The sequence below is a fragment of the Anser cygnoides genome, chromosome 2 (genome assembly GCF_040182565.1).
Source record: "Anser cygnoides isolate HZ-2024a breed goose chromosome 2, Taihu_goose_T2T_genome, whole genome shotgun sequence".
NCBI classification, from domain to species: domain Eukaryota; kingdom Metazoa; phylum Chordata; class Aves; order Anseriformes; family Anatidae; genus Anser; species Anser cygnoides.
In genome coordinates, this window is record NC_089874.1 from 104,888,389 (window position 1) to 104,960,477 (window position 72,089).

At 36.8% G+C, this 72,089-nt stretch overlaps 2 long non-coding RNA genes across 2 annotated transcripts; one reads left to right on the forward strand and one right to left on the reverse strand.

Moving 5' to 3' along the window:
• Positions 1 to 22,573: 22,573 nt before the first annotated feature.
• On the reverse strand, positions 22,574 to 33,312 carry LOC125185008 (uncharacterized). The gene is made up of 3 exons (XR_007169815.2): positions 33,204 to 33,312; positions 25,895 to 26,076; positions 22,574 to 22,984 (listed from the first exon to the last, which is right to left on the reverse strand). It is a non-coding gene; the product is annotated as an uncharacterized lncRNA (long non-coding RNA).
• Positions 33,313 to 33,502: 190 nt separating this feature from the next.
• Positions 33,503 to 43,385, forward strand: LOC136790159 (uncharacterized). Its single transcript, XR_010829593.1, has 4 exons — positions 33,503 to 33,608; positions 35,976 to 36,074; positions 36,567 to 36,647; positions 43,258 to 43,385. It is a non-coding gene; the product is annotated as an uncharacterized lncRNA (long non-coding RNA).
• Positions 43,386 to 72,089: the final 28,704 nt, after the last annotated feature.

Here is a 72,089-nt window from a genome sequence, read left to right on the forward strand (position 1 = left end):
ATAGTTGTGTTTTATATCCCCATTTCCTGTCTCCTGATAATCATATCTCCTTTGCCAGACTTGTTTTATCACCATGTGACAAATGCAGCTGTACATGAGCTAGCCTGATGTTAGAATCCTGCACCAACTACCTCTTTGAGTGGGGATTACTAGCCAGACCGTGGGAGATATTAACACAACTCTACAGCTTTCACAACTGCACAGAAGCATCCAAGAGCACCTGGCACATCTTTCTGCTATCTGGATGTCCCCGCAGGACAATATTTCAGTCATCATCAGATAGCAGTGTCGCAGATTCCTGACTGCAATCCAGTTGCTGACTGCTCCTTCCCTGTCTTCTGTCAACACAAGAGTTTGAACATTTCTTACTCTTGTTCATTAGATGGCCTCATTAACTCTTACACTTCATCAAAAGAAGTGAGAAGTCAGAAGAAGGGATCAGTAGGTAGGTTTTATTTGGCCTCGTTGACAGTTTATGCCAGGTTAAATCGACTGTGAGACTGACGGTAAGACTGAAATCGCATAAGACAGCTAAGCTGGTCTGACAGCAACCTGCTGTCGTCATTTATTTTAGACAACCATCCTCTTTGAGTGCACCAAAACTGCAGCAGTCTCTGCCTGCCTCTGTACATGCAAACAATGGAGGACAAAATTCAACTCTTTCACTGGGCAGTAGTGACAAGGGTGGATCATTGTAACCTCCTAAGCAAGAAGCATGTGTTTGTCGATCTTCTTATTTATTTTTTTTTCCAGGTGGAGAAATAAGATTTTTAGGTGATGCAGTTGTATTTGATTTTACCGGTCAGTTCATTGTTCTGTTTAGCCAAAAATGAAAATGAATACCACAGAAACTTGTAATATTGTAAGCCAGGCTTCTGTATTCTATAGCTAGCAGTTGCAGGTTGGGGTAGGCCTTAAACTAACAAAAATGAAAAAAAAAAAAAAAAGAATCTGGATCTGGAAAATAGGATTGAAACACTTATTTTGAAAGAAATTCTTTTTTTTTGATTTATTTGATTCCATTAGCTTTTTTTTTATTTTTTTCTTTTTTTAATGTGTGGGTTAAATTAAGTTTAAATTATATTTTAAAAATACTTTGGTAACAAAATATGCTATCAACAGTATCATATGAGTAAAATTGTAAAAGAGTGGAAGCTGAAGGATTTTAAGATTTTTATTTTTATGAAAGAAGAACTGTAAAACTTGCTTAGTAAATGGTTTAGGTTTCTGAATTCTTGTGCAAAATGTATGTCATACAGTCTGAACTGATACATAAAAGCTGACTGAAATGTCTTGCCTGTAAAATTCTGGGGACTATCAGGTCTAAACAGAAGTAAAATATACAACAAAGAGCATAAAGGAAAATTAATTTTGTGTTTAACAAAAAAGAATAAGGATGCTACTATGACAGTTCTGTCACCCACCTCCTGCAAGACCTGTCACTGTTTTTGATTTCCTTGTCTTAGCTTCCTACCTGTTATATTACCATATTAAGGCTTTTCACTCCAATTGCTTGTTCAGGATTGCCTTAGCAAAGAACTGGAGTTCTAGAATTGTGACCCAACTCATGAAGTGTGAAAGGTGATGGTTAGGAAAACTTTGTGTGGAAATAGGATTGCTGATTCAGCCCCTGTCTCTCTGTCTAACAGAGAAGTGAAAACACCAATTCCTTATCACATACTTAAGACACTTGTTACTTCTCAACATGCAAGTTTGTGAAATTTTATAGCAGTCTTGATTTGGTGAGGAAAAAAAATGTATAACTGTTAGAAGCTAAACTTGCTATTCCCATGAAAATGCTTTTTGTTTGCTGCAGCCATCTATCTGAAGAACAACTAAAGAAACACTGCTTCTTTCCTTTGTGTTGAAAAGAGTATTGAAATTGCACAAGTGAGAAATATGTTTGTTATTTTTTTAAGCTTATTATAAAATATTTCTTCTCAATTAACAAAAAAACCAAAAGGACTTTATAGGGTATTTCTCTCCTCTTTTCCACATGATAAAAAGACCGAAATGAGTTCTTTTCAGTATTATCCATTAAGACAACAATCAATATAATTTGCTTATTTAGTAAGACTCAAGGGAAGGATGAGGACTGTATTTCCTATAACACATTAGAACATCAGTGTGCTTGTAATAATTGCTATGAGATAAATTCAGGCTAGTGAATTGTGTAAATTGGATGGGTTCATTTAAACTGCTTAGAAGTGACAGTTTATTACTTTTGCTACTTGTCCTCTATTTTCTTTACGTCCATTGCGTGTTTAGGTAAAATCTGGCATAGAGGTGTGCATTTTTACATTCTTACTGCAGCCTTTGTTTTGTTGTTGCTGGTGGTTTTTTTTGTTTGTTTGTTTTGTTTATTTTTCTGTTATGTTGGTTGGTTCATTGGTATGTTGTATATGATATATTTTAATAAAATAGGACAGCTATGTCATAAATTCATATATCTAAGCACCAGAATATGAACTCGTGCAATGGTTGTTTTTGTTATAGTACTACAAAATTGAGACATTACTAAGAATTTAAGACAAAGAATATAGAAGTAGGTACTTATATGTTATCATAATGAAATGTAACAATAATCTTTGTTGACTTCATAGTTCTTCCCACTATGAAGGCTTCTTATAAATTATAGGAGAAATTATCTGTCTTTCAGATAATTTCAGAACAACCAATAAGGGGGAACTTCAAGACACTGCATTTTTAGGTTTCCTGACAAAGTAGTTAAATGCCATTACTACCTATGTGAACTTTCTCTTTTACCTTTAAGGTAAAATGAAAGTCTACCAGCCTTATTAAAATAAATAAAAATAATAATAATGAACCTGTTATAATTCAAAATAATAATTATAAATAATAAAGGTGTTTTCATTTGGCTATAACAGAGTCCTATCATCAACATGCAGTGCATGCCCACTGTAGTGTGCCAACATATCTTGTCATGAGACTGGAGTTGACTGTTCAAGAAGAAATGGATTCAGCTGTGTTGAAGTTTTGTTTTAAACAGCTAATCATATGATCACACAAGTGGCAACTTCCCTGTAAGAGGATGGGACTCTAGTACTATCATCTTTAACCCTCCTTAAATTATACTACAACTGCAACCTGACTTTGAAATATGAAACAGTCCATTTGAGAATAGCTTTAATTTTAATAATAGATACAGTTCTAGTGTTCTCACTCACAAGAAATACGCTATGTGAAAAAGAAACAGAGATCACCAAGCGAGAACATGAGAAGTGGTTAAATAGGAATGGATAAAATCACAGCTCTTCTTGAGTAGCTATTCCTTCAACAGAATGGACAGTGTCTCAGTTTCTGAACTTGTAATATGTATGTAAATTATGTATCAGGAAAATAAGGAACAGAACAAATAAACATATACACATATATATATATTTAGCTTCGAAGTAGAATACACTGTATTAAGACTAAGGTTTTGATAAAATTTGCTTGTATGAGCAGCTTTTAAACAGCAGTTGCACCTAAAAAAATTGTTTAAGTGAAAAAAATCTTTCTTGGTGATATGTGCAATTTCTAAAGAAAACTCTTTCAGAACAGATCTCAGATATTTTTATGTGTAGAGAACTAAGACTTCTGACAAATTCTGTAGTTTTTGCAAAAGTAGCAGTTCCCCAAAGGCTTTTAGGTCCAAATTTTTCAGACAGAATATTACTGTTGCTTACAACACCTTGTAATAGAGAACAGCATATTTTTGATTAGGATACCTCATTGTGTGATGGAGATACAGTGTGTATTTCCAGGTCCTATTTTTAAGAGTGGCTGTGAACTACCTATGCCAGTCCTAGAGGTAGCATATATTAATCTGATATGCAAAGCTGTTCTACTAAGCAAAAAAAAAAAAAGGTTTTGCTTAGCAGGTTGCAATTTATCTTCTATCCAGGATAGTTCTATACCAACATTTATAACTTGCACATGCATACAGGTATGTATGTATGCACATGACTACTTTGGTGTTATTTCTTTCCTTCCTTTAAAGCTCTTTGGCCAGAGGTTCTGTATATACTGGAAATTGGTGAAGAAGTTACAGTGTGTTGTCTGTGTACTTTTATATGGAAATATGACTCATCAGAGAGACTCATGTCTGTAGGTACCATTACTGATTTTTTTTTTTTTTCTCCAAAAAAGGATGGAGGAAGGAATGAGAGCTGGTTCAGCTTTGTTTATTTTTTCCACTTCCACTTTAGAAAAATAAGAAATTATTTAATTCTGTTGTATGAAAACTGTAAGGCTGGATTCTGTTGTGTTATCCATATACTATTCAATATCTTCATGTATTGTTTTATTCACTTCAGTTAAGGAAACCCTATCATTATATTGTGTTGTTTTTACAAAATATGGATATATTGTGAGATGGAGGTAGACAATCAATATGATGTGCTGCTTATGAAATGCTGTTAGGTTAAGTTTTTATTTTTATCACAAATAAAATTGTTTTGTTTTCCACAACTTGCCAAAGGCAACTATTGTTGCTGTCAGAAAGCATGAATTGAGATGGCACATCGTGTTGTGATTTTGCAGTGCAGTTTGTGTGACTTTTAATTACATGGATGAGGGGATGAAAGACACGGACGCCTGATGGCTCTTGAACAGGAGACATTTATTGCCATTTTTCACCACTACCTATATTTTCCCCGTAGCCCCACGTGCTGTCCATGCGCCCGAATCTGTCATACAATTGGTTAGAGACTCTCGGACACGTGCCTCAAGCCAGCCAGCAATTGGCCACTGCCCAAAGCTCATCTTTAACACTGTAGCCAATTTACTTTATCTCGACCTTGCTCAAGTTTTTGTTTCTACCGCTTGTTTCCTCATTATCTCTAATTAAGGGATGTGTGAAACAGTGCAAAGCCACCTGCGAATTCCTTTCCCACACATGGATTTTTTTTTCCTATTTCCTCTCTACCTTTTCAGTAGTCAATTTATTATATATAATATATATATTATATATTTAATATATATTATATTTAGCTTGTTCTTTGGACTTGATATTGCAGTTGTACCTGTGATATATTTTGTTAGGATGTTTCAAGTACTAAAGCCCAATTTCTCCCTTGTGTCTATGGGTGCCTGGTAGATTTAAGTGTCTTGTGACTATAGGTGTCTGAGATTTAGGAAGCCAAACCACTCAAGAAGCTGAATTTATCCCTGCAGGTTCATATAGTTGTTATGGAAACCACACTTCTGAATGTACTGATTTTTCATGGTTAGTAGCACACCATATTTGAGACCATTAGCTTTTGTTGCTGTTGTTTGATCTTCCTTTAATACAAAAGGAAGTGAGGAGGAAATAAGATACACCTGTGTTTTTATAATTGCACTCATTCGAATACCTCATTGGCAGTCGAAGTTCTCACCTGTCATGGTGTGCTCTGCTAAAGGGTAGTTGAGAATTGAAGCTGGAAGTTTCAAAGCAGCTGACAGAAGATTTAGGGTCTACAAATTAAGAAGAAAGGGAGTCTGTATGTAATTCTAGTAGAGTTCTTCAGGGTAGAAACCTAGAAATTTGGCACAGAAAGAGGTCCGAAAAGAAAATCGTATCAATTCTCCTGCTCTAAAGCATGCCTAGTACTTAAATGTTAACGCTTGCACGGTGTAACACATTGCAATGTTTTTCTCTTACAAAGGTTAAAATATTTTTTTTACAGGGAGTAGGACAGTAGGACTCCCCTACAGGGAATAGGACAATATTTCTACTTTTTCTTCTTTCTAGTAACTTTAAAGGCTGTTTCATAAACAGTAATGTCCCCAACTAGACACAGATATTTGCTGAAAATGTGTAAGTCATGAGTAAAGTGAAGCAGTTATTTTGTATATGTGATTCACAAAGTTGTAGTTTATAATATCAACCACTTTTTTGTAAGATCAGTCTATTATATTAATAATAGTCATTCAGTAGTGCTTTACCATTTTACACTTACACACTTCATTTTTCAGCTTCACCTTTTCACCAGTGCATGATTTGACAAATATATTTTGGTGCTGCTGAATAGCTTGCTCTATTCTGGTCATTCTTACTCCAGCCAGCATGAAGAACTGAAGCAAGTAGGAGTGACACTGAATTGAGATCCTTTTCCACCAGAACCCCGTAAATGTTGCTAAAATTTTTTACTGTTATTCTGTCTCAATAGCAAAATGCAATTGACGTGTAATGCAGAGATAATGTTGTAACAGGTCATTCCACGTAACAACTTTCCATAGCTTTTTGTTTGCTTTCTTGTTTGTATACCAAATGTTGAAATACATTACTGTCTACCACTATGATGAAATTGTCTGGTAAGGTCTTCGCCATGCAGAAATGTTACAGGCATAAGGATAGTGATTCTGATTTCAAAACTAACCTTGCCAAAATGATTACTTTTCATGTAGATCAGCTCACTATGCAGTCCTACACCTAGCTTTGAAACACAAAAAATAGAATAGTTCATTTAGAAGGGACCTAGAAACATTATCGAGGCTATCTGCCTGACCACTTCAGGGCTGACCAAAAGTTAAAGAGTATTATTAAAGGCATTGTCCAAATGCCTCTTGAAAACTGACAGGCATGGGACATCAACCACCTTACTAGGAAGCCTGTTTCAGAGCTTGACCACCCTCACAGCAAATATTTTTTTCTTAACAAAGACATTTTCCTAATAAATATTTTTTTTCATTTTCCCAAACAGAGGAACAACACAAACAAGAAACAAAGGTTTAGTAATTGCTTAAACTAACACTAACAGAAATCTGGGCAGCTAAGCCTGAATGTGCCTAAATTCTGTGCTTGCCTGTGATGAACTTGAAATGAAGAAATTTTTCTGAAACCAATAATTTTTCAAGATCTTCCCTGTTCTACATCAATTCTCCAGAGAGATCTGGCTATCATTGCCATACAGCAGCAAAAGCCAAGCTCTTTTCCGCTTCTATTCTCTCACTGTATAGTTTTAATTTAATAACAGGTTAGTTTGTAGTTTCTGGTTTAGGAAGCCCCTTTGCTTTCTAAGCCAAGGGTTGATGGAGCTGCAAGAGCAGCCTTCTGCTACCAGAGTAAAGGAAAAAAGCATTCTCCTTCAAAACCTTTATTACCAGTGTCAGAAACAGGAAAGGGGGTAGGTAAATCTTTGATGTTATTTAAGGATCACTTTTTGGGGAAAAATTAATAAAGTCTTTATGAAAGTTCTATTAAGAGTGGCCTCTAAGGGTTAAATTAATGCCAAAGGAACATGGATATATTTAATACAAGTAGTGGTCTGTGAGAAAAAGGAGCAAGAAAACCCTACTTGCCACTTACAACACACCTCTATAAAAGTCATTATGGATTGGCTAGCTTCAGAAGATCAATTAGTTAGCAGTTAGCACCTTTGAAAATGACTTATAATGTAAATACAATCATGGCTGACTTTCTTCAGGCTAGAAGAACTTCTCATTCAAAATTATCTATATAACAAAACAATAATAAGACTGTGAAGCTTTCCTACTGAAAGTGTCTCATTTTCAAACAAGCAGGGTGAAATATAATAATAATTTGAGGAAGAAAGCTTACAGAAGGTCCAAACACCAATATTTAGTGGTGGTAAAGGGTGCTGAAAGGGGTTCTGGAAATAGAAAACTTTAATGTCATATATTTTATGTATTTAGGGGCAGGGGTGGTTGCTTTTTGTCCAAAGTGGAATGAAAATACTGTACTAAAGGCTGATATAAAGTGGTGGAGAATAAATAACATCATCAATGCCCATGTAAGAAACATGACAGAATAGGCATTGTTACCTACCGACTAAAGTATACAACAGCAAGATGGGCAATTCAATACAGAAAATGGAAGAGGTAATAGGCAAGAGATATAAAAAAAATAAAAATTTCTGATACTCTAAGAATGTATCCTGTCAACTGTTGTTTGCTGCTTAACTGTGCCTAACAGGGATACAGACCAAATTTTGATGCTGGCCAAGATTAGGTTCCTATTTGTTGTTTCTTTTTGTTTGTTCATTTTTATCTGTTAGATTTTCTAACTTGCAGACCAAACATCCCAGAGGATATCTTCAGAGATAATGAAAGCTCTCTAAGCTGTTTCATCCAACTTACTACAGGTGAGTAAGACAGTGACAGATAGTAGTTAGTTATGACCTGATGACAGCTTAAACTGTACTGGATAAGTTGATAGTCTCCTTGTAGCAGACAGGTATTCAAATCCTAAAAGCTCATAATCACCTTGTGTGAAATAGCAACTAAAAAAGGTGCTATGAAGTTCTGGACTGATAGGAAATAACCTGCTACCTTTACTCTCTCTTCAACCATAGATGTGAGACAGACAGCAATAGTCTGCTGCTTAAAACAAACAACAACAACTCCTGTGATATTTTTAAATATTTTTAAATATCACAGGATAAATAAAAATCTCATAAATAAATTGTTTCTTTATTACTTTTAAACAGGTAAGGAATCTCATTTTATCCTTACATTTACGTTTTGACTTAACACTGCTAAAGAGAGACAGCAATTTAATTCAATTAGCATTTCTTGTAGAAACTACTGAATTCATTTTAATTTGAATACCCACAATCCAATTTAAAGACGCTTTATGGTAGTAAAATGAGAAACTTCTAAACTAAATTTGGTCTAGATTCATACATCCTTGACACTAAAGACAACAGATTTTTCACTAGCTCATTAGTGTTAAAGTCAATGCAGGTAGAATGTGAAGAGATGTTGATTATTTATTTCTATGTGATGGATTTTAATTCTGTTGAGGTAGATTCTTTCCAGCAGTTAGAAGATGGCCCACATAAGATAGAAAGATAATTTACTGAGTGGGATTCAAACTCTGGATATTTTACACCTACTCTAACAATGTTTAAAGGTAGAACACATCCTATAGAAGCACAAGCCAAGTGGGCAAGTTGAATATACATGTAGAAAAAAAAAGGTGTCAGTTACACAGAACATGCACTCAGCACAGACTGCCGTCAGAAATGGTGTATTCTAAAAGACATGTACAAATACAGTAGTTTATGCCTTGGTTCCATATAAATCGTTCTATGAAAATATGCAAAATTTTTTTTAGATGTGGGTAGAAACTTATTTTTTCTAATTTGCATTTGTTTCAAATATTAGCTACCATCCTGACTCCCTAACACAACTACTTTATCAGTGATCCATCCTACAGAATGATGAAATAGCTTTCCTTTTGCAAGACAGAAGAGTGAGGAAAAAAGAATAAATATATAAAGGCAGAATGTACTGCAGTTCAAGTCTTGCAAACATTTATGTGTGTTTGTTTTTTTCTTATGTCAGGCCTGGTTGTAAGTCCTTTGAAGAGCAAAGCAAAGCCTAAATGTCAATATATGGAAAGGGCAAAACTTATTCTACAAAAAACATGGTCAAATATGAAGTAACCAAGTGCACTGCATATAAGAGACAGAAGACAAAAGCCTTCTTAATAAATATTTGCTAGTTATAGTAATTATGGAACAAATGTTTTTTAAAAAGTTAGAGCAAAATGTATTGTTCAGCTGGAACCTATCAACAATATCAACAACAACAACAACAACAAAAGACATTGAAAAGCTTTCAATTAATATATTCAAATTCCAAAAGAAGCTGTATATTAAACTGCTGAAGTATTAGTCATATGTTTGTTGTGGTAATCATTTTCTTCCTTATTAAATAAACACTGCTATTTAATTCGTCATTAAAAGTCCAGTTGTTCAGTAATTAGTGATACAATTTTAAATGAATGACATCATGATACATTATTTCTTCACAAGCTTCCTCAGTCGTGCCATAATTGTACTGATGACCATTGATCATATAAATGTTACAAGACTGTTGTTATTAAAACATATTATAAACAGCTATAAAATAATGTTTTGTGGTAATCTTATGTCTTGGTACCTTTCCAATCATTTTTTTTTTCTTTAATTTGAAAATCATCTAAACACTTACTGCCAGATATAGATAAGATTTGGAATAGTTTTTTTTTTAAGACATTCTTTTCTTAGTTTCTGGTTCACAGAAGTATAATAGGAAGTATTTTTTCTTTTCATTAACCATGTATTTCCCTTCTGTGGAGAATGGCCTTGAAAAGTGATGCCTTTTTTTTCCAATGCATTATAGATTACAGTATTGGGATTCTCTAAAAACCTCATGTGGAGAACCATGTGGACAGCATTGACTGCTCTAGTATGTTATTGGGCTGCCAGCTGCTCTTCGTGCCTTCCTTGCTGTCATGTTGTTTTACTCTCAGCAGGAAAGGACTTGCAGGAAGAAGCAAAGAAATGTTTCAGCACTGTTTTTTGAATCCATTCTAATTGCTTTTTTTTTTTTTTTTTTTGTTCCTCACGTTAGAGGAACGTTAGTTTTATTAGCTCACTTGTGGCAGAACACTATAATTAAGTGGCAACTGTCTTCTGACTTTGTTCCTCCTGCTGACACTACACTTCATTTTAATATCTGCTATAAGCTAGGCTCTGTAAGATGGCAACATTTCAGGGTACAAATGGGCCTCAGTAAGGCACTTGTTATTTCATTGACTGTAAACTTCTTTATAGGATATGCTTTGATGAATTTTATTCATAGATAAATTCAGTTATCATTTCCCTCTTTCTGTTCACTTTTATTGCAGACAAATTTGAGATTTTATAGCAAAAATTTATTAACATGATTGGACCTAGTGTGAAAATTGAAAAAATGGGGATTTTTCAAGTGGTAGCCATTATGATGTAAAATGTCACATGGAATTTACGTGTTGTTGGTTGTTTTTTTTTTTCCTTTGTAGTTTTACTTATAAATGTATCAGATGTACTTGTATGAAAAATACAAAGTTCTATCATCACTATTTTGTAAAATAGACTTTTTCTATTCACCTGTCTTATTAGTTTACAAAAGAGAGTAGATTAACAGTGACTAACAAGATCATGTGCCACAGTGGAAAAATTATACAGGTATTCTAAAAAAAAATCTAAAAACAATAGAAACAACAACAACAACAACAACAACAACAAATTATTTGGGAAGTGGGAGGAATCCTAGGGGTTCTGATTTAAAATTCTCATTATAATTAGATAAAAATTAAGCATAGCTATATACAAAGGCTAAACAAGCCTTGTTAGCTATTTATAAGTGAATGTATAGGTTGTATATGTTGCCTGTCATTGACAAAAACACTTTTCTATTTTACCATCATCCTTTTTACATATGAGGGGTCTTTTCCTGTTGTGGTACTCTGAGACAGCTGTGCAGATCCAATTTAGGAATTTGTGTTTGCACTTTTTTTCACATTTCACATTTGTGAATGCCAGAGCAGAGTTATGAAGATCCTCATGCAGCAGTCCTTCCAGAAATTATTATGAGGCTGAGTGTCAGGTCTTTGCCCTGCTGGCTGAGCTGGATGAAACCCAGTCTGAGATCACAACACCCTCTGTCCCAGAGCTTGCAGCACTGCGGTGGTGGTGGCTGGAGGTGGATGGATGAGAACTTCAGCTGAGCCCCGCTCCCCTATTCCTTTACCATTTCTGGACACACTCGAGTCAGCAGAGTGAGATTTGTATTTGTGCAGAGCCTTGCATCATGTAGCAGCAGCTGAAATACAAGATTGTTGTTTTTTCTAGGCTACCCATACAGTCAGTAGAAAACAGAGAATGTGTAATGTTAATGATGTGGAAATTTTCCTATGTGTACCCTTTAATTCAGCTGTGAAAAAAAATTGTCAGGAAACTCTGGGCAAATGTTTATTAAGCATTCTGACAGTTTATAATAACAATGGGTCTTTGCCAAATATTTTAGGCTGAGATTTCAGAGGAATAATAAAATAGACTAAAGCAAGACTGATATACAGATATACAGAATAGGGAAGGACAGATAAGTGTCTTTAACTGGACTGTGTATTTTCTATGTTGATAAAACTGATTGGTTTTGACAAAGCTTTTCAGAACTTGACAGTCTCAAATTTTAACTATTATGGCTCTCTGGAAAAGAAAATTATAAACAAGAGTACCTTTGTACATCAAAAGAAATATGTGCTTAGGTAACAAAAAAAGTACTGACAACTGGAGGGGAACAACGCTAATCTAAAAATCAGGTGGAATGTGGACTCAGTGGATAGTCTTTGGATAAGGATGACATTTGTCTCGTACTCAGGACATTTGCTGTTTAAATATATTTGGTTAAAATAGTGCACATTTAAATCAGTTACTTTTGTTTTCTTAATCTCTAATAGCTGTTCATATGTCCCTGACTCTGAATCACTTTGAATATTATAAATAATATTTAGGCCTCCATACTAAGAAATATATTACCTTGAAAAATCAGCTTTCTCTCATCAGTATTTAGGAAGTGGTTTTAATTTTCTTTCTTTAACAGAAATCTGAGATATCTGAAGTACTCAATTTGTTTTCTACCATTTCAAATTCAATTGGTTTTATTGTGGTATGGCTTCCTTTAGTGAATGGTGGTGGGTGATGGTGAGAGAATTATTTACTGTCAATTACAAAGTCTGAGTGGCATTAATGGGTAACCCATACAGCTAGTGAAGTCCCCAAAGTAGGAGAACATTATATTAAAATTGGCATCTGCCTACACTGGATTTGTTCTGTTCTGCCTTTTACATTAAAAATACAAAAGCACAGATGAATCCAATGAATTAAAAATAAGCTGTTCATTTGGAGTTGGGATAGAGACTCAATAGGTAATAAATGTCAAGAATAATTAGATGAAATTTTGTTCCTTAAGAAAATATTTCATGCTTATGTTTATATGGCATTTTAATTCTAGCTACTGTCAGATTCATCCACAAAGCACCTACTTAGAGAAGCATTGCTTGCTTACAGAAATGCTTTTTGCTTTCCTATTTTTTTTCCACTTTTTATTCTACCTGCGCCTGTGGTATTGCCATAATGACTGTTTTGTCATCAGCAGTGAAAACATATACATAAAAATTCTGACTTTCTCAGATGCAGGAAGGAAAAACACCATTTGATAGTGTACCTATTTTTTTCTGGATCTGGATTATTTCTTAATTTCAAATTTCAGCAGCCTATAGAGAGTGATACCATTCTCTCCTTTAATAATAATAATAATAATAATAATAACAGCAACAATAATAATAAATGCCAGAGCCTGTCTTGACTTCAGAGTTCAAGGTGGTGGCAATTCCACTTACTTTTTTTTTTTTTTTTTTTTTTTTCCCAAGAAAACCAGAATCAGCATGAAAGTGTTAGTTTAGGAAGATGCAGAAAGAAATGTTATGGAACCAGCTTGCTAGTGTGTATGCTATGGTTTGTTGAGATGCAATGTTGACTAAGGAAAATGTACAACACTCATCTAATCAGTACTGATCAAAAAGGACCAAGCTATGTCTTATAATTCCTGTTAGCAACCTCACACAGAACCATCCATGTAGTTCTGGTACCTGTCTTATTCTGGAGCTTTCTTGGGTTTAAGAACATGGTATTAGGTCATTAAGCCATAAAGGAAAAATAGTACCATAGTAGAATAATAATAATAACAAGAATAAAAATAGTTTCTAACAATAAAAGCTAGTGAAAATCAGATTGTACTAGAAGGAATACTATTTACAACCCCAAAACATCTTTAGGTGCTAGGTTACTGTTTGTGCATAAAGCTGGGTCAAGACTAAACTTTAGATAGTGCTTGACTGAACTGCAAACTCAGGAACCATTCTCAAAATAGCAGGAATTCTATGGGGTCATAGGATTGCTCTTGTATGCAATCAGATCCTATCTGAAATTAGAAAATAGACTTCACTCGCCAAGGCGATCAGCTGCGGGCAGGTGCATTCTGCAGCCGAGCAGGAGATGGTGGTGTACGGGGGGTGTTCCTGAGCCAGGGCAGCCCCAGGGGAGTGCAGAGACCTGCCAGGGGCCAGCAGCTTGTGCGAGAGGGGCTGGCATGGTGTGAGTGGGTCCAGCAGTAATGGTCCACCATTAGCAGCCCCTGGAGAGCACGAGTGACCTGAGCAGGCCAACTTGGTGGCACAGCAGCTGGTGCAGGAGGGCGCCCCTTGAGGTAAGGCCTATCCATGGGCCGAGCGGGAAGTGCCAAGTACGCCTTAACCCCGCACCCGGATCTGCACAGGCCATGGGTGCACAACCTACCTGATCCTCAAGACAGAATGGTGGGCACTTGTCTCAGGGCAACGGCTGCGGCCCTGGCTGTGTGGTCTGCACCAACTACCCCGGTGGTGTTTGATGCCTCCACTGAGAGAGAGCTTCCAAGGGGTGAGGCTGCAGTGCAGACTTCTGACCGCTGGAAGTGCCTAGGTCTGTCCCCTGGGGCAGGGACAGTGAGCAGACCTGCCTGCAAAAGGTGTGCCCAGGTGGAGGACCTCCTGCAGCAGGTGGCTGAGCTGCAGGAGTTAGTGGGAAGGCTGCGTAGCATCAGGGAGGCTGAGGATGAGTTAGACAGCTGGATGCTAGCACTGTCTGCAGGGGACACTCAACCCATGGCCAAACAGTCAAAAACTCCCTCACTGACACTCACAGATGGGAGAGGAGGCAATAACACTGGAGGATGCAAGCTGGCAATGACAAGGACCAGCAGGAGGAAGTTTTCTCACAAAGCCTAAGGTGCCCTTACAGAACTGCTTCACCCCTCTGCAGACTTGAGGGGTGTCACCATGGACACCCCTCATAGACCTGTAGCAGGGGCATGTAGCTGGGTAAGGTCTGCTCCCTGCATAACAACCAGTCCAACTAAGAAAAGGCGATGGGTGTCAGTAGTAGAATACTCTCTCCTGAGAGGTACGGAGGTGCCCGTCTGCTGACCTGATCTGCTCTTGAGGGAATTCTGCTGCTCACCTGGGGCTCGTGTCAGGTGTGTCACCAAGAGACTACTAAACCTCATACAGCCTAAGGACTATTATCTCTTGCTGTTGTTCCACATGGGCACCAGTGATGCAGCCAGGAGCAGTCTGAGGAGTGTCAAGAGGGATTTTAGAGCCCTGGCAACAGCAGTAAGGGACTCAGGAGTGCAGGCAGTTTTTTCATCAGTCCTGCTGGTCAAAGGGGAGGGGATTGAAAGGGTCAGTCAAACCTCGTGAATCAACAGATGGTTGTAGGACTGGTGCCACAGACAGGGAGGGGTTTGGTTTCTTAGACCATGGGAGTCACTTTGAGAAACCTGGTCTGGTGGGGGCTGATGAGGTCCACAAGTCAGAGCAGGGGAAGACCATCTTTGGTCACAGGCTAGCCAAGCTGGTGAAGAGGACTTCAAACTACAGTTGGTGAGGGAGGGGAATCTCAGTCCATCCCTCTTCTCCCAGCAATAGATGCCCAGCCCTTGAAGAAGGGTCATGGGTCAGCAGGAGAGCACCTGAAGAGCAGCACAAAGAAATTCTGGCCACTCCAGACAGTAGGTCACCTTCATCAGGAGCCCAACTCAAATGTCCTATGCTAACAAACTTAGCATGGGGAATAAACAAGAGGAGTTAGAGATGTATGAACATGTGCAGGGCAATGACCTCATTGGCAATACAGAGACATGGTGGAATGGCTCCCATGACTGGAGTGTTGAAATGGAAAGATGCAGGCTCTTTAGGAAGGACAGGCAGGGGAGATGAGGAGGGGGCATCACCTTCCATGTCAATGAACAGCTGGAGGGCATGGAACTCTGCCTGGGGATGGTTAAGGAGCTGACAGACAGCTGATGGATCAGGATTAAAGGAAGGGTGGGGACAGGTGACATAGTGGGTGTCAGCTAGAGGCCACCTGATCAGGAAGACCAAGCTGATGAGGCCCTCGATAAACAGATAGAAGCAGCCTCAAGTTGACAAGCCCTGGTCTTCGTGGGGGAATTCAACCACTCCAATATCTGTAGAGACAGCACAGCAGGGCATAGGCAATCCAGGAGGTTCCTGGGATGCATTGATGACAACTTCCTTCTCCAAGTGATAGAGGAACCAACAAGGAGAGGTGCTATGCCGGACCTCATTCTCACCAACAAGGAGGAGCTGGTGGGTAATGTGAAGCTCAAGCCTTAGTTACACTGACAGTGAAATGGTACAGTTTTGCATTCAGAGGGCAGCGAGTAGGGAGCACAGTGAGCTTGCTACCCTGGACTTTGGGAGAGCAGACTTCGGCCTCTTCAGGATTCTGCTTTTTAGATTACCAGTGGACATAGCTCTGGAGGGAAGAGGGGCCCAAGAAAGATGGATAATATTCAAGGATCACCTCCTCGAAGCTCAGGAGCATCCCAACAAATAGGAAGTTGGACAAAAACACCAGGAGGCCTGCAAGAATGAACAAGGAGCTCCTGGCTAAACTCAGACAGAAAAAGGAGTCCTACAGAGGGTGGAAGAAAGGACAGATATCCTGGAAGGGATGCAGAGACGTTGTCCAATGAGCCAGGGAACAGGTTAAGAAATCCAAAGCCCTATTAGAATTAAATTTGGCCAGGGACATCAGGGCAACAACAAAGGATTCTATAGGTACATCAGTGATAAAAGGAAGATTAGGGAAATTGTGGGCCCTTTCCACAAGGAAGCGGGAGCCCTGGTCACCTGGGATATGGAGAAAGCTGAGTTACTCGATGACTTTTTTCCCTCAGTCTTCACTGACAAGAACTCTCACCACATAGACCAGGCCCTAGAAGGCAAAGGGACTGGCAGAATGATGAACCACCCACTGCAGGAGATGGTAGGGTTCAAGACCAGCTAAGGCACCTAAAGGTGCACAAGTCCATGGGACCTGATGAATTCATCCATGTGTCCTGAGGGAACTGGCAGATGTAGTTGCTAAGCCACTGTCCATCATATATGCGAAGTCAAGGCAGTCTGGTGAAGTTCCCACTGACTGGAAGAGGTGAAATATTACCCCCATTTTTAAAAAGGAAGAAAAGGAAGACCTGGGAAACTACAGGCCAGTCAGTCTCACCTCTGTGCCTGGCAAGATCATGGAGCAGATACTCCTGGAAGCTATGCTAGGGCACATGGAAAATAAGGAGGTAACTGGTGACAGCCGACATGGCTTCACTAAGGGCAGATCACTAAGGGCCTGGCATATCTGGTGGCCTTCTATGGTGGGATTACAGCATTGGTGGATAAGGGAAAAGCAACTGACATAATCTAGCAGGACTTATGTAAAGCATTTGACACTGTTCCCCATGATATCCTTGTCTCTAAATTTGGAGAGACATGGATTTGATTGATGGACCACTCAGTGGATAAGGAATTGGCTGGATGGTTGCACTCAAAAGAGTTGCAGTGAACAGCTCAACATCCAAGTAAGGATCAGTGACAAGTGATGTTCCTCAGAGGTCAGTACTGGGACTGATGCTGGCCATGGTGACATGGACAGTGGGATTGAGTGCACCCTCAGAAAGTTTGCCAATGACAGCAAGCTGTGTGGTGCGGTCAACACACTGAAGGGAAGGGAGAGATGCCGTCCATAGGGACCTTGACAGGCTTGAGAGGTGGGCCTGTGAGTACCTCATAAGGTTCAACAAGGTCACGTGCAAGGTCCTGCATCTTGGTCTGGGCAATCCCAAGTACACATACAGGCTGGGTGGAGAATGGATTGAGAGCAGACCTGAGGAGGGAACCTTTGTCAGAGAGTGTAGTGGTAGGACAAGGGGTAATGGCTTTAAACTAAAAGAGAAGAGATTTAGATTAGATATAAGGAGGAAATCCTTTACACTGAGGGTAGTGAGGGACTGGAACAGGTTGCCCAGAGCAGTTGTGGATGCCCCATCTCTGGAAGTGTTCAAGGCCAGATTGGATGGGTCTTTGAGCAACCTGGTCTACTGGGAGGTGTCCCTGCCCATGGCAGGGGGGTTGGAACAAGATGATCTTTAAGGTCCCTTCCAATTTTATTATTCTATCATTCCTTAAAAAGGTGAATGTAATCTGGGATTAAATTAATGATTGTTTTGGGACATTTGATTCACATTCCTTCTTATCTCCTTGAAATGATACTATTTCAGCATGAGATGCTCATTTTGGACTGAATGCAAAACAAAATTTCAGCTATTTTTTCTATCTGTTCTTTTTAAAAAATATATTTTTATTTGTTTATTTTTGGGTATGAAGATCATCTTTTTCATTTAAAGAGGATTGTAAGTGAGAAATGAGCCATAATTACAGATGAGATCTTAAATTTATAAGCCAAAATAATTAAGCAAGTATTTATTCCATTTATGCATTGGTTTTGGAAGTTTTACTTGTGTGTGACAGATGGTTTTGGATGGGTAGTTGCTCCTAATGTGTTCTGAAGAGGCAGATAAAATGGAAATAACTGGTGTTTAGAGATGTTGCTGTTATGTATTTGCCAGTTAATACCTGAGAAACATTCTTTATTTTTATTTGTAAAATTCTGAAGTTCTTGCCCACTAAAATAGTGCTTTTGAATCGTGTTCCCTTTGACCTCGAAAAGTCAAAAGTTAAATAGAGAAAGACCTATGGATAAATTTTAGAAGAATGAATTGCAAAACTGAATTCAGGCAAAAACAGAAGCTATGATTCAATGAAAAATACTTTATTCACTTGAAATGTTAACTTTGAAAAAAAAAAAACACTTTGAGTTTTTGAACTCTGCAGACAAAATCCTCTTAGGTATATCATCAGATATAAGGCAAAGAAAGGAAGCAGTCCTTTGTAGCCTAGAAAGACAAATAAAAGTTGAGCACAATAAATGCATTTAGAATTCTGAGTGGGGAATGAAAGCTAGACTGAAACTCATAACTCAAGAAATAGGAATTATGGTGGATTCTTTGTCTCCAGAGATTTTTTTAATTAAGACTGATTTAAAAGACATTATTATTCAAAAAGAAACTGTGTAAAGTTACTATGGGTTTCATAGCTGCAGAAAGTCTAAATGATTATAATGGCTCCTTCTGGCTTTAAAATATGTGCTCATGAACAAAGAAATGAATTTTCAAAGGTGTAAGGCTCACTTATTGTCATTTATCTGTATAAAAATGCCAAAGGGAGTCATTGAGGCTAAGAATTTAGATTAAAATTTAAAAAAAAAAAAAAAAGAGATTTAACATTTATATGAATCTCAGAAACATCAAGAATTATACTTAAAGTTAATAATAAGAAGGAAATGTTAAGCCTTAGAAACACATTTAAATCCTGAAATATAACTCTCTGAGCTCAGAATAAGAATAAATTTAGAGAGAAAGATATTTTTATTCTTTGTCTTTAAAAGTAGCCAAAGAAGAGTGACTGGCCAGCTCTAGGAACACATATATCATGCATGAAAAATGAGTCAATATTTGAATGATATAACAGAATTCTCCAAGTTTTTCTTTTATTTTTTTTCATTTTTTAATGAAATAAAAAGAAAAATAGAGCTAGACACTGCAAAAAACAAGATCCTGTCTTTGATTAACCTAGAATCTTTTTCAGCCAATTCTTTCTTATGACAAAGTTGTTCAATTTGTCAGATGATAAATGCAGGAACTATTGCCTAACCCCAACTCCTATGATTATAGTCAAACTCATTAAAGCTAATCATAAATCAGTCTGATAGAGTGAAATATTTAATTAGCCAGCAAAACATTTACTTAGTAAAGGCCATGGACCTCTTTAGTCCAACTTACGGCACAGTATATTTAAAGCCTTAAATAAACAGAGGAAGAAGTCAATATTAAGAAAAAGAAATCTGCAAGTATGGTACGATCATTCTTAGGCTTATTTCTAAAAGAAGCCATAGCAAATCAGAAAGCAACTTTACATGTTATGTGGGAAAGCAGTTCAGTATGCCAGATATGTTTGCTTTTTACATGAAAGAGCCACTAATGAAAAGGAGATGAGAAGCTCCAAAAGAATATGCACTGTTTCTGCAACACGTAACTCAGTGTAGCAGTACTCCAGGTGAACCAGAGCTTTGATGCATGTCTGCTTCTTTGAGGGAGAACAACTGAGACAAAAAACAATTACCTTTAGGAAAGATAGAAGAAAAAAATAAATTAAAAAAATACTTCAAAACATATATATTTCCTCTACAGTGTCCCCCCTCAGGGTGGGGTCTTGCTGTCACTCCTTCTTCCATACACTCACTTTAGTGTATTTCTGGGTTACAAAACTCCTCTGGAAACAGCCTCCTGACAGAGGTCTCTCAGAGGCTTAGATAAAATACTCTGTAAAACAGCCTGGACAAAGAAGCAAGGCAGTCTTTCAGGACTACTCCTGAAGAACATTAGGACATACTACATGGAAGGGAAGCATTGGTATTTTTGGTTTTCATCCCTCAGTTCTTTAATATTGTCTGATTCAGCAGATAATTGTCTTGAGATTACTGTCCTGCTCAGTTTGCAGCTGGGTTTCTCAACATTCAAAATTAATGCCCTTGTGGCCATGAAAAAAAATTTTTTTTTTGCTGGTCTAGGTTTGGCCTGGGGGACCAGGAGTAAGACTGGATCTCAGCGTGGGCCCCAGAACTGACGGGTTGAGATCCCTTTGGTCTCTCCTCTAGCAACAAGGAATGAACATGAATTGATCAGTTCCAATTCAACTTGCTATAGTGTAATGCTACTGAAATACTACAGGAGGCATGTCTTTCCTGGAGCAGGTCCTGGTTCTGTATCCCTATGCAAAAGCATTTAACTTTATAAGGTACAACCATTCCTTTAGGAAAAAAAAATAATAATAATAAAAAAAAATAGGTGGGTATTTCATAGAGTGAGGCTGTTTCTGGGCTCCTTTGGTGCCATTGCACTGCAATAGAATACTGCAGACTTTTGAAATTACTTTGTTCATTGACATTGGAAATGACCTTGCTCTGTGTATTCAAGAAAACTGCAAAACATATACAGCATATCAATAGCGATATTCTGTACATGCTTATGTCTTTCTAGATATAGCAAATCTTTGTATCCAGAACGTCATACAAGCAGAGCTCCATACACCTGGATGAATTCAGTAGCACCAAAGAGGAAATAATAAAAAATAAATAAAATAAAACAAAATAAAATAAAATAAAACAAAATAAAATAAAATAAAATAAATAAAATAAAATAAGATAAAATAGAATAAAATAAAATAAAATAAAATAAAATAAAATAAAATAACTACTTTAAAAAGAACTTCAAGAGTAATTAAAAACTGTAAATGCAAAGATGAGATGTGTACAAATAGATGTAAATATTTCATGTCTGTTTAATAAATAGAGAGAACATATTTAAATAGCATATTGGTTAAAAGACAGAAACTCAAGAAGGCAAAGCCTACAGCAGTGTTTTCAATAAAATTTAAATGATATGTTTTAAACCTTTAATATCTTTGAAATTTATAAATATATGTTTATATATGCTTATATAAAAATGTTTATGAATTGACACAATTTAAAATGGTTTGGTTTATTTTATCAGAAAAAAATGCTCTTTATATCATCTTTTAGATTTAGCTAGATTCACTTTCATTTCAATTTTATTAGAGTGGTGGTGATGGAGTTACATTTTCACAAAGTAGGCAACATTTGGAAAATGTTACTTTTTGGATTTCTATGCTTACTTTAGACTGGCACTGTTTAACATCTTTGACAGTGACATGGACAGTGGTATCGAGTGCACCCTAAACAAGTAACACGAAGCTGTGTGGTGCTGTCAACAAGCTGTAGGGAAGAGAGAGATGCCACCCAAATGGATCTTGACAGGCTTGAGAGGTGGGCCTGTGAGAACCTCATGAGGTTCAACAAAGCCAAGTGCAAGGTCCTGTATCTGGGTCAGGACAATTCCAAGAACAAATACAGGCTGGGTGGAGAATGGATTGAGGGCAAAACTGAGGAGAGAAGGACCTGGGGCTGTTCATAAATGAGAAGCTCAACATAAGCCAGTAATGTGCACTTGTAGCCCAGAAAGCCATCCGTATCTTGGGCTGCATCAAAAGTATCATAGCCAGCAGGTCGAGGGAGGTCATCCTCCCCCCTCTATTCTGCTCTTGTGAGACCCAGCCTGGAGTACTGCATTCAGCTCTGGGCCCCCCCGTACAAGAAGCCCATGGATGTATTAGAATGAGTGCAAAGGAGGGCCATGACGATGGTCAAAGGGCTAGAGCACCTCTCCTGTGAAGATAGTCTGAGAGAGTTGGGGTTGTTCAGCCTGGGGAAGAGAAGGCTGCAAGGAGACCTTATAGCAGCCTTACAGTACCTAAAGGGAGCCTACAGGAAAGCTTTATCAGGGAGTATAGTGATAGAAGAAGGGGTAATGGCTTTAAACTAAAAGAGGGGAGAATTAAATTAGAAATTAGGAGGAAATTCTTCACTCAGAGTGTGGTGAGGCACTGGAACAGGTTGCCCACAGCAGTTGTGGATGTCCCATCCTTGGAAGTGTTCTAGGCCAGGTTGGATGGGGTTTTAAGCAACCTGGTTTAGTGGGAGGTGTCCCTGTCCATAGCAAGGGGGTTGCAACGGGTGAACTTTAAGGTCCATTCCAATCTAAAGCATTCTATAATTTTATGAATTCTATAAAATGTGCATGTATTTATTGAAATTGTTCATGCTTATTCTCAAAATAAGTAACAATCTGGAAAGGGTACAAGTAGAGAGCAGATTAACATTTCTAGGAACTGTGGTTGTGTAAAGTGAATTAAATGATGCTGCCAGGGCAGCTGGGAAGAAGCATGGTAGGTGGATTAAAAGAGGAGCATTGGGCTTTGATCACAAAATATATATATATATATATATATTTAGCTACTGTTAGATGAATATGAACTTTACAAATGTTTTAATACACTTATAATTGATCAGGTATGTTTACATTTTACATATTGTTTTATTAACATAGATGAAATACTCTTACAAGTTCTTTTTTGGGTTCAAGTTACTCTGATTCAGGTAAGATACTTGCATTGTAGCTGTGATGGTGTGATAATGTAGTAGTAGTACTGATGATAGTATAAAAGTTGCAGAATGAAATCTTCCAGCTATGTTGTGGAATAATTCAGCTTCAGAAGGTTCCCCAAGATGTATACATTTTTGAACAAGTTTCATCATGTTGTTCTTCAAAGCTTATATTGAGTGAAGGAGACCTGATGAAAATCACAATAAGCTTTAGCTTTGCAGGAAAGTTTTTGTTATAATAATAATTAAATCAGCTACTCTTTGCCCCCTGGATTCTGCTTAATAATCCTATGAGTGTGATGTTTCATGAGCAGTTCAGCTGCTTTGAACCATCTCAGAAAGCTAAACAGCAATAGAAAACCAAAATGAAAGAGTAATTTTCTGCTGTGTTAGGTTTCTGAACAGCAATCATATGTGCACCAGTGCAAGACAAAGGATGAGGCTGTATCGTTTCCACAGTAATTCTAATGCACCTTCTCAGTCAAATATCACTAGAGTACCAAGCAATAGATGGACCTTAAGTATGCCGATAACCAGCTGCTGAGTCTGTCTTTGGGCTAGGGTGATTGATGAATTTTTAAAAGGGAACTGTTGCATTAACAAAAAGAAAAATTTGTTGCCTATTTTATTTTCTTAGATTTTAAATTACCCCATTGTTATTGGATTAATATTAAACAAAGTATAACTCTTAGTATGGATGCCTAGCACAGCAAAAGAAAATCAAATCCATAAATAAATAAATAAATAAATAAATAAATTAGAAGAGAGGTGGTTTTGGTGGGAAAAAATCAATATGGAAACCTTGTTCAACTGTTAATTAAAAAATAAAAAATAATAATTTTGATTTTCCTTTTATTTCACAGCAGGAACAAGTTTTCATTCTTTCAATTTTATTTTGTTTTTGTTTTGTTTTGTTTTTCATTTCAATGATATCAAATAAAGTACTATTGGAATAAGTCGTGTAGGTTCTCTGTTTCCCCTGGCTGATATTCTTTCATTATAGGTGCTTAAAATATATTATAGCTTAATTGTTTTCCTATGTGTCTGGACTTTAAAACTGGAAATTTTGTAAATGTCATCAGAATAAGAAACTATTAAATTCACTGTCTACTGAATTTGAACTGGTCTTATTTTAGTTCCTCTCATAAAACAACCCAGACATTTAGAACTGTGTATTAGTCTACCACATCTTAGTGATGCATTGCCTTGGACAGAAGTACCTCATCCTGTGTTAGATGAAATTATATTGGCATCCTGGCCTTGAACCATTCAGTGTTGAAGGCTCATTGGCTTTGATATGCTTAGGCCAGCTGACGGATGGTAGTGTGCTTCAGAATTCCCTGTATTTTACATGCATAGTTAATTAATCTCATTCATATGGTTATTCTTAAAACAAACACTATTTTTTTTTTTAAGTATAACTAAATTTTAAGTTATTGCTACATTTGCCACATTCAATCCTAGTTTATCTGCAATCTTGGGATCTAGGCATATATTTAGGAAGAATTGGGGAAAAAAATGCACAGCTTTCTGCAGTAAATTCATTTTAAAATGGATAGATTTGTTTTGTCAGAGATGACAGGGATTAAGGTCCCCCAATCACTTTAGCTAGAAATATTTTTTCTTCCTACTCACAGTCTCCTTGCCCCCACCAACAAACATTCATACAAATAGGCTGAAAATGTTATTGCATGAGTAATGATGTCTTATGAGGGCTGCATTTTCCTAGCAGTTGTTTAAGTGCAATTATGTAGTCAGTATATGAAACTCTTTTTGGCTTAACCACAACAGTTGTGGAGGTGACTTAATAAAGACTGTGCTTATTTAAATTAACACCACAACCTTTTAGGATATCGAGTGGAATGACAAAGAAAGAGATGATGTAAAAGATGACCCAGGTGTAAATCCCATCTAACTCATGCTCTTCTGTGCATTGAGGAGCATAGTTTTCCAGTTTTAGGCATTTAAGGGATAAATTACTCATAATTGGATGCAGGTTTGTACACTCAAATTTCCCATATTATTTCAACACATGCAAGAAAACTGGGTGAATTTTTTCACTGCTGAATATGAAAGTCAAGAAGCCCTCCATATCCAGGAATTTGGAACTGCACCAAAATTCTGGAGGCTATCATCTGAAATGTTTTTTTATATTCCTACTAATCTAATTTCCACTACCTGGAAATAAAAAAGGATTTTCACCCCTCAGTATGTAACTTGACTCAACGCATATTAATTGTATTCCACTGTTGCAAGTATCACAGGATGGTACTAAAGATATTATGAGGAATGAAACTGAGATTTTTGTGCATCCCTCATCTAGATTACCTTTCTTCAGAGAAGAATATATCGTAGCCAGAACACGAGTTTGCAATTCATTAGTATGTTGTGTGGCTGAAATACAAAGCACAGCTTGGACAACAGCAATATTTAACAGTCCTCTGTAATGTCTTTCCTTTTGAGATAGATTTACAGTGTTGTTTTTTTTTGTTGTTGTTGTTGTTTGTTTGTTTTGTTTGTTTTGTTTTGTGTTTTATCTCCCCACAACATTTTTAAGAGACTCAGTTCTTTTAATCTTCATAAAGGCTTTTACTGTGCTTTTGTTCAAATATAACCAGTCATGTTGGAGCACTTCAGTTTCAGGAGACTTCCTTTCCTCTTCGTGTAATTTATAAATGTAATAAAACCCTGCAAATAAAGATCTTAGAAGCTGTAAACATTATGGCTTCATTAAGCTGCATTTTTGAAGCAGGAAAAGCTACCAAGTAATACATAGAAAGTCCTAGGTTTCCTATGACATCTGTAAGCCTATCAAAAGATTTGAAAATCAGATTGAAAGACAGGTAGGGTTTATTTCATAAAATTCAATTTCTCTCATCTTTCTTTTATCTATTCTTAATCCCTAACAGATCATATAATCCAACTATTATTTCCAGGGCAATATTTGCACAGTTATCATCAAAACCTTTGCACAAATCATTTTATAGGTGTATGGTTTGTAGAATATTCTGGCTATCATTTCTTAAACATTATGTCTGCCTTTTTGTCCATTTGTACAAACACACATGTAAACTTTTATCATCATCTGTGAATCCTACCTCTTTGCAGATTCTTTTTCACTCACTCACTCTTTATTTTTTTTTTCCCCAGCAGGGACAGGTGCATGTCTTCCACTTTTGCTGTTATTTGTTTGGTTTTGTTGTTGCTTACTACTGCACATATTTCTTATCCAAGTATTTCTTCAGTTGCATATTTTAGTGCTTAATGGGGTAAAATGCCACTGAAATAAAATAGATTTTTTTTATCATTTCTTAGATAAGGATTTGCAATGTTCCTAAGTGTATGAAAATTGTGAAGTGCACCCTTTACTTGAGGTTTTGTTTTGATTTTTATTCTTTAATTGCAAACAAAATCTAAGTATAAAAGCAGTTAAAGTAAAATCAGTAGAATAAATATAGTTGATTGAAGGTGCTGTTGAAAGCATATAATGCCAGCTCTGCATGTGATTTCAAATCTATACTTCTCATATAATACTCCATACCCACAAGCAAGAAAAATCCTAGCTTTTTTTCTCTAGATAAGGTCTATGGTTCCTAGCTTTTAACAGTTAAAATATTTTAACCAGAAAAATATTCACATTAAATGTTCAGATGGTTTTCTGCTTAAATAATCATTTCTAGTAATGGTGAGGAAACCACATATTCTACCTAGCCTGAAATTTGCCTTATTCCAGGCACTAACATTAATATTGTTAACAGTGTTAGAAAATCAGTGTATGTGTATTTCTGCTGCATGAAGCCACAATATTCAAACTTTGCTCAACCCAGAGAAGGACTAGACTTATTTGGACTTCATGGATTTGCAAACATTTGAAAGTCTTGTGTAAATGATGTTTTCTATGTGAGTTATAGCACAGGTTCCTATGTTTAACTAGCACTGCTAGAGGGATTGCATGTTCGCATGATGTATGGGGCAAATAAAGAAAAAAGAACATTCCCAATTCACATTTGAAAATGTCCAGAAGTTTAAAGTGTACTTAATCTCAAACTTTTTTTTTTTTTTTTAATTTGTTACTATCCTCTCTGCAAAGTAAGCCAGACAATGAATTTGATAGGGGGGAAAGAATAGAAAAGAGAAAGTACAACATGCATTATGTCCTAAGGGCAAGCTGTCATGCAGAGCACTGTATCATTCTCGTTTTAAGGTCTTCCGCTAGAGGAGTATTAGTCTTGACAGGGTTTTCCCTTCTATCTCATTAGAGACAGAGCAAACCTGCTGAGATGCAGGTTTTCACATCTTATAATTCTTGCCTAGAGTGAAGGAATGAAAAAGATCTCATCACAATGAAGATTCCCTGAATACCAGTTCTGTGAAACTGGTCTGCCTGGTGTTAACAGGCAGTGTTAGCAGCAACACAATGTTACTTGATTTGCTTTTCTTTAGAGAAAAGGACTCTTGCATTTTCTAGAGAAGCAGCAGTGCTGGAAATCTCTATGTACCTCAATACTCTCAGAGCATCCTACTATCAGGGTAGTGCTACAGACTTCTCACCTTCCCTCTTCCTTTCCTTCCTCTTTTTAGTCTATTTCTTCATCTATCTTTCTTAAGTGTCTGCAGCTTAAGTCTGTTCTTGCTGGACACATAGCATTAATTCCAATTAAAAATTAAATATGGTGGCATCAATGTCTTCTTTGCCATTTGCTATACAGTAAAACAATATTTGCTGATACTGAGAAATTCTCATTGGTGTGTAAGGTCAGGGCTTGGACTGAATCTTTGTCAAAAAACCTTGCTTTCATAACTGTAATAAAAACAGGAATTTGTAATGAATACTCTGTATGAACTGCATATTCCAATCTCTTGCCACAGGAAGCAGCACAACCTCTTGTCTAGGGGTTGCAAAGCAGATAGGGAACATGTTAATATATGTTTATATGTATATATTTAAAAGTATATTGAAAAAAAGAAAAAAAAGACAAAGATTGGATGAAAAAAGTGAAACTGGGGGGGGGGGGGAAGAAAAGATGTGCTTAGCTCAGCATTACAAAGAACAAGTGTTTTCTCTCTACCTTCAAACACTCTCTCAAACACTTAATTTTTTTAACTTTTTTTTACATTTGTTTTTTTTTAAATCTTCTTCAAATGCCCAGGCTGGTCCATGCCCACTTACAAACTTACAAGATGGTGAGGCACTCCTAGAGCTCTAGCTGGGGCTACAGCAGGAGTTTCCAGGAACAGCTGACAGCCTGTGCTGCACAGTGCTTCTGAATCTCTATTGTACTGATGCACCAGCGCTGTCTGTAGTTACCCGTGTAAGCAAATGCTATCCAAGCTGAGGCCAGGATTTAGTGGAGAAATCAGGGGTCCTTCATAAATCTAAGTAATTGGCAACTGTTATGTCAACATCTAATAGCATTTCCAAGCTATAAAAAACAGTTCCAGCTCCTTGTATCAAAAGTGTTTTGAAATGAGAAACAAACGAACAAACAAAACAGACTGTTTAAGACTACATTGGTAATTATTTCACTCTGATCTGTATGACACTTATCTACTTCCCAAAGTCTAATACAAGTTGATAGATCTAAATAACCCAAAAATACAAAGAACATATCATTCTTTAATATGCCTTTTTACTTAGCGTCGAGGTTAGTCCTCAGAGCAGGAATAGGTTTATCCTTCTGTTCAAATGTTATTTGCCACACAGGTGGGATTAAAAACAAACAAAAAAACACCACCAACCAACCAACCAACCAACCAACCAACCAACCAACAAAAACATCTTTTGTGTTTAGTGATGGGAAAATAAAGATATTAGAGTTTTTGATTAATTTCTTCCACTTGGTGTTTTGGTTACCTTTGACAGCTCACGGAGTTGCAAGGCGTCAAAGTTCTTAGGTCAGAAAAAAACATTATTTCTAGTGTGGCAGGTCAAGCCTTGTCAGGTAGTCTCATAAAATTTGTAGCACTAAATTATATCTATTGAAAAGATAATTTACCAGTTTAAAAGTTAAGTTGGTGAGCTTTCTTTTCTCCTTTGGGTTGTCTTCCCATACCCAAACATCTGAGTTCTCGTAACAGCTGGTATTTTTATTGTAGGTTTAGTGATGTTCGGTAAGTGGTAATATGGGAGGTGTTTCTGGATCACTTTACTACATGTGTACAAAATTTGTTGTGCTTCTTTGATATTAAATTTGTATTTGAAATATTTGTATGCATTTCTTTTATAGAGATGTTTTATATTGTGTCTTTTCCCTTTAGATTATTTTTTCTTGTGACAAATCAATGATAAAAATATAAAGATTGTTTCAAAAAAAAGAAAAAACTTTTTGTGCCAAGGAATCATTAGCAACTTCAAATATATTCTAGCTTTTGTGCACATTCTGAAATCATTCCAGGATCTATACATATTATTCTTCCTGATGTATTAGTTTTGATTTTTTCCATTGTAATGTGTATTGCATTCTTTAGTTTAGGATTCTGGAGGTTAGATTTTTTATTTTTATTTTTATTTTTATTTTTATATTTTTATTTTTATTTTTATTATTTATTTTTATTTTTTTTCCCTAATGCATTAAAGGAACAACTGACATTTAATGAAGTAAACTGGAAAATATCAGTATATATTTTTCACCATAGATATTTTTGCCACCCCCCCCCCCCAACAATTTTGTTTCAATTCAAAATTTAGTTGGCTTTTCTATAAAAATATAAATGCATGGTGGAAGGAACTGGAAATATCAGAAAAGTTGGACTTCACTTATGGATCTTTCCAGTTATTTGAATTAGGAGGAGTTGGTGTAACCAGGAAATGCCTTCATGTGTCAGGTCTAACTGGAAGTGACCAAAGAGCAGCAAATTTACCTGATGGAGTGGAGAGAATGGAACCAAGATATCCAAATGACTTTAGATATGCAATGATGTGTAAGTTTAGGTTTTTGAAGTGACCACACCATTTAATTTGGACTCTAATTCTGTAATGTGGTCAACACACAGACAATTTTATTCCAAGAGTCAGGGACCTATGCAAGACTAAGTAATGATAAGTAGTGTTGAGTTTATTTGTTTATTATTATTATTATTATTATTATTAATGACAGATTTTAAATGAATATATTGTTTTGTAGTTTATGGATACATTGTTATTGACTTGTTGTTGACCAAAGTCTGTGTTCTTTTAACAATCATTTGACTCATTCATTTACTGAAATTTCAGTAGATTTATCCAAATTTCTAAATGTTCAAATTAGTGTTGTAACATTCTGTCTCTGTATGATGCAGAATTCATAAAATCTCCCAGGATTAAAATATCTGTAGTATTTATAGTATTTTTGCATCTGTGCTTACTGGAAACATTCTAATGCTTTTTCCTAAAAGTACAGTGTTTATGATTATGAGAGGATCATTAGTAGACTAAGATAAAAATAAAAGTTTTAGGTTTTATAAACTGAAGAAATTGTTTCTATTTGCATGAAGTATCTTATCTATCCTTGTTCAAGTATATAAGCCTTATTTTTGACTGCAATAGAGTATTATGTGTTTAGTTTTGTTTCGTTTTCCTATAAAAGTCTCACTGCAGCAATAAAGTGTCCCTGTGCAAGCTGAGTCACTGTTAGCTGCCATCCATTCAATATAAATAAATAAATAAACGTTTTTATTTTGCTGTAACATTTATTATGTAGTTTTCTAATGAGTAAAGACCTCTGATGTAAAAAGATGCCCTGAACTAAATTCATCCTTCTAATGTGGCTGTGATAATTAAAAGGGGCTCTATTGGGGTTATGTGGGAAGGTAGCAGGGGTCATGCAGGGGTGGCCTCTGTGAGCAGAGCCCAGCAGCTGCCCCATGTCAGACCAGAGCCAGCTCCAGTCAGCTCCAAAGGGACCCACAGCTGGCCAGAGCCAAGCCAGGGAGTGATGCTGGTTGGGCCTCTGGGAGAGCAGATTGAAGGAAGGAAAAAAAAAAAACAACAACCAAACAAAAACCTGTGCAACAGCAGCTGGGAGAGAAAGGCGTGAGAACCAGCCCTGCAGACCCCAAGGCCAGTGAAGAAGGAGGGCAGGAGGTTCTCCAGGCACGCAGCAGCAGTTCCCCTGCAGCCTGTGGAGAGGCCCCTGGTGGAGCAGGCTGTCCCCCTGCAGCCCATGGGTCCCACATGGAGCAGATCTCCACGCTGCAGCCCGTGGAGGAGCCCCCGGTGGAGCAGGTGGATGTGGCCTGGAGGAGGCTGCGGCCCATGGAGAGCCCCCGCAGGAGCAGGCCCCGGGCCGGAGCTGCAGCCCGTGGAGAGGAGCCCACGCAGGAGCACGGGGTCTGGGGGGAGCTGCTGCCCGTGGGGGACCCGTGCTGGAGCAGTTTGCTCCTGACAGATGGACTCCGTGGTACGGAGCCGTGTGGGAGCAGTTCTTGAAGAGCTGTTGCCTGTAGGCAGCCCCCACAGGATCAGTTTGGGAAGGATGGCATCCCGTGGGAGGGACCCCACGTGGAGCAGGGGCAGAGAGTGATCATGAAGGAGCAGCAGAGATGAAGCATTAGGGACTGACCACAGCCCCCATTCCCTGTTCCCCTGCACCGCTTGGGGTGAGAAGGTAGAAGAGGGTGGATGGGGGAGAGGTGTTTTTAGTTTGCTTTCAGTTTCATGCTGTTCTAGTCTGTTAGTAATAGGCAATAAATTACATCAATCTATCCATGTTAAGCTTGGTTTGCCCTTGATGATAATTGGTGAGCAATCTCCTTGTCCTTATCTCAACCCTTGAGCCCTTTCCGTCATATTTTCTCCCCCTTTTTCTTTGAGGGGGGGGAGTGAGAGAGGTGGAGTGCAGCTGTCCCGCAGGATAAAACCACCACAGGTGCATTGATTGCAATAGAAAATAATATCTTATTAGTTTCCATGTGTAAATGGAACTATGCCTCTGAATGTTGCTTGTCCTCTAAATTAAGAACATTTTCTCAGCACTGGGGCATTTCCTGGACAATGCTTTTGCTAAAAAACAAACAAACAAAGTTACCATAACAAATGTAGAATAACATTAGAATTAAACCTGTTACTTTTTCTCTCTCTCTTTGTTACAGTAAAATATTTGACAGTAATGAAGATCTGAAAGTTATATTCTAAAATTGGCCAAAAAAAAAAAAAAAATCCCTCTTCTCTGTTAATTCAATTTTGTCCATTTGGGGGAATATTTGAAGTGATTCATGTTTCAGAGCTTATGGTGAGAGAGCAGCTGAATCCTATTACAGAAGTGACAACCTGTTTGTCCAGACAAGATGCCTGTCAAGCCAAGTTTGTCTAATCACTGATGTTCTGAATGGAGAATGTGATGGGAGGTGATTGATGCACGATCTCCACAATCATTTCTCATTCTACCTGGTAAGTCAACAACTTGTCAGTGTGAGAAAATAAGCATGTTATAGGGTAAGATGCTGGTCACACAGATAAGCAGAAAGGATTCTACTGTCACCTATGGCAACTTGAGTCTTTGGGTATTCACAGCTGGCAGAATTCTCTCCATGTTTCAGTATAGTAGGAGACCCATCTAAGGTAAGAACTTAACTTCATTTTATATTAATATTCTTCATTTTCAGCAATGTATTTAGGGTAATTTAGAACTCCAGTTATATGGAAAGTGAGATATATTCTGCTGAATTATAAGTTTTTTTACAACAGTTGTTTGACTAGCCATACTATGGAATTTATATTTGAAAAAACTTTTATCCAGAGAGTTTGTTAGCAAAGATAGAGCCATTGTGAATGACAGGTACTAAAGAAGACTAATGATGAGGAAGAATTGGATAGCAAAGAAGCAGTTTGCAGTTTATAAGCATTTTATGAAAAATAATATGAAATATAAACATTGTCTTTCATCATCTGAATATACAAGTTAAACATATCTCTCTCTCCCTAAGATTAGACTAAACCTGTGAGAACTGTGAGGTTGCAAGGAGCCTTTCACCTCCTGTTGAAGGCTGACATAATTGCTGACATTACCCCCAAGTTCAATTTATTTTCTTTCCCCATTTGAAAAATACCAATTCCTATGGAAGTTGATGTTCTAGCTTTCAAAAGATGCTACTAAATGGGAATTATCAATAGCTTTGGTACTAATACTTTGCCCCAAACTAGAGCACATCAATAAATGCTACAGTTCTTTTCCAGTTATGGATGAGGAATGGGACACAATATGTTGAGCTAGGAGAGCACCAGATTACACACAATTCCTATGACATCTGTCATTTTGGTCCATCTGAATATCTTTCAGATATTCATTATATATGAATACCTGGTACATTACAGCTGCATACAATACAGCAATCACAATACAACTTATGCAGTTGTCAAAAGTCACACACAGAATGTTTGTCAGAAGAGCACCCAGAAATATTGGCCTTTAATCTCCCACATAAACTGACCGTGTCTGCTGGGTCTGGCTGGGAAGGAGTTAATTTTCCCTGCAGGAGCCCATACAGTGATATACGCTGCACTTGTAGCTGGAACAGCACTGATATCACACCAGTGTTTTGTCTATTGTTGCACAATACTGGTACCGCATGAGGACTTCCTCCAAGCCCCCAAGAGTCAGCAGACTGGGGGTGGGCAAGAGATGGGGACATCACCAGGGCAGCTAACCTAAACCGATCAAAGGGATATTCCATGCAATATGATGTCACACTCAGTAATAAAAGGTGGGGAAGGGAAAGGAGGGGGCTGGGGGCTCTCGTGGTAGAAGCATCTGTCTTCCCGAACAACCGCTACACATATTGAGGCCCTGCTTCCCAGGATGTGGCTGATCATCGCTCGTTGATGGGAAGTAGAGAGTAACTGCTTTTCTCTGTGCTTCCACACAGCCTTTTTTTTTTTTTTTTTCTCCCTTTCTCCTTTAATTAAACCATCCTTATCTCAAACCTTGAGTCCTTTTTATGTTATAATTTCTCCCCCTTCCTCTTTGAGAAGGGGGAGTGAGAGAGCGGCTGTGGTGGAACCTGGCTGCCCACCTGAGTAAAACCACCACACCCTGTCTGTATTTTATGTGAAAAATATTGCTTCTATTTAAATAAACAGTTTCCCTACTTTAGAATTTTATGAAATAATGTAAATATTTTTTGAAATCACTCTTCTTTTTTTCAGCAGAATATCAAAAATCCAAAGTTAATTGTAGCCAATATGTGTGAGTCTCTGATGACTTGTAGCCAATATGTGTGAGTCTCTGCTGACTTGTTCATATTATAAATTCTTACACTAAGGGAAAATCATATTCATTTTAATTGTTGCACTGTTATGAATGTACAAATTCAGTTTGGGTGAATAACAGTTTCTTGGATGACTTAGTGAGTGTGAGAATGGAGACAAAGTATTAAGATTACTTGATCATTTTAGCATCACAGGTAGACAGAATCACCTTGCTGGGCTGCCTTGACTCATGTAGCTGTAAAATAATGTCAATACTGGTCTAACCAAAAGCCCACCTTGTCAGTACCCTCTCTTCAGAAGTTTCAAATGACTACTGGAAGAGTATTAGTAACATAGCAGTATTATAATGATCTTTTCTTTTGCAGCATCCAGGAGGGAAAACTTGTTTACGGACTTCTGGGCAAGGATTTTTAATAAACACTGTCAGCCTAATCCTCTGGATTCTTCTATTTTTAACTCACTTACGAATGTGACCAAAAGAACAGTCTATGGAAATGATTTCCACACCTATGTTAAAAATAAATAAATAAAGACAGAGAGAGAGAGAGAAAGAGAGAGAGAGAGAGAGAGAGAGAGAGAGAGCACCACAAAACAAATGAAAAGGGGAAAAAATGAAAAAGAAAAAAGACACCTTCCTCTGGCTAATTTTAAACTTTCCACTTGAAAATGATAATTTAATTTGGTGACCCTCAAATCATGCTTTGAGGAAGAAGCTCAATTAATAATTTTTTTTCAAGATAAAGTTCAAAGATGAGTAAAAGAACTGATGATTTTGACACTGTTTTCTTCTTTACACTTGCTACAGACTATATCTGTGCTCACAAACATGTAACAGAAAAATTTTAATCTTTGGAATAATAATAAGGCTTGACTTCATAGAACATGCCACGAACAAGAATTTAGTAATTCAAAGTATTGTCTGTTTTACTTTTTAACTGACAAGAGGAGTCTACTTTACTCCTAACTGCAAAAAAAAAAAAAACTGCTCTGCCTTGTCTTTCACCTTCTTAAGTATTGAAATCTCAGGCCTGAGCATATTGAACACAGCTCACAAAGAATTTAGTGAAATCCTCCATCTCTTTTGAGACAAAAGAAATTAATTTCAGAGTGATTTGGAAAGACAGCACTTGGAACTCAAGGCTGTTGTGACATTTTTTTGGTGTAATAGTCTACTAAAAGTAAACTTTTATCAATGTATTTGTTAGGTTTTGAAAAACTTTCTTTGATTTGAGAATTTAAATACCAATTAATTTCACACCATACTTCTTTCATTTCCTAATAGTTTTGGTACTGTTGAATCCAAGCTCTGCAGTTAACAAACCTCCCCCTAACTTTTTGGAAAGCATGTTCTCCACAAGTATGGCCAGAAAGAGTTCCTTCACAATTGCACTGAGCTGAGCTGCAGTCAAAGGCACCTGAAGAAACATATATAGTGCAGGATGTAGTCATGTTGTTTTAAGTCTTTAACAGACAGAGGACAGGTGTCATGAAATAAATCTGAGAAGAAATAATCTCCTTATGTTGAGTCTATTTTGCCCGTAACAGTAATTGTTGAGTGATCTTCCTGTCCTTATCTCAATCCTTGAGCCCTTTCCATTGTATTTTTCTCCCTTTTCCTTTGAGGAGTGGGAGTGAGAGAGAGGTTGTGGTGGAGTTCAGCTGCCCAGCTGGGTAAAACTGCCACATATACACAAATGCATATCTATACTATATACTTTTATTTTAATTTGATATTCTAGAAGGTTAAATAAATGATCCTGAAAAGATGAAGCATATACAATTCATACTAGGATCTGTTAGTTCTTATTTGTTCTATACTTTTATATATATATAGTGCTACTTCTAGTTCTAGGAAGGCCAAGGGTTTTGCACCAACAGAACTCTTGTGTAACATTCAAATTTACATGAATGTGGCTAGGTATAACAATTTTTTAATATAATCGAAGTTTTTGACATGATGTCTAGCTTAAACTAATTTGACATATTTTTCATAGGAGCACAGAAAGGAGAGTCGAAGATTAGAATGGTTCTATCCCTCCTCCCTCCTGCTATCACTTTTATTTTTCCAACACAGGACATGCCATCAAAAGAAGGTATGGCTACAAGTATACAAGTCAGTTTATGCAATCAAAGCAAAATTAATGAAGTATTTTAAAGAACAGGCAAAGACGACACTCCCCCTTCCCCAGTATTAAATGTGTTCATTGTTAGTATTTTTCTCATATGAAAGTTAAGTGTATTAGCAAAGAAAAAAAAAGGGGGGGGGGGGGCTTGAAGATATTTCTTTGCATTTTTTTTAGGTAAATACTTGTAATGGTACTACTTCATAAACTTGCTATTTATCAGGTTTCTTCACAGCTGTTTTCTATTAAAAAGTGCGTCAGCCTCACAAGCTTCCTTCTAGTTAAGCCAGTTAGGTGACTTACTTTCTCTAGTATTTACCTTAAAGTAGAACAGTATAAAATATTTAAATATTTCTCCTGAAAGATCAAACAAAAAGATTACCTTTCTCCTTTAAAATAGCAAAACTCTTTTACTCTTTTTTTTTTTCTCTTCTCTTTCCCCTGACTTTATCTGATTTCCAGAATGCATTTCGCATCTTGAATTCCATAAGTCGCCAGCTGGCAGAGACACTGGAAATTCAAAGACTGTTCTTCATACTTGTGGTAAGATGAATTCTGGAACTAATGTTTCCTGTTGTGCTGCTTCTGAACACGACTGTAAGTCTGGAGGTGAAAGCTGACAATGTCATCTGGTGTGTTTCCCAACAGACAAAGGGTACCTCTGCTTGCCAAAGCCTATTTGAAAAGAATAGGCTTGCTAAATCTAAGCACAGGAGAGGACCTCTCTCTTTGCCAGCATGAAAGGTCAGATGAAATCCTCATCTCTGCTTACCAGCAGGGGCCTCTCCTGCCTGGCCCTTCGTTCATCTGTGTAGCTTGAGATGCTTCTCATTCTTGGTTTGCTTTAAAAATATTTTATAGCACTTGAAATTAATTTCATTTGAGAAGTTTAAGCTTCACATTTTTTAGAGTTATATAAAGAAGATCCCTGAAAAGCTTTCAAAGCCCGCATTTAGTGTTTGTCCTTCCTGGCAGACACTGTCTGCTAGTACTTCTGCCTTGCGAAGACTGTCTCCCATTTCCTCTCTTTCCTAATGCTTTGGTAAACATGGATAAACAGTAGACTCATATAGGACAATTCTCTGAGGGTACTAAACTCTTGCCAGTAGCACAGCATGTCTTCATCAGAACTATTACACTTCTGAATAGCAAATGCCAATACTTCCCTATCCAGAGAAACAATGACAACAGGAACTGAAAAGCAGAGTTTTGCCCATGTTTGTTAAATCATTCACTCACCTTTTCTGAAATATTTAAATGAGTTGATGGCCAACCATAAATTGGTGCAATATTACGGAATTAGGAAAAAAAAAAAGTGTCTGCATGGGTAGAAAAAAAAAAAACAACAAACTTTAATTGCTATCAATAGAATTATATTTAATTGAAAATCTGTGTAGACATCTTCTTGACCTGAAGACTTTTGCCTCCAGTCCCTATTATTTGGAAACGTTTTGTTCTTCAAGCTTTTTATAGTCTTCCTTTCCTGAGGGTTTTGATTAATGCCTTTTTGAAAGGTATTTCTGCAATGATTCAGTCACATCACAGCATTGACATCTTGAACAAGATGTCTCAGACATCTCTAACCTACTGATGCCTCTAGGGTCGCATGGACTAGTCTTAAAACTTCCACGTTGAAACTGCTGATTATATTTGAGGTATTGAAGTAATGAACAGTTAGGCAGTGGAGAGGTAGTTGAGCTAGTTGATTTTTCTGACCAAATGATTTGTAGGTATTCATTTCAGCTGACGTGACTTAGTGCAGGCCTGTGGCTGCCCTATTTACCCTTGCTTTGTTCCTCTCCTACTCCTTGCCAGACAGTAGGAGATAGAAAACACAGTCATGCATGTTTGTTTCAAAATGACTGTTCAGAATTTATTTTAAGCCCAGGTCCAGAGCTTACAGACAGCTATTTTCCATTCGTTGATTTATCAGAAAATTATTAATGAATAAGATCCATCTGCATACCTAGGTCTAACATCTATTCTTAACATATTTTCCTACATTTGTTTAATTTGAATTCAAATGCTAATATACATAAACCTAATACACGTTTTCTGAGTCAGAAGCTAACTGAGCATTATGTTGACCAGTGTAATGTTATAAATGAAGACTTCAATTAATTTACTAGAATTAATTTGTTATGTAGAAAAGGCAGTGGTTTTGATTATCTGTAAGTTAGTTCATGTAGCTTCTAACTACATACAGAAATGTTCCGTATCAATAATTACAGTGGAAAGTTTTTTTAATTATCAAATAAAAACAGAAATAGTAAGTGAATTGATATATACAAACAGTAACAAATAATTTCTTATTTATAACCTTATCTTAAAAAGATTTCTGGTGATACTATTGTAATGGAACATTTCTATAATTAATTAAATGTCTACAACTGGGTCTAATTAGTATATTTTCAAAATAATTTGTCTTATAAGCCCAAAATAGAAGTATTTAGCAGAAAGGCCAGATTTTTTTTTCAAAATTTCTCAACATTAAAGAAACAATGCTACATATCATAATATATATTTAATCTCAAAGTTAAAACCAAACCAAACAACCAAACCAAACAACAACAAAACAAACAACAACAACAAAAATAATCTTTCTGTTTGTTTGTTTTTACTTTGATAAACATGTAAAGGTAAATCGTAATGAAAAATATGATTTTGTTCCTCTTTTACCAATCTGGATATTGCTTAGACTATCCCTCCCAATGAGCTAATCAAGCTCCCTCTCTCTGACAGGCTGGGAAAGAGAAAAGTGTATACTTGTAGATACTAGGAATGTGCTTGGAGCAGTGGTGCTGTATGCATAACCAAGCACCAAGTATTTGCCAGAAAACTCTTGACTAGTTGTTCGTTGGGATTGACTGGAAAGCTTTTTGTGATTTATTAGTGTAAAACACATTTGTAGCTGTCTGACTTAATGGAGGCTTCAATACCTGGAACACAGAGAACATCACTATTGTGAGTTTAAACACAGAGTACTTAACCAGAGAGACCAGGGTACAGAAAGCAGGCAGCAGTAGGGCAAAGAGAGAAAAGATTAGATCTCAGATTTCTCAGTAATGGCTATATTCATTATTTCTGGTAGACTGAGAGAGACTTCCTTCTCTTAGATAAAAGGTTGGAAATACTTTATTTCCTGGTCTAATTCCTAATAGTAATGTGGTGTTAGTGTTCCACATATCAACGAAATGACTGTTGAAAATTAAATAAGTTTACTTTCCCCTCTTGTATTTTCTAGCCTTTCATCCTTGATCTGGGAAGGTTTTTAGGTTGATCATAATGCTTAAGTCTTTTAGGTGCTGTTACCCTCTGTAGTGAGCATATAGATTGGGAAGCATATACTTCTGTCTTTCTCTACCTGCTTGGAAGAAGATGGTGTTTTCTGGGAAGTTCCACCAAGAAGTTTTGGAATGGACCTTGATCATGAAGGGTCCACCTTTAGGAACTGGGTAATTCAGAGAAATTATAAGACATATAGCCAGGAAAAAAAACCAAACAATTAATCTCAGGAAAAAAAAAAAAAAAACTCAATAAGAGATTATTTAGGAAACTGGGTGGAGCTTGAGGACAGAAAGAGAAGTTGGCATCTTTCTGCATATGTTATGCTGTGTGGACTAGTAGAGAACAGCAAACAAATCCTTGTGTCATTTGAAAAGACCAGATGAGCATCCCAGTTTTTGGTATTCTACAAATGGAGGATACACTCTAGCAGTTACTATAATAGCTACTTAAAGGGGAGTTCCTCTTGGTTACTAAGAAATTTGGAGGTTTCAGAAAGCTTACTGGTGGGAATTATAATTTGAATCCCTTATAATATTAATGCTTCTTATATCACGTTTATATGTGATATAATAAAAATGTTATGCTAGTAAAAAGAAAAAAAAAAACAAACGTTTCAGAGCACAACAGTATTTTAGTGGGACATTGTGTAGTTAGGGCAGGGACCTCATTTCTGCTCTACTCTGATAGCTGTATTTTATCCCAGGAAACCACAGGGCCCTACAGCAATATCATGGAGTTCACAGCAGCATGCATTGCAGACAGAAAAATAGAGTGTAACAGCATCTAGTAATGTGATGTTATGACTGCTTGGAGTTTTGATATTACACATCATAGCTCTCTTAGAAATGGTTAAGCTTTATAATACCTGATGTGGAGTGAGGGACCAGACAAAACTGGTCAGCTGTCACATTTTAGTTTTCCAGATACTCCTTAACAAAAGTCTTGTCCACTTTGCTAAAGTCCTATTTTACCTCCTAATTTACCTCTTACAAGGTCCTCTGCTATCGACTGTCTTAAGAGTAGCTACATGACTTGAAAGCTGCTGATTCTTCTTGTGGAGGAGAAGCTGTCATCAACCCCCTTGACAAAGAGTTCCATGCTCATCCAGAACTTTTCTGCCCCTGCAACTACTAACATACTATGTTTTTTTTGTTTGTTTTGTTGTGTTTTTGTTTTGTTTTAATTGCATTAAAAATGCCACTACAGCATAAAAAGCACTGTAATGCTAATTAATATTATATGCTGGATAACAAGACCTCAGACAAAATGCAGGGCCAGTTTCCCAATGCATCTAATGATTATTTTTTTTTGAGAAGTTTTTTATTTTATTTTATTGTGTTGCTACACTATGATCAGAAAAAGAGAAGCTACTTCATCTTAAAAAAAAAAAGTTTCAAAACAGCACAGCCACTGAACTTTCAGTATACAAAACAATTTCTATATTCCATAACTCCTATGTTTTCCTATTTTTCTCATGAGAGAAGGCTATTAAACTGAAATACTGTCTGCTTACAATAATATTAAATTATTACTAATATTAAAAAGTCTGAAGAGAAAATGTGATAGCACTGGGTATTTTGTTCTAAGTATCACAATGTTTTCTGCTGTGCTATATAACAGTGTTTTTTGTTTGTTTATTTTTGGTGGTGGTGATGGTGTTTGTTTTTTTTTTTAGTTTTGTTGTTTTTATCAGTCTCTTTTAACATTGGAATAAATTTCCCTTCAATATTTTAAGCATGCCAAAGCTAATGGAAATAAAATCACTGTCAATTAGCAATAATATTTTTGGAAAATATATTTTTAACTGGAAAGATTGCTCATTTTTTCTTAACTTTTAAAAATAGCTGACGTATGCATAAATGTGCTTTAAAAAAGCACAGGCAAAAGTAAAGACTTTTCAGTAACAGCGTTGATGTAAATGACTCGTTTTTATTCATTGCAAAGAACATATATAACATATATGCATATTCAACATGTTAGCTTACTGACATAGCTGTTTCAACTAGTGTATTTTAGCTGAGGAGCACTATTTTGTTAATCTGGAAGTTAGGTCTTGTGATTGGGTAAACACATCTTGCTGTTTATTCGTAAAATAGGACTTTTCCTTTTTGATGAGTGTCAAATATAGTTCAGCTTGCTGCCAGATGTTTATGAAAAAAAAAAGACAGAAATGACTTCATATAAACATTTGTGGCTCTGCAATACCAATAGCTTACCAGTTTTCAGATCAAGTTTCCTGTATGATCTCATCCTTACACAATTCGCTTCCAGTATTAAAACTCTACTATTAAATAAATAAATAAATCTGAAATCTCATGCAATGAAGAGAAACAAATAATTACTAAGGAATAGTTGCACTTAGGCCGTGCATTAGGCAGTGTAATGTTCCTGGTGTCTGCAACACATCTCACTCCAGTGAGAAATATTTATGGAGTCTATTTTTTATTTTTATTTTTTGTATGGTAAAAGCAGCTTACTGGTAAATTGTCCTTAACAGACTGCAGAATCTTGCACTGTGTTTTAACAGTCATAACAAAAGCAGCGTCAGATGAGACACTGAAAAAAGACAGATAGTAAAAGCAAACATTTCTCAATGCAAATAAAATAAAATCAGACAATACAACTATGCATGTCTATATATACACTGTCTGAACAAGAGCATGAATACCATGATAAAAGGCTGTGAAAGGAATATGCTTCAAAGGCAAGAAGAAAATTTCTGATAAAATGCTGATTGTGAAATCCTGTTGGAATTCACCTTGATTTAAATGGATCAGCATTTTACATAGATCATGTGTACAGGTTGTACTTTGAAATACTTTTCATATGTTGTTACTAAAAATATTGCCCGGTTTTTGCTTGGGAGGATTTCAGTCACAATGTCTGACTTTTTTTCCTGGTCAAACCAAAATGACCTCTGTAATTGGTTTAGTTTTTTGTATCGCATTGACTACATTTTCCCTGGTCATTTGTGACAGCGTAAAAAGCACTTTGTTCTCGTCTCTTTTTTTTTTTTTTTTTTCCCCATATGGCTTCAAGAAAATAAAATACAAACCATGAGAACACTATCTACTCTTATCTTTGACAAAATGCACATCAGAATGGGAATAAGTTACAGAAAGCCCAAACTGGTAGAAACCTGTAATGAGTCATTCTCTTTGTTATGTTGAGATTAGATTACTACAAGCTCTAATATGCATTTTTTCTTTACTTTTAAGTGGTAAATTGGCCCTAAAATTTTATACAGAGAGAAAGTATCCGTTCAACTTCATAAATTTGTAGGAATCTTCTTTTTGCTATTTCTAAACAACTTCTACTGGTAGTTCTGAGATGTTTGCTCTCGTATATGAAAATATATGAACACTTTATAAATATTTGATCCATGTAGGCATGTTATGTATAATTTCAGCCTGTATAGTGGAGATTTCTTCTATTTTTTTTTGTTTTGTTTAGCTAAATAAGCTCATTAACTTCTTAATTTAAAAGTTCTAACATCTGCAGTGAGACTTCAGACAGTAACCATGGTGTGAATGACAAAAAACAGAAAAACTTTTCTATGTTATTCAAAACAACTTATTTACTGATTTTGAAGAATTTGTACATCCCATACTGGGTCTGCTCAAGGGCTGATCTTGCTTCCAATGCATGTTAACAGGATGAAGGGAGAGGAGGACAGCTGACCTGTCAGTTCAGTGATGCAATTTCAGGATGTAGTCTTGTGTATTTGTTGATGAGTCTATAATGGAACATTATAACAAAGATGATGAATATACTCGTATTGTTTTGTTTGTTTGTTTAATAAAAAGAAAATTGAGTTTTATTAAACCACACAATTCTGACTGATTTACGGATCTCTTGTTTTCAGATCTTGCAGATGACCAAGTAACAGTGCAAGTCCTTCTAGTATTCAACAGCTGCTCTCCAGATGTTGTGCTTTCATCTGTTCCATAATCTCAGCTTTTCAGGTTTATCAATCAACTGCCTCTGATAGGCATATAATTCATTTGCATAATTAAAATCAATTGGAGGAGTAGCATTTCAAAATAAATAATGTGTTTTCCTCTTCATATCAGTATAAATCAAGCTTAATGCAAGTAAGGTCAATATAATTGTAGCACAGTAGGGTTGATCTCAATGAAAGATGATCCTTACTTTGGTTTGTCTGCTGAATGATAAGGTATAAATCCTTCATGTCTAGATTTGATTTATTTTATAAGTAATAAGAAATCAGCTTTAACTTTTATAGTTTATCTTCAGATCTAACTGGAAAACAGTAAAGAGATTCATAAAATATTTGTTTAATCATAATTATTAAAATACCCATGGTACATTTTGATGGGATTTTATACTAGGACACTGCGTGGTGCATTTATTTCTTCTGCAATGGAGAAAGCCTGAATATTACTCATCTGAGCAATCAGTATCACTATACGTTTTACGTATATTCAAATAATATTCAAACCTATTTCTCTCCTGGAGTCCAACACATTTCTCTCTGAGGTTACATTCTATGCATCCATAAGTAGTGATTAAAAAAAAATAAAAAGTAATGTAATTAGACATAATTAGTCCCTAGCACTTACTCAGAATCTCCTTTCACTGCAGAGGTTTTAAAACATGAAAGATAAGCTACATAAAATAAATATAAGCTCAACCCCTTTTGCTCATGTGATTTTCTGTCAGTCTTTCCAGGTAGTGGAGGCTGATTCTTCCTTTCATTCTTGAAGTATATTAGGGCTTGTATTGGGGTTTACTTGGCAAGGGTTTGGTGGCAGAAAACTGCAGACTCTTAGGAAGAGACCATGTCAGATAAGAGATGGTTCCAGCTTTCTCCAAAAGGGATGTGCTGCTGGCAAGAGCCAAGACAATGAGCAAAACTGGTTGCACCTCTTAGCATATTTAAGAAAGGGGAAAAACATTATGCAATGGCAGCTGTGAGAGAGAAGAAAGAAAATGAGAGAAACAGCCCTGCAAACATCAAGGCCAGTGCAGAAGGAGGGCAGGAGGTGCTCCAGGCACGCAGCAGCAGTTCCCCTGTGGCCTGTGGAGAGGCCCCTGGTGGAGCAGGCTGTCCCCCTGCAGCCCATGGCTCCCACACGGAGCAGATCTCCACGCTGCAGCCCGTGGAGGAGCCCCCGGTGGAGCAGGTGGATGTGGCCTGGAGGAGGCTGCGGCCCATGGAGAGCCCCCGCAGGAGCAGGCCCCGGGCCGGAGCTGCAGCCCGTGGAGAGGAGCCCACGCAGGAGCAGGGGGTCTGGCAGGAGCTGCCGCCCGTGGGGGACCCCTGCTGGAGCAGTTTGCTCCTGGGGGATGGACCCCATGGTACGGAGCCATGTGGGAGCAGTTCTTGAAGAGCTGCTGCCTGTGGGAAGAACCCATGCTGAAGTGGTTTGGGAAGGACAGCATCCCGTGGGGTGGAACCGATGCTGGAGCAGGGGAAGAGAGTGAGGAAGAAGGAGCAGCAGAGTGTTACAGACTGACCATAGACCTTATTCTCCATCCCTGTTCACAGTTGAGCTGCTGGAGAAGGTAGAAGAATTGAGAATGAAGTTGAGCCAGGAAAGAAGGGGAATGAGCAGGAGGTGGTTTTAATGTATTTTAGTTCTCAATGCTCCTCCCTGTTATTAAATGGCAATAAATTAAATAAATATTATCCAAACCGAGTCTGTGTTGCCCATGACAGTACTTGGTAAGTTATCTCACTGTCTTTTTCTCAGTCCGTGAGTTTTTTGCATTGTGTTTTCTCCCCTTGTCCTGCTGAGTAGGAGGATTGAGAGAGCAACATGGTGGACATCTGATGGCCAGTTAAGGTCAACCTACTACAGTGAGTGTATTTGGTCTTTATGATTGTTCCTTTGTTTTTTAATCAGAAAGGGAGACAGAACGTATTTAGTAGGTTTTGTCTATTTAACATGCATTAAAAATCTTTAAACTGGTTATTATATTGGAAGATCTGTGTCCATAGCAAACACTCCCTCACAGGAAAGAGATCTCAGTCTTTTTCTAACTAATTAATCTGTCCAATTCGACAGTGAATGTTACTTTAATAATCACAAGTAATGCTTTGGGGAGTCAAAATACATTTTAAATTATTTCACGAGATATTGGGGCATCAATTAGAGTTAATCCAGCAAACTGAAGGGCAATTTAAAAATGGTCTAACTGACACTCACCCTGCAGTGTCACAGTTTTTCAGTTTTGACTAACTATCCATTTAGTACTCAACAAAGTGCAGAGCAGGCTTAGTAATTCGTAACGTAATTGGTTGTCATAGAGAACAATGAAGGAGAAAGAACAGGGGAAGGTTTAGCATACACATGCAAATGTGTTGTCGTCCTCTGTGTATGCAGATGCACAGCTTATTACGGCGTGATGCCAGAAAGCTCACAACCCTTGCATTAATGTGTTAATAAATATTTGTGTTTTCATATATTAGACTATATCCCAAGATAAACATGTTATATTCCATTTGGATTAGAGATGTGCTGTGCCTAAAAATTTAAGAACAATTTGTTTCTAAGCAGCTGGTCATGAACCTGTTTGCATTCCCCCCCCCCCCCCCTTTTTTTTTTTCTAAATTACTTTTACAGCTAATAGTCTTGCAACAGCTATTGAAGTTCTTCAAACGACAGGCTACTTTGGGATTTCCTTTGATGTCCTCATTAATATTTGAAGACAATGAAGCTTTCTTGAAGACAAAACCATATAATATGAGTATTTTTTTTCCTCCAGTAATCTCTTGCATTCAGACACTTTTAATATCTGTAATGAACACGTATTCAGCATGTACATTTCCAGTTGTTTAAATCCAAGATGTCAGTGGGCTGATTCATGTGCCTAAAGTAAAGCATGTACTGAAGATTTATAAATGATGATTTAAAGTCATTTAAAGCCCATCAGAATGACTTTCCTCAAGAGTTGTCTAATCCACTTATGTTGGGGCCTTTTTAATTTCCCACTTCAGCACATTAGAGGACAGCTAATGTTTTTGGTTCACCACTGAAATAGTCCAAAGCACAGTTAATTGTGAACTTCTTCATCTATATTTTATCAAGTTAGAGCTTCATATCTGAGCAGGCTCAGTCAAAAATCAATTCTGCAGTTGCAATGTGAACTTTATCTATGAAAATCACTTTAACTTCAAAATCTAATGAAATTAGGAAAAGCTTGTTACTCATTTCTTTATTTACTAAGGGAAGATATAATTAGCTGAATCAGACAAAAAAAGATTGGTTTTCTTGTATAACATCAGGTAAAATAAATGTCCTAAGATGCCTACATATAGGAATGGATCTTGGTGTTCTTAAAGAGTTGGGAACGTTATTGTTCCCCTTGTTTATTAAGTAACTCTAATGTTCATTCATCCGTTACTATCTGTTTATCTTGCAAGCACACCAACAGGTTGAAGTGGCTGCCTACAAATGATACTGCTATTCTTAATTTAAATTTCTGTCTTCAGATTATAAGGAGTAAAGTTTGAATATCAAATAGACCTGTATCTTCTGTGTACACTTCCTCCATTGACAGGCCTATTAAAATTGTTTGAGCAGAATCTGTCCAGATTTTTTTTTTTTTTTTTTGTGGTACTCAAACACAGTACTTCAGTCCACGGACAGACAGATTGTCATTTGCTGAAGAAAAGAGCTTTGTTTCTATACTTTGGACCTGAAAGGTCGGATGGCATAGAGAGAAGAAAATGAGAAATATTTTCTAGGAGGTGTAGGTTTCTGGAATATTGTTTTTCATTTTAAATGCGAGAACTAGAAAGAGATGTTCACAGAATCTGAGGAAGATTCTGAGAATCTGTGAAAGTCCTCCCCCCCCCCAAAAAAAAAAAAAAAAAGAAGAAGAAGAAAAGGAGGAGACAAAATGGATTACAGGATGCTGAAACTGCTGGATGTACATTGTTCTTGAGTGGCTACCTGACAGGAGTTATGAATTAAATATTGACAGATAGAATTCATGGAAAAATAGATCTGAGGACTAAAAATGTACCAAGAAGAGATGATGGAAGTCAGAAAAGGTTTCTAACACCTGACAAGAAGATGAGTTATTTGTCAAATCTCTATTCTTACATTTACTGAGAAAGAGAAGCTAGACAGCAAACTCCTCAGCAAGAAAGGGTGATGCATAGAAGAATGTGGTAAGTCACAAGAAAAGAACAAGGAAATGGAGGAAAAAATAAGTTACTAAAGAAAAAGAAGAGACTTATCCAAAGATGTTTAGGCAAAACTGTAAATCAGAAAGTGAAGTGCTAAGTAACAAAGAGTAAATTAACTAGGCCCATGGGAAGATGATACTAACAGTGAGACAGCAGTCTGTGAAAAAGAAAGGAAAGAAAACCAGGAGGTTGCCAAAAAGCCAGTTAAGATTGTTCTCAGACCTGAGAAGATTTGAGGGACTTGTATGAAGTCTAAGACAAGCAGCTGTAATCAGAGACTTTTTGTTTAAGAAAAATCAGTAATATTTTACCTGGAAGTCTGAGAAACATAAAGTGTTGCCCACCAAGGTAAGCCACACAAAATATAGAATTCAGGTTGGAAATGTATACAGAAGGGTTTGTTCTTTTCAGAATGTCTGAAATATCAATACAATGAACAGGATAACAACATATATTGATGAAATAAATTATTCAAATAAAAACAAAACAAACAAACAAAAATGAAAGAAGACAATCAGAAACAAAACAAAGAAAGAAGCCATAGTATAATAAAACGAGGTTGACACAGGCCAAATTACTTTGAGGAAAAAGTTAAAAATGTTACAGCAAGCTTATATAAAGATTCCATTAGAAGGCTTCAGGCTCAGGTCAGGTTGCGACTGAGATTCTTTGATATCAGCTGGCTTTTCTAGGAGGTGAAAATGAAACAAAACTAATAGAGGAAAATCATAATGGCATAATTCAGTGCTCTTGAATATGAAACTTCACCGATAGTTTTTTCCCTCAGTTTACTTTTTTAGAATATTTTTTTAGGTTGGATTATTGAAGAAAAAGAATTAAAAAATAATTTTAGAAAATTATGGGAAGATCAGGATATGAATAAGTTGTATGAAAAACAAACAAACAGGCAAATGGAGGAAAAAATAAATTAAGAAAGAAAAAGAAGGAGGAGGAGAAGGAGAAGAAGAAAGGGAGGAGAAGATAAAGATAGATAAAGATGAAAAAGAATAAAAAGAAAAAAAGTGAGACCTCTCTGAAGAATGTTTATACAAAATGGTTCTAGACTGTTAAAGGGCTTTCCATTTAAATTAGATGTAGAGACAGACAAAAATAGACCTGTAGCTCTACTATTGTGCCTGCACACAAAAGCTATCTCCAGCTTACAAATTTTACATTTTCCATTTGATGATGATCTTCTGGCATCAAAGAAGATCATATCTAAAGAGGATAACAATTGTTTAAATTATTTCTAATGAAAAATACTTTTATTAAAAAGGGAACCTTGCAATCATGCATTCTTCAATACAATAGCTCTTCCTTTGCCAAGGATGATGTTTTGCCCTAACAATTTAATAGAGAGACCCATTCAAATCCTAAATAATGAACTCTTTATGGGAAAAAGGCACATACAATAATTCAAAAGAAACATTTAAATCAAGTGGTTCTTGACACACTGCATGCCCCCATAAGTAATCCAGATATATTAAATGATGCTTTATTAATAATATTAAGTGAAAGGAGGAGCATGGCTGAAACTGGTATGAGCTAATATTTTAATTTGCAGACATATTAGGTTTATGTGAGCAACATTTTGGAAAACAGAAGAAAATTTGCAGGAAGGACTGCACAAAGCTTCCCTACTTCTTCCCAGCACAGTGACTGTGTATCATAAGGCTATCCATATAAAAATGTATAAGAGAGACAAAGGGAGAAAGAGAGAAAGAGAATGTGAGAGGAGGAGAAAAGGAGGGGGGAGAGAGAGAAGGCAAGGCAAGACAAGGCAAGGCAAATTTTCACTAGGGAGTGTGCAGGATAGGAGTGCTAAGCAGCAAAACACGTGCCATGCTCACTGTCTGCAGCATCTACTCTGAAATATCTATTTTTCATTATAAAACCTTTAGGTGGAGATCAGTACCTAGCCCTCCATAAGGTCCTCAACAAGCACTGCATGTGAGGCCTTTTTTTTTCTTCTGGTGACCGAAAAGAATAGCAGCATGTGTCTGAATTAATGGGCTTGGTTTAGATAATTGGACACAATGACTCTGTCTACTGTTTGACAGTTGAGAAAAAAGTGTTTCTTTTTTATGTGCTTTCTTTTAGATAAGACCATATTTTTAATACTAACATTTTTTTCAACATATATAGATGTTTATCAATTCATCTAAAATATTAGCACCTTTATTTTAGAGCAATAAGGTTTTCCTCTGTTGGTTAGACTGACAAAAATTCTACACATTGGACAGGAATAGCACATACTATTCTACACATGATGGTTCTAATTTCAAGCACTGAAGTAAAAATATATGTATTTGTGTGGGAGTATGTTTGTATAATAACTGATACATCTATAGTTCTTTGAGTATTTAAAAGGTATCCTTAGGTCAGATGCCTTCAGCAAATGTAGTCTGTTTAGATAAAACAAAACAAAACAACAACAACAAAAAAACACCTAATGTATTAATTCTTTATTAAGAATGTTACACATAAATATCACCTATACTTAGTTTTGTTCACTATAATGGATGTATTTATTTTCTTGTTCATGCTAACGGTGATGCTACACCAATGCTATTGCTTTTAGTCATTCTGAACAGACTATGTAGAATGTTTGCTGACTCACGGGATCTGCTTTCATTCTAAGTTTAAGTGCAACAGAATTGTTAAGCAATCTCTTGTTTTGGTTACATACTTTCTTTAAATTATGTAAGATCCATATATAAGATCCAACAATTTGTCAGTTTTATCCTAATGTTGATTTTAAAGTTTTATTATTTGTGTTGTGGGAATTTGCAGGGAAGAGAAGCAGAGACTTTCCCTTTTATATTTCCTTCTTTCTCAGTCTTCCTCATTTTAAAGACATCAGATTTTACATTAGTTAGAACTAAGGATCATCTTCATTGTGAATGGCTTTTGTGCCCTTTCATTTGATTGGTTCATATAGAAATTACCAAGAGGCTGCAGTGAATCACTCTGACTCATTACCTTCAAGTAATAGGATAGCCTTTTCACAATTTCATTTGGCTGCAAATGTGATTTGAAACTTTTCTATATTATCTTCCAAACATGAATTGACAAGAGTTTAAAAGCAGAAAAAAAATCCCCTTCTGTGATGTGGTTATTTTTGTTCTTCAACAAAAATAAGGATGGTAGGCTTTTTGTTTGGTTGGTTTAAATTTGATGGGAAGATTATCCTGAAAAGATATATTACTATTAAAATAAAGAATGAAGACAAGAAACTAAGACTTCTGTCTTCTATACTTGCTGCTATCATAAGATTTTTAATGTGTCTGGCATAACAGATCAGACATTTAATTTTCCATCTGTAAAATGAAAACATACATTATGGTGTTATTTTTTATAAAAGTGTTATTCTGATGTCAATTAGGTTTCACAAAGAGAGTTACTTGCAAGTAATCTAGCAGTCATAGAAGTTAAAACTCTATTCTGGAGGACCTCTGGAAGTCATCCTCTGTGTGTATGTGTGTGTATGTCTGTGTGCATCTTTTTAATGTTTATTTGTAAACGATATAAGAAAGTTTAGAGGTTCAACATTTCACACCAAATTTGGCCCCAAAGTGATTTGCTGTGTTAACATGAACTACATACATAGGATGTTGTAGAGAGGATTTGATGTGGGTGTTCCCCGTATAATCCAATCTGTGTGGTATGGTCGACATGCTAGAGGGAAGAAATGCCATCCAGAGGGACCAGAACTGGCTTGAAAGCTGAGCCCACGTGAATCTCATGAAGATCAGCAAGGCCAAGTGCAAGGTCCTGCACCTGGGCCTGGGCAATCCCAAGTACAAATACAGGCTCGGTGGAGAATGGATTGAAAGCAGCTATGAGACGAGGAGGAAGGTGAGGACCTGGGGGTTTTGGTTGAAGAGAAGCTTAGCATGGGTCAGATATGTGTGCTTGCAGCCCAGAAAGCCAACTGTATCCTAGGCCGCATCAAAAGAAGTGTGGCCAGCAGGTTGAGGGATGTGATTATCCCCCCCCACTCTGCTCTCATGAGACCCCACCTGAAGTACTGCATTCAGCTCTGGGGCCCCCAGCACAAGAAGGATATGGAAGTAGTAGAACAAGTCCCGAGGAGGACCACAGAGAAGGGCTGGAGCACCTTTCCTATGAGGACAGCCTAAGAGAGTTGGGGTTCTTCAGCCTGGAGAAGAGAAGGCTCCATGGATACCTTATAGAGGCTTTCTAATACCTAAAGGGGCCTACAAGACAGCAGGAGAGGGGCTTTTTGTTATGGAGCGTAGTGATAGGACAAGGAGTAATGGCTTTGAACTAAAAGAGGCTAGATTAGTTACTAGGAAAAAAATATTTACTAAGTGTGGTGAGGCCCTGGAGCAGGTTGCCTGGAGCAGTTGTGGATGCCCCCATCCCTGGAAATGTTCAAGGCTGTGGGGTTGGAATTAGATGATTTTTAAGGGCCCTTCTATCCCAAACTACTCAATGATTCTTTGAAATGAGTGATAGTTAACTGTATGATTTGAATGGAATAGGAATTGCTTAACAAATGCAACAGATTATTTTTTAATATTTTTTATATTTTTATTTATATTTATATATTTATATATTTTTTATATTTATTTTTTATATATTTTTCATTTACTTATATTTTCATGACATGTATAGGAATTCATCTTTACAAGAAAATATTTCTTTCTCTCTCTGTCTCTTGCTTTACAGGCTTTCTTATACAAAATAGAAACCAGTGTACTTGAAAGTAAACGTAGAGTATAATCTACGTATATTTAAACATTATTATGCTTAAAGTAAGATACTCCTTCCCAACTCTAATTCAAGGTAAATGTATGCCTTTCTGTTTGAGAATTAATAATATTCTTTCCCAATTTATGATGACTTATCATAATGCAAATGCATCTGAATGTGAAATTTCTGTACATATAATATCTAAGGTATTTTGAAGCACTTTACTAGAATATTATAAAAGTTAATTCCACAGGTTAATTATACAATGCATTACATAAAAATGTATTTCATTTATTGTTACTTGCTTTCAAACTTGTTTCTTTCATGCTGAGACTGCTAAACTGAAAGATCTTTACTCTTGGTGCTTTCTCAAATTGCTTTCAAGAATCAGCATTAGAGCGCTGACAAGCTGTACTAGAAGATTTTTAAACACCCCAATTTTAGGAATTATGTTTACTAGTTTAATCGATTATCAATAGCACTGAAGGTGTGGTTGGACAGGAAATTGTTTTCCTTGCTGAAAATGTTGAAGAAGAAGAAGAAAAAAAAGAAAGAAAGACCATGAATAATCTAGTGATACTTTCAAGTCAACGTAGTGTGAACATCATAGAAAAAAAGACTGAATTTATACTAGAGCCTGGAGTAGCTGAAGTGACAGAAACAACAACTAACTGAAATAAATCCATAGGGGAGAAAAGCAGAACAATACTAGGTAAAAATCCTGTCTATCCCAATGGAGCTGGAACCCGACTCTGTTTATATAAGTGGATATCCAGAAGCATGAAAGAGGTTTTGCTGCAAATGATTTTCACTGGAAGACTGAACATGTACTTAAATAATGAGTTTGTTTTTTTTTTTTTAATAAGAATCTACTGTAGGCTAGCATATCATGGTCTTCATATGAACAAATGCAGAAAGAAGAAAGCATATCTATGTGCCAGGATGGCTTAACATTTGTGGTGAGGCAATACTACAAAATAGTTACAATACTATATTTAGTATACAGAAGAGATGCTGCACTTGTGAAATGTTAGAAAACTTAGGAGAATCAGTCTTTTTTATCTCTGTCATGTAGATTTCCTATATGATCTTTAAAAATGCCTTATATTACTCAATGTCTTAATTTCTTACCTATGACATAGGGATGCTGCTTACCTGAAGTCATGAGATATTTCTGTGAAGAAAGTTTGAATAAAAAAAATAGACTTGATTCTACATCCCCAAGAATTAGGTCATTATCCTAGACACCAAACTTTCAGCAGTGTCTGTTGTGTGCATTCAAGTATAATTCATATTCTCATACCTATTTTTTTCAGCACCTGTAAGACTTCTAAACACGTTTAACTGAAACTGATCAATCCCTGCAAAAATTCCATTTTGACAAATCATCACTTCCCTCCACAAAAGTTTCCTCCAGAGGTGCACATAATGAGGTGTATTGAAAACCATGTATTGATCAAAATATGATATGTAGCCCAATCTAAGTGCTAAAAGTTCTTATCAATATGTTCTACACTGAAATAACCTGACCTCCAGCACTCCTGTCACTGTTGAATTAATTTTATTTCAAGTTAGGATAGATAGTTGTAATAAAACAAGCAAGGGGTTTGTTACATGGGCAAACATGCCAAAAGGATAAGTTTCAGACAACCAAATTAATTTTCATTTCTGAAATATCAAATTATCATCCTGCATTGTCCCAAAGGGGGGCGGGAGGGGGAATAAAAATCAGACTATTGAGTCACTGTATCATCTAGTTCTCTGGACATGAGATTTTTTTTTTTTTAAGTGGTGTGAAGATAAAGTGAATTTACCCTTGTGTATTTTTTTCCTTAGTTTTCATTTGCAAAATAAAATCTGTTTAGATTAAAAACAGCATGGTAATGAAGAGGCTTCCTTAGGGGCTGGCATTCAGAAACCTGGTCATTTGCTACTGATTTAACACACTTGTCTTTGTTATTTTAAAGTGTTAAATTACTGATAGATCCTTAATCAATCATAACTATTAAGCAGGAGTTCCTCAGGTCTAACGTCTACAAATACTGAAAACAACAAGTTCCTGGAGGGAACTGCATGTGCTCAGGAATAACTGAGTAAAAGATGACAAAAAATACATTCATATTTCTCCAGGTATGTATGGTCTAATATCTAACAAGTTTTTCCTATACTATCACGTGATAAAATCAGATAAGCTATTTATGTGTCTGAGTTCCATCCTTGCAATATTTCTGCAATTGAGAAAAAGGAAAAAAAATAAACTAAAAGTAATAAATGTTGCTCCTCAGCGATGAGACAGAAATAATTTGAAATAAACAATGTTTAAGGGTCTTGGCATCCATAATTCACTTACATAACTAACCATAACTTTCATTTTAAAATATTTTTTGTACACGGCCAGGTGGCTATGCTGGCTGCATGTTATTCTTCAAGAAGTGGTCTGAAAAGTAAATGAGCCCAATATCAGGGCAGGATAAAGAAAGAATTGTAACTTCTGTGATGCAGAAGTTAACTTTTTGTGAAATGTTACATCATAGGAGTAAAGTCACATATAATGTATTCGGATTGACTCACTCTAACCTGATTTTCATCTTTTTAATTCTGTTTCTCGCCTTTATTGTGTATATCGAAGATGCAATAACCTGCAGTATTTTAGAGTGGAAAAATAAGTTAGAAAACTTTTATTTTCCCTATTTTTCAATTGTTGTCAGTTTTGCTGATAAAGCTTCCCTTACCCTTTTTAACAAAAAATAAACAAACTAGATTCAGAAACACCGCAAAGACAATGTCCCCATCACGACACAGTGAGTTTTGTTCTGTCTTCGGTTAAAGGGAAGCCCTTGTGGTGATTTCACACCAATGGGCAGCTAAGCACCACCACACCACTCTCTTATTCCCCCACCTCTAAAAGAGAGTGGGGAGAAAATATGATGAAAAAGCTTATGGGCTGAGATAAGGACAAGGAGATCACTCACCGGTTACTATCACAGTCAAAACAGACTCAACGGGAGAACACTTAATATATTGCCTACTGGTAAAAGACTACAGCACTGAGAACAACAGCATTCTAAAACCACTTTTCTCCCCAGTAAATGCTCTTCTGCCTCCTCTCCCCAAGTGGCAGAGGGCATGGGAATGGGGGTTGCCATTAGTCCGTAACATTTCATTTCTGCCTCTCCTTCATGGTCATTCTCCTCCCCTGTTCCAGCATGGGGGGTCCCTCCCACAGGATGCTGTTCTTCCCGAACTGATCCTGCGTGGGCTTTCCACAGACAGCCGTTCTTTCATGAGTGCATTTCCATGGGCTGCAACTCCAACCTGGAGTCTGCTCCTGTGGCAGCTCTCCACTGGCTGCAGCGTGGAGATCTGCTCTGCTGTGGTACCCCATGGGCTGCAGGGGGCAGCCTGCTCCACCAGGGGCCTCTCCACAGGCCGCAGGGGAACTTTTGATGTGGCTCCTGGAGCACCTCCTCCCTCTCTTTCTTCACTGACCTTGGTGTCTCACATTTTCTCACTTCTCTCTCCCAGCTGCTGTTGCACAGACGTTTTTTCTTTCTTTGTTTGTTTGTTTCCTTTCTTAAATCTGCTCTCACAGAGGCACAGCAAGTATCACTCACTGGTACGGCTCTGGCCAGCAGTGGGTGCCTTTTGGAACTGGCTGGAACTGTCTCTTGCCTAAGTTGGGGCAGTTTCTGGATTTTTCTCACAGAGGCCACACCTGCAGTCCCCCTACTGTGTAAACCTTGCCACATAAACCTTATAAAATCCTACAGGCTATAATAAAAGTTAAGAAAGTTATTCTCTGATCTCTTAATGATGTGCTCCTTTCTAAAAACATGGCAAAGACTCCTAGAGGTGAGCTATTCTGTAGACCACAAGTTCACATGTTGAACTGAACATAAGAATGTTTTTTTGATGTTGTTGTTTATTTTTGTTTTAAATGTATTTTTATTTGTGGACTTTGGCAAACTTTTTTTGGTCTGATTTCTTTTTTTTTCTTCTTTTTTTTCTCTTTTTTTTTTTTTCAGTGATAGCTTGTACTAAATGTAGAATTTTAGAATGTAGAATGAAATTTTCAATTTCATAATCTAATGTATGTCTTCCCTGCAAGAACGTAGAATTACTCTTGCACTTATTTTTTTCTGGATAATACAGTGCTAGACAAGTCTACTTTCCACAGACAAATGCAATAGCAAATTTCAAATAATGCTGATATATTTTAAAAGATATCCTCAGGAAACTGGAACCTTAAATATCCTTCTTGCACTTTTAAACAGTGAGATTAGAGAGAGAATAAATCTAGATCCCCTCCTGTTTATTTATAATAATGAAGAAAAAGGTAGAAATTTTGCTGTTTCAGTCAAATTCTTGCTGAGAAATAGAGTGAGTCCTAAGAGCTTGGAAAACAGGTTGCATTTTGTTCATAATTTCTTATATACAAAAATACCATCTTCAAGCTGGATAATATAAGTTCAGGGACTTCAGTCTTCTTAGGGTAATTTGCATGATGAACCTTATGGACCATAGCAACCATTCAGATTTTCATCTGATCTTTTTTTTTTTTTTTTTTTAATTAATATTAGAGAAAAGATAAAAGAGGAAAAAGAAAACACTTTTTCTTGACGCATATTCAGTTATTTCCCTGGAGATGAAATGAAATGGAAATACTGTTTTCTCTTAGCTTTTAAATCTGTTGTCCTTTTTTTTTTTTTAATGTTATGATGTATGTTTGGTATGTTATGAAATATTCTATAAGCAGCTGGTAGAAGTCTCACAATCACTAGCCCTTGTTCTCCTGGGGTCTTCAGTTCAGACATCTGGTAAAATGTCTGATGGAAATACAACACAGCAGAGATGAAACAGTCGAGGAGGTTCCTGGAGTGTGTGGAATATAAATTCCAGACACAGCTGGTGAGTGAGCCAAGCAGGGAAGGTGCACTGCTGGACCTTTTGCTTGTGAACACAGAAGGACTTGTGGATCATGTGAAGGTTGGAGGCCATAGCAATCATAAAGTAGTAGAGTTTTTGATTCTTGGAAAAGTAAAGAGGGGAGTTAGCAGAACTGCCACCTTGGACTTCTGGAGGTCAGACTTTGTCCTGTTTAGGAGGCTGGTTGGTGGAGTCCCTTGGGATGCCTTGGAAGTCCTGAAGGGCTTTGGAAGAAGGGGCAGGTCACTCAAAACGACTACAAAGATGTTGTGAGGCTATGTAATGAGAAATTTAAAAGGGCCAAAGCCCATCTGGATCTTAATCTGACTACTGCCATTAAAAAACAATAAAAAATACTTCAATAAATAACAAGAGGAGGACTAAGGAAAATCTTCGTCCTTTACTGGATGTGGGGGGAAACATAGTGACAAAGGATGAGGAAAAGGCTAAGGATTTAGTAGCAAGACCAGATATTCTCTGGGTACCCAGCTTCCTGAGCTGGAAGATAGGGATGGGGAGCAGAATGAAGCCTCCATAACCCAAGAGGAAACGGCTCAGGACCTGCCACAGCACTTAGACTCAATCAAGTCTAGGTGCCAGATGGGATACAACCAAGGGCACTGAGGGAACTGGTGGAAGGGCTCACCAAGCCACTTTCCATCATTTATCAGCAGTCCTGGCTCACCAGGGAGGTCCCAGCTGACTGTAACACTCATCTAGAGAAAGGGCTAGAAGGAGGTCCCAGAGAACTACAGCCTGACTTTGGTGCTGGGGAAGGTTATGGAGCAGATAATCTTGAGTGCCATCACACGACACCTACAAGACAACCAGGTGATCAGGCCCAGTCAGCATGGGTTTATGAAAGGCAGGTCCTGTTTGACTAACCTGATCTCCTTCTATGACAAGGTGACCTGCTTTGCAGATGAGGGAAAAGCTGTGGATGTTGTCTGCCTAGACTTTAGTAAAGGTTTTGACACTGTTTCCAAAGCATTCTTCTGGAGAAACTGGTTCCTTATGGCTTGAGCAGGTATATGCTTTGATGGGTAAAGAACTGGATGGGTGGCAGGGACCAAAGAGTTATGTAGGGAGTTAAATCCAGTTGGCAGCTGGTCACAAGTGGTGTTCCCCAAGGCTTTGTTCTGAGGTCAGTTCTCTTTGATATCTCATCAATAATTACATTTTATATTACAATTAGATAATACATTACATATGATTGCTGAATTTTGTTAGCAAAATACAGTCAATGACAAATCAGAACCAGTGCACTGTCTGATGAATTTGTGACAGAACTTTCTGTAGATATGTGGTAGTGTTGGTGGAGCACAGTATAATCAAAAGTAAGAGAAATTCCAGTTGGTTGTCTTCATTTCTTCACATTTGATAGAGGCACTTTCTTGCTTTTTTTTGCTTACGTTTTTACCATACAACTAGTTTCACATGAAACCAGTTTTAGCCAGCTTTGAAGGTTGAGCAGATTTTCTCTATCTGTCATTTGTGTTTATATCATTTGTGCCTCAGGTTCCTGTACTCCCAAGGTTCCTGCTATCATCTTATTCTTGCATTACCTGCTAAAGTTATAGTGGGTGCTAACTTTTGGAGCTAACTTTTTTGAGCCTTTTCAGTTCCTATAGAATTTCAAACTTTGGGTCTTCCTCATGCTGTGGTCTAGTGCCTTGGAAACTGGTCAGTCTGAATGCCTGACCCTTATTCCTTTCTAGTCATTCCTCTGTCAAACCACTTAACCCCATCTGCATTGAACAAAGTTTTCTACATGTGAAAATGTTCTGTTCTCAGAGGAGGTGAATCACTTTGTCCAGAAAGTCCTACCTGACCATCTACTTGACTACATATGTAGCCAAAATACATTGTGTATTATGAAAAACAAATCAAATTGTTTCCATCATAGATCACATTAGTAAAAGCCAGGATGAGTGATAGGTTGGGGGCTGAAATGTGATTTTGTTTGTTTGTTTCAAACATTATTAGTCCATCCTGAATGAATGTGTCCTGCTGCCTGTTGGCACGGTTAAACTTCTAATTAAAATTTTCCCCTGGATATATCCTTGCTATCTTCATAGGGAATGCCTTTGCTGACTGTTTTGATAATCCTGTAATTGATTTTATGATGCTCTGATGTCAGTGTAAGAATTTGTATATTATATATATTTAATAATGCCAAATTACTTTAAAATAAGAATATTTATTTCTATATTGACACTGAAGAAATTTGGAGAGAAGCGAGCACTTTATGCAAATTACTTAATGCACATGGGCATATGATAATAGACACTATAGGCTTTAAAGTGCTAAAGGAAGGAAAATGTCATGCCTGGTTGGAGATAAGGGACAAATTAGTGACAGGTGGTTAAACCTTTTGCATGAAGCCATTCCTAAAGTTCTCCCTGAAACAGATCCCCTATTTTAGTGCACTCTTTCATCAACCTTCCTCTACAATCTCCATTATCTTTGTATTAAAGGAGTCACTGGGTGTGTCAATATTAGCAATTTAGTGGTTAACACTTGTGTGTCTTAGAGCTCACTATGTACATCACTACTGAGCACAAAATAGTTTCCTGAAGTCTACAGCGGTCATCAAAGTGACTGTTCTGAACTACTTTCCGTGCATAGGTTTAGACTTTCTGTTACTAAAACTGTGTATAAAATCTTGAAATAGAAAACTCCATGGTAATTTCTTAAAGCCTCTCAGTTGCTCATAGTAAGAATGTATGAATTTTGATAAATTCATGGAACTGACAATTTTCTAGGCCCCTTCTTCCTGTTTTCTCTGATTCTGATTTTTTTTTTCTGTCCTTCTTCTCTCTTTTAATTTTTCTACAAAGCATTCTGGATACATTTGTTTTTGTCTATTTTTGTTTCTTTTATTACTTTTTTAATTTCTATTTTTTTTGTTTGTTCTGTTTTAATTTCATTTTCTTTTTTTTTTTTTTTTCCTTCTCCATTAGACCTTCCCTTTTCTAGCCTATTTCATGTCCCTTTCCCTTTCCTTCAGCCTTATTGTCTACTTACTAAAGGGCTGGATAGATAAGAGAAAATGAAGCAGTTACCATTTCTAGACGGATATTTATAAAATATCTCTTTATTTTTTGACAGTTGGATACTCTTTTTACCATGACTTTCTTCAAACTGAAATGAGATGGGACACTCCGGGTGAAAATTTGAGTTCTAAAATGCAACTTAGTTACATGTGATGAACATCATCACATACCTAAAGCAGTTCACCAAATTTCATTTGAAATCAAAATTGTATTTCTGTTGTAACTGATAAATAATTTAAGAGAAACTTGCCTTAGGATATAAATGTTGAACCTTCACAGAGTCTTTTCTGGCTCTTTTTCTCCCAAGACTAGAGGTCAGATGAGGTAAGAGTTCAGATTGGCTGCATTTATTTTTTTAGCTTTCAAACATTCTTTTTCTCTCCCTAAGCTTTAGCAGAAAAATCCTTTCTTAGTTCTGTCTTCACAGCAAGTCAAAAAATAGGGCCAGCTTTTTCCTTCTCTTTTTGAGTTTCTACACAGCATGCTTCCAGATTATTGCAATATATCATCACTTTTGATAGATTTGAGTTCAAGTCTAGGTCAAATGTTCTTTCAATAGGACATCAAAAAATTGCTAATAGAATATGTTAGGAGAAAGTTTGTGTTAGTGTTAATACATATTTCATTGCTAACCTTTTATTCTGCTGCTGCTCTTACAATATATATATATCTTTTCAAGTGTTGTATTTAAAATAAATCATATTTGCAGAGCCATGTATTTTCAAAATTGTTAGAATAAGTCAGCTCAGACAATATTATAAAATCAAGTGTTGTATATAACTTTGTAGTAGAATTACTAGAATTCATGTAAATGTCCTTCATTCCTTCTCTCTTTTTTTTTTTTTTTTTAGTTGTTCACAGGTAGGATGAATAAACATCTAAACATTTCCAGCTGATCGATCCACGGTCCCTTCAGAGGTTCCTTCAAACACCTGCACTGTTGTGGTCTTATCTGTGGCCACAGACACTCTGAGGTATTCTTGCATGGCCTTAGTCACAAACACACACTGCAAGGTGTACCTGTTATGGCATGAACTCTTCCATGGTCTGAGATGCTTTGTGGTGTACATGCTCCCATGTAGACTCATCCACTGAGGTCATTGTCCCAGCCTGTCCAGTTCAACAACACAGGAATAGTGACGATGCCCTGGCCATTTATCTTGCCAGCCCATGTGCATGGCCACTGCTGTCATCAATGTGTTCTCAGACAAAACCATGGCAGTATAAAATTCTGTGAACTTAATATTTGCCTCCAACTAGTTGTCAGTGAAGTTCATCATGGGGAAAAATGACAACAAATGCTATAGACAAAAAAGAAAGAGCAATCTTTTAAATAATACAAGATTCCCTGATTTAATTAAATATTTTGGTCAGCTAGCTACTCACAGAATCAGCATCTCCTACAATCTGGCACTTTGGGTGGTCTGAGACAAGCCATTGTGCATAAATGGCTTCACTAGAGGAGAAATTTCTGTGACTTGTTCTTGAGTCTAATACCTCGGGATGAATATGCACAAAAAAAGCTTTTATTTTATTTTATTTTATATTTTTTAATTATTATTTGTGATAAAACCTCAGGAGTTCAGTTTTAGTTTTGTCATGAAAATTAAGTCACAGTGTTGCTGTCATATTGACCTTTCTCCAAATCTCCAGGGGAAATCTGTAGAATTATACATATGACCACATAAAAGTTAATAGCATATGCAAGACAGAGAAAGCTATTGTGTTTCATATTGAACAGAATTTTTCAAGACATTAAAATAAAATGAAACGAAATAAAATATAATATTTAAAATATTTGTCTTCTTTTTCGTGTGATTCATCCTATGAATTTGATCAATCATCAACTAAAGAACTGTCTATATTCAGAACATAGAAAAATCCTGTTACTCTAAATTGCTTTCAACATCTGTTTTTTACGAGTGATAATAGTTGGGAAAAAAGACAAAATTTATATGAGAGAAAAAAGAGAGATGGAGAGAAAGAGAAAGAAACTATAATTTGACGAAGAAATGAAACATTATCAAGAAGAATATCTACATTATTCAAATAGAAAATTAAGTGGAAAAACATAAATATAAAAACATTCTGATAGCTGTCATCAATTGTTATTGTTGTGAAACATTGATATTGGCAACTAACTGAATGAAGAAATGCATCAATTGCCATTAAAAATTCACAATTTTTTAAGTACATCTCACAAAAATCTTTTATTTCCATGAACTATTTGTATCATATTTTCTGAATTTTTGATAGATGTATGCATCACGGCTCAGCAGCTGCTGGGGTTCTATACTGACTTTTTATTAGCAGCCACAGAATGTATTGTATTCAAAGCCCCTGCAATAACTGGGAGTGGGAAAATTATTTCTATAGAGAAGTGTCTGAGCTGTTAAATTATTTGTTCAACTGTGAAGAAGGAAAAAATCAGTTCTTGTAGTTTTTAAAAAAAATATTTATTGATCAATGTGAAAATGTACTAGCAAAAAAAAAAAAAGATTTTTTTTTCCCCTTGGCAAATGAAAAAGAAAAAAAAGGGCTTATTTCACAGTGTACAAACCATTTCACAGGGTGCTTCTCAGTATGCAATTGTTTTCCTGTCTCTGCAGCTCTACATGTGGTCTTATATTTGTGGGAAGCTGGCAATGTGTTATGTTTAGTATATAGTCTTTGATGTCTGAAATTATCCTGTTGCCTGCACCCTCTCATATGAACTCCTTCAGCATGTTTTCCATATGTGTTATCCACTGCTTTGCTCCTGTTAGATCATCTGAGGTACGCAGCAATTTTAAAATTTATGTCCATCTGTAATTCCCAGATCAAGTATGGAGCTCCGCAAAACTTACAACAGCAGATACAATAATTTTTGATTCAGCAGTCAAGCACAGGAAAAGACATTTCTCAGAGACTATAACATGGGTAGCATAGAGGTAGGAGGCATAGTGTTATAAGACAGTGGAAGGGGGTGTGCTGCCCACAACATGTAACCACTCTTAGGCAGTCATTGAACACCCTTGCCATCCTCAGTGGTTGTAGAATTTGTAAATTACTTCATAATGTACATCTCTATTAAATGAAGACTCTTCATTCTACTGAATGAATTATAGAAAGCATGATATTGATTTGCATTAAACACCCTAATGAATAAAGGGGGAAGAGGTAAAGATTTCTAGAGACTTTTTTTACACTCTGTTATGCAACTTGAACAGTGCCTGAAATTCAGTCCAAATATATGGTAGGGCAACAGGCTTTAAAATATTCCCTTACAATTTTTTTTTTCCTGCCTTACAAGCAGAAATCTAATTGTTTGTTTGTTTAGATAGAATATCTCTTCCAGTATACCTCATGTTACATGATTACAATTAGCTCAGCAGCAACAGCATTTCCACAATGCAGAAACTTATTTTCTTCCTCTGTCCTATTAGCTGTATCCTGTATCAGACTTTTAGACACCTACTGATTTTTTTTTGTCCATATGCTAGGATAGTAAGACCAAACCAGATAACTGGACTGCATGTTCACAATTTTTGTCCAACTAGACTAGAAAAGTTTATCTAAATTTCAGTCTTCTTCTACTAACTGAAAGAGTTACTTCTCTCTGGAAAACATACAAACTTTCACTTACAAACAGATTTTATTTCATAAATTTGACCCTGAGGTGAATATAAATAGAAATAGATATTTCTGGATCAGTTTCCTTTCAACACATATATTTGCGGCTGTATTTGTGTGGCAGATATTTCCACGGAAATGTATTGGTTGGTGATTATTTTTGTTTGTTTGTTTGTTTTCAGACAGTAATTTATTTTTAGGTCCAGAGATGGGAATTCCTTATCTGTACAATCAGGCATTGACACTAGATAATACCCTGAATAACTTGCTTTAACATTTACTTAACATTGAAGTGGTCAGATAGTTGGACTTGTTGATCTTTATAGGCTCCTTCCAACAGAACTATTTGTTGTGGATGAAATTATATACTTTACTCATAAGGGAGAAGCAGCAATATATTTACTGATGTAATGATCTAACAAAGCTTAATTGGAAACAAGATAGCGACTTAGAAAGATTTAAGATGGCAAGGTACACTAGATTACTTACTGCATAAGTAGGTCAGACGTGTCAGGGAGGCCCTCGTGTTTAATCATGAGGTTTACAGTGGACCCCCTTGCTTTTTAAACTCCTTGAACTGAAGAGGTAAGGGGCCTAGGTGTGGCTGAATCCACTCCTAGTCCAACACTTGGTCAACAGTTTATGTCTAGGGAATATATGTGCACAATCAGACTAAGATATAATCTTAGAAAGGCTTACAAAGTTTAGCAGGCGATGAATAACTTACTGAGGATCTGTCATTGAAAGGAATCTCACATGGGGAGTAAGGGATCTCTGCAGCAGACGTGACCTTGAGAGGTGTCCTGAGTCAAGGGGAGATCCTGTCATGCAGCCAGCTGCCCTGAAGAAGAGCTCAAAGGGCTCTTGGCCTGCTCACTATTTATGGGGTAAAATGATGGACTAATAGTCATATTGTTTGGGGATTATTTTGGCACATGCTCTATTGGCCCTCAGCTTTTGAGCACGATGTCCGTCTGTCAGTTTCTCCAGCACCCATTTGGGCTGATAATGGGTTTTCTATCTGTATGAGAAAGGCCTCAGGTATAGCCAGTGACCTGGTAACTATTTGCCTGAGCAAGGCTTCAGGTGCAACAGCCATTGTTTTAACAAAGCAATGGACAGATCGAAGGCAAGAAGAGGGTAGCAGTGGGGGGAGCACACCAACACACCTATTCTATTCTATTCTCTAGGAAAAAAAAAATAAGGTTTACATTTAAAAATGTTTACCTTGCAGTTGCAGAAATTGGACTTAGCTGAGCTATCTTTAGCATGTTGTTAACTGTAGTTTCAAAGGTGTTGGTTGTTCATGCATAATCAATCTGAACAACATTAGAGGAAGACAGGGACATTCTCAATTTGGATCTCTGAGGAGAAAATTTAATCTTAGAACTCCAAAACCCAAACAGCACCAGTGCAAGATTCTACAAAATTGTTCTCCAAAAAGGCACATATAAAAATCTTTTTAGTGTAAATGTTGAAGAATTTTCCATTGAAAACTGTTCTGAAAAACAAAACAAAAGGTAATGTTTATGCTTTAATATTTTCACTAGAAATTCTGAAAATCTTTGATTTTTATAAAAAACTTGAATTGAGAGAATCAAAATGAAATATTCATTTCTTACTCATTCAACCAGTTGGTTTCCGTAAGCAAAATGATCTGTTGAAATGCCTTGAAATGCTTAATTCCAGCATGTCGATATAGGGCTACATTAAGTTATGTTGTACATACATATATTTATTCTAAGAATTTAATTCATCATTCTACTTCTTCCATACATCTTACATGATTACCAGAATGCTTCTCAGAATGCACAGATTGTTAGGCAATTTAGTAGTTTGGATGTCATTAAAAGGTGTTTTCATCTCAGGGAAAACAAACAAAACAAACAAAAACAAACAAACAAAAACATTTGATTAATAAAACATCTAAATGCTTAGACTAAAACAGAATTATATTTAAATTGTATCTATAATATTTCAGCACCAAAACTTTTCACAATTTCTCCTCCATGAAAAATGTGTTAAACAGTCATTTAAAATTAGATTTGTTTGCATTTGCCTCAGCTGAGATAGAATTACAACAAGAGAGAAAAGATTTTCTAATAAGCTCAAGTTTTAGATAATTATTTTAGTTAACTAAACAATGACCTTTAAATCACCTAGCTAATATATATATATATATATTTATATATATATAAAGACTAAGAGGTAATATAAACTATTAACCTATCCTAACAAACTGGTGAATGGTATTGAAAGATAGTAAATAATTGGCTTACCTTCAGTAATTATAGTGCAATAGGAAAATCAATTCACAGTATCACAGATTTCTAGGTTGGAAGAGACCTCAAGATCATCGAGTCCAACCTCCGACCTAACACTAAGTACTCCACTAAACCATATCGCTAAGCTCTACATCTAAACGTCTTTTAAAGACCTCCAGGGATGGTGACTCCACCACCTCCCTGGGCAGCCCATTCCAATGCTTAATAACCCTTTCGGTAAAGAAGTACTTCCTAACATCCAACCTAAAACTCCCCTGTCGCAACTTTCGCCCATTCCCCCTCGTCCTGTCACCAGGCACGTAGGAGAACAGACCAACCCCCACCTCTCTACAGCCTCCTTTAAGGTAACTGTAGAGAGCGATAAGGTCACCCCTGAGCCTCCTCTTCTCCAGGCTGAACAAGCCCAGCTCCCTCAGCCGCTCCTCATAAGACTTGTTCTCCAGACCCCTCACCAGCTTGGTCGCCCTTCTCTGGACTCGCTCGAGCACCTACATGTCCTTCTTGTAGCGAGGGTCCCAAAACTGAACACAGTACTCAAGGTGCAGCCTCACCAGAGCCAAGTACAGGGGCACAATCACTTCCCTAGACCTGCTGGCCACACTGCTTCTTATACAGGCCAGGATGCTGTTGGCCTTCTTGGCCACCTGGGCACACTGCTGGCTCATATTAAGCCGACTATCAACCAATACTCCCAGGTCCTTCTCAGCCAGGCAGCTTTCCAGCCACTCATCTCCCAGCCTGTAGCTCTGCTTGGGGTTGTTGTGCCCCAGGTGCAGGACCCGGCACTTGGCCTTGTTGAATTTCATACAGTTGACCTCAGCCCATCGCTCCAGCCTATCCAGATCCTCCTGCAGAGCCTTCCTGCCCTCGAGCAGATCGACACATGCACTTAGCTTGGTGTCATCTGCAAACTTACTGAGGGTGCACTGGACGCCCTCATCCAGATCATCGATAAAGATATTAAAGAGGACCGGCCCCAGTACCGAGCCCTGGGGGACTCCACTAGTGACCGGCCTCCAACTGGATTTGACTCCATTCACCACAACTCTCTGGGCCCGGCTATCCAGCCAGTTTTTAACCCAGCGAAGCGTACTCCAGTCCAAGCCCCGAGCAGCCAGTTTCTTGAGGAGAATGTTGTGGGGAACGGTGTCAAAAGCCTTACTGAAGTCAAGGTAAACCACATCCACAGCCTTTCCCTCATCCACCAAGCGCGTCACTTTGTCATAGAAGGAGATCAGGTTCGTCAAGCAGGACCTGCCTTTCATAAACCCATGCTGACTGGGCCTGATCGCCTGCTTGCCCTGCAAGTGCCGCGTGATGACCCTCAAGATAATCTGCTCCATGAGCTTCTCTGGCACTGAGGTCAAACTAACAGGCCTATAGTTCCCCGGGTCTGCCCTCCGGCCCTTCTTATAGATGGGCGTCACATTGGCTAGCCGCCAGTCAACTGGGACCTCCCCTGATAGCCAGGACTGCCAATAAATGATGGAAATTCCTCCATAAAAATCAACTGAAACTATGAGCAGAGGTGTAAGGATATGGATGATGTCAGTTTCTGACATCAGTCATTCAAAATTAAATGTTTTTATGTTGTTTGTGCTTATTTTTAGCTCTCAAATAATCTGAAAGCTAAAGTTATAATATTTTTTAATGCAAGTATCCCAATCTGTTCCAACTTCTTATGTTTGTGACTGGTTTTCAGTTTAATTTTCTCCATTTCTGTTTCTAAATACATTTTCAATGCTTGTCTACAATTGTGCTGCACCATGGAATGGCTAAATAATTTCTTGTGGCTATGTAAGTTTCATATTCATACTGATGCCTGCAGTTATGCTTCTTTTGTAAGAGAAAAAGGTTTCTTGAAGTGCACCATTAAAAAAGTTATTGTGGATGAGGCACATAATTCCTGTTATTCTAGCAGTTTTGGGAGTGCAAATCAGAGGTAGGTGATTCTATCCATAAACTGACTAGTTTTTGGCTTAACACAAACCTGACTTTACAATGCATAGGGCTCCCGTAACTGTAGTGACTGAAACCTTGTCAGTCCTAGTACAGGATACTAATGGCTGCTTCTTCCATTCAAGCATGGTGCTGATAAATTTACACAGGGTAGGATTATGTGTGTAACACAGAAGAATGATTGCATCTATACTTACTTATCACAGAAATATTGACATGAAAACTCCTGCTCATTTATGTCAAATTTTTGTTGTGTTTCCTTGAGGTGCTCTGTCCTGGACAGAAGCTCCATTCTCTTCTACTGGGATTTCCAGGGTGGTTTTATTATGGATATTGTAAAATTATCTCTTGATTACTTTGACCCCAGGTATCCAGACACAGCCAGCATAGTTTATTTGATAACATTAGAAACAAAGCTTGCAACTATTATAGCCTTATGCCTTCTTTAAGACTTTCTTGTCTGTCAGATCATGTTCAGAAAATTATTATTATTATTTTTACCAGTGAATCATTTCTTTTTTTTTTTTTTTAACTTAAGGTTTTTGTTTGTTCGTTTGTTCACTTGCTTATTTGTTTTTCCCTCCATTCCTGGTACTTAAAACTGAAACAAAAGATACAGATAAAAATTTGGAATAAATCAACTGAAGCCTCATAAGCGTGCTTAGATTTGCCAGTTTGCAGAATGGCCATATTCCATTTCAATTAACAACTCTATTTAACACATTATCAAAGGATGTGGGGAACCAAGTTTTGTAATCCTTTAACTGAATGCAAATACCTCACTGTGAGAAGATTTCTCTAACAACCACATCATAATATATAGTTTATTGTATTCTCTCGTTCTGTGCTTTTGACACTGCTTGCTTTTGGAAACTTTAATAGTGTTCGTGCAAGGGAATTTTGTCCTGGTGGTTAGGACACTCTCTTAGCCAGTCAAGAGCTCACTTTGATTTAAGCAGAGAGTAGAAATCTAATATTTTATCACCTCACACAGAGGGCAGTTTTTAATGTGATTCTTTCACAGTCTAAATAGCAGGAGGGATGCAGTTCTCATTTTCATCAATGCAGAACTTAAACTTCCCATTTGTATTCTCTATTTGCATATAACTTACTGAATTTGTATTTTCATCTCATCTTTTTCCTCACTTTCTCTTTCAAGTAGTCCCTCCAGAAGTTACTCTGTTGTTTCCTAAGGTTTTGGCAGCTGTATCTTTTCCCCAACCCCCATCTGTCTCTTCCCAGATGCTCACTTCTACACAGTTCTGAGTTTGGGCATTTAAAATAAATACATACAAAATTAAATATCTTTGCCAAATTTTCTAATGATGATCTTTGCCCCATCTGCCCTTCTGTACTCACCAGATGCCTAGCCCTGAACTATTTCTTGTTTTCTGAGCTGTCTCTGATGATAAACTAAGGACTCCATTTTGCAATGAAAACCCACCGTTGCAGAATTTCAGTAATCCGTTTTCTTTTTGGTATCAAGATAAATGGACAAAGGCTAAGAGAATTTGTTTCTTCACTCAGTGGTTCTTCTCTCTGGGGGAAATGATAGCTAAGATACATCCCAAAAAGGGAAGCAAGATAGTAGGCTTTCTAAGCATTTCCTAAGATAACCTTTTCTGATTGCTGCCTGACTTAACTTCCTTTCTTACCAGGCATACATGTGTACAGTGAGCAGAAAGCCTGGTTTTGCAATCCAGATCTCCAGGCTATAGCTTTATACTTACCTAGCTACTCCTAAGCATAACAAGTGAAAATAAATCTTGGAACTGGAAGATTATTGCTGTTGTTGTTTTGTTGTTGTTGTTATTATTTTCTGTGCTTTTGAGTATTATATGAACAATATGTTGTTTAGCCAGCTCCCTAACTCCTAAATCACACTGCCTTACTTTCAAAGAACACTTTGCAAGAGATTTCTTTGATTTTTTTTTTATGGTGAAATATTTATAGACAAGGTACACTAGCAAATAAAAATTTCCTGCAATAAACACACTGATTAAATCTAACCAGAGCACTTCAGGATTGATACTGTATAATACTCCCAAACTAATATAGAATTTGTGTATTAAACAGGTGTCAAGACATGCAAAAGACGTGGAGACTAATTGTGGTTGATAAGCTTTGGAAATCTAACAATTTCTAAATCAACTTTAACCTATTGTCTTTTAAAATATGTGTTATATTAAGAGTAATACAGGAAACTTCCAAAGAGAAACCCAGTCGAAGACAGTGAAATAGATCTGCTCAGTTCTTGATTTTAAAAAAAAACTCTTATAAGAAATACATTTATAATATATTATATCTTATTGGACTTACTTATGAAGTGTAAGTACAGTTATGCCATAGTATTAGTACTCCTAAGTCATTTACTCTTTATAAACATTTAGGAAAGAGAAAGAAAAAATCAAACTTTTTTTCTTTTATTGTTCTTATGTGAAAGCACATATATTTCTTAAAATCCATGGATACTCTTTCCCTGATTCCAGTTCCTTAGAGACAAAAAAGAAGGGAGGAGGTGTGAAGACAAATATTCTAGATGCGTAGTCATGTTTCTTTTTGCAGTGCCATAAGGTTTCAAAAGTTGAGAATAGAGATCATCTTCAAGCATTTCCTTCAAAACAGGGATAGGGTCAACTAATTAGATGGACACTTTTTAGTATTCTTTTCCTTTTTCCTAAGTTTATTAAAAATTCAGTTTAGTAATCATTTTGTAAATATTTGGAAAGGTGGTATTTTAAGTTATTTAACATATCTTTGTGTCTCAAAAAGGATCAAAACTAAATTTTATTCACTCCCTTTGGTCCTTCTCCAAGAGTACATATTCCTAGTGATGCTTCTGTTTTGTTTGTTGATTTTTTCTGCTTGGCATGCTTTACTATAACTAGGGAATTGCTCTGTCAATCATAGACTGAAAAAGTTAATAGTGGCACAGAATACTGTTATGGTTTAAAAGTAAAGCACAAACAAATTTTATTTTTATATATAGGGGATATATATTCCTATGGCAGGAATGATGATATTTCATGCCTTATTTTTCTGTCTGTAACAGATTATCCCAGTACAGAACAGTTGGTACAACTTTGTTACTTTTATTGTTGGATCTCATGAGAACAGCAATAAAGAAAGTTGTTGTAATGGCTATTTGAATTAATATATGGGCACTGGATTTCTGCCAAGCAAGCTTTTTCACTTAGATATCTAATTACCCGAGTTTTTTGTTGTTTTTTCAGCCATTCCAGCAACCATTCTAGAATGTTAATCCTTACATTTAGCTGCCAAATGCTGAAGGTCTTCTACATATTTGATAAACAAATCAGATTTAATATCATCAGTGAAATGATGCAAACAATTTTCTCCTTTATGAAGGGTAGTTAGAGGCATTGTGTCTTGGTAGTATCACTATCTAGAAATATTATTTGATGTCAGAAATCTTAAAGAACTATTACAAAATATATTACATGTTTACCACCGTTAATGTATTAAAATATCACTATATTTATTGTCTTAAAGAGAGCACTTTGCCACAGCTATGAAAAATTAGGAGTTTCTTTTAAGCCCAACAACCTCAGTAAAAATTCATAATGATACTCATTATGATATTAATAAACAGATCAGAATAACTATTTCACAGAGTTAGTAGTAACTGTTTCTATGATTATTATTTTTCCTTAGCGCAGCAATTCAACTTTTCAACAATTTTTAGCTACCAGGCCTGGGTCAGCTGTTTTGGGCTTACTCCTGAGCAGGACATCGGTGCCAGGTTTCTCACATGTGATATAACTTGCCAATCAGTTCCCACACCAGCAGTGAGGAACAGGTTCTACATTTACAGGGCTGACATCCAGGCTGTCATAAGAGGTTAGGGCAAACAGACTGGGAGAAATAGACATGTCATCAAAAGGGAGTTTAAACAAGGCTGAAGATATTCTTTGGAATCTTAATATTCACAGGGCAAAACCACTTCCATCTGCTTTAG